The following is a 57030-nucleotide window of genomic DNA, read 5'->3' as shown; positions in this document are numbered from 1 at the left end:
GATCATGCATGCATGCTAACACCCTAACCATTATCATACATGTAAAACATAGCTAAAACATATTACATTTAACCAAAAACCAATGTACTTACTTGCTGGTTTAAGACAAACCAAAGAACACACCAAAATAAGGTGAAAAACGAGCTTGAAGGCTTCCCTCAACCTCTGGCTATGCTTTGATCAATCTTCTTCAACCTTAGATCTACATTAAATTTCTGATGTACTACTGTAACTAGGTTAGGAATCTCGAATTCGAGGCTAGGGTTTCAATGCTTCACTTTTCTGGTTCAACTCAAAAACTTAATTCAACTATAACCTTTGTGATCCTTAAATGAGGAGGTAGGGGAGTCTTTTTATATATAGGCAAAGAGAGCCTTGAGGGCTAAGTAAGGTTGTTTTAAGGTTTCGGCATCGCTATCTCACAACGTCTCTTGTCTAACACACAATATAGTCCAAAACGAACTAGGATTCTAGACTGGCCAACCGCACGGGCGATCGCCCTTGGCTATGTACGGCGGTACGTACCATGCCATGGAACACGTATGTGCGGCCATGAAATTGATGTAAGGATTTTCCATGCTATTGGGCAACATACAGGTTGACTCTCTAAGTGTGGTCGTGTGTTAGTCAGCCCACTGGGCCACGGGGTTCTAAGTTAATTCCTTGGTTAATGAAAAATTAGTCAATGTTTTTGAAAATATCATCAATTCAGACCTTTCCCCCTCATTTTTCTTCTAGGTACCAAAGAGGTAGGTTTTGGAATGATTTTGGCTGAAAATAGGGATGATATAGCTATACACAGCGACTTCAAGTATCTCTAAAGTTAAAATTTTACTATTTCATCATCGGGAAGCATTCAAGTGCTTAAGTTTTAATAGTCAGTCAAAATAGAGCGTCTACACCATCAAAATTTGATATGTAGAGAGCCGTTCAATATAAGTAGTCTATTGAGTTTGTAATATGTTGTGATTAGAACATTAAACATAGCATATTGTTGTTTTTTGCCTAGAGTTTGTAATATGTTGTGATTAGAGAAGCATGATTAGTTTTATTTATTTATTTAAATGCCATTATTAAATGAAATATAGCATGAGTTGATTGTAAATTTACATTAAGATGCTATTGTATGGAATTAGACTAATCATCATGCTTTATACATGCCATAAGTAGTGGGAGGTTATTTTTTGCACATGGAATTAAATTAAGTTTTGATAATTGTCACTAGTGGCGCAAGAGATGATTACGAGCATAGTAAATTTTTGATCTTGAGACGTGTGTAATATTATCATATTTAATTTAGATTCTTTTGCTGCAAAATAATTTTGTGTTGCTAACATTAATATCCCCTGCAGATTTGTTATTTCTTTACTCTATATGCAGAAATGGCAGCTAAGACAGTCGTGGCAAACTTGACTAAGGGAGAGAAATTGGATGGCGATAACTATGACATATGGCGTCGTAAGATCCAATACATCCTCAATGAGCAAGAAGTTTTGAACACACTTGAACAAGTGATGGTTGAGCCTAAGCAGGGCAATACAGCTCAACATCATCGTGATCTTGAAGTTTATCAAACTTGGAGTAATAAAGATCGGTGTGCGCGCTTTACCATGTTGAGTAGCATGTACAACGACTTGATTAGTGAGTTTGAGCATTGCCCGACTACATTTGAGATGTGGAAAGCTCTCAAAAAAAGTTTGGTATCACTTCTTTGGCAAAGCTACGTGGGTTGACTATGAAGTTTGACTGTTATCATAAAAATGCGCATAATTCTATTAAGCAGCATTTGAGGGTCATGTCAGCCATGATACGTGAGCTTGTGACAGTTGGGCACAATTTGACTCAAGAGCAACAAGTACAAGCTATGATTCACTCTCTGCCAAATTCTTGGGAGCAGATGAAGCAGAACAAGATGCATAATGAGAGTGTGAAAACATTTGAGAACATATTGCGTCATTTGGAGCTAGAGGCTAAGCGCCTAAAGGCGACTAAGCCTGATAGTTCTGCTATGGTGATTGTGTCAAGCTCACGTAGAATATCTCAGTTCAAGCGTAGAAAAGCAAAGGGTGCTCCTAAGAAGCAAACAGTAGCTGCGTTAAAGCTTAATGAAACTAGAAATTTTAAGCATAGAGGCGAGAGAGGTGGCAAGAAGGTAAAGGCTAAACTGACATGCTTTAATTGTAACAAAGAATGACACTTCGCTCGGGATTGCCCTGAGCAGAAGAAGGTACTCCCTTAATTTCTCGCATTCAATTCTTTGTTTCTAGTCAAGCATTAATTGCTCATTCTCCTCATTTTTGGGTTACAGACTCAGGAGCAACAGACCACATCACAAGGAATAAAGTAGGGTTCATTGAGTATTACCAAGTACCTACTGGGAGCAAAAAAGTTTACATGCGAAACGAGTCCAGTGTGAAGGTGCTTGGTATTAGCACATACATGTTGGAAATACAACGAGGGCGCACCTTCCACTGTCTTGCTGGAAAGGTAACAAGAAAACCATTTGGGAAAGCCAAAAGGGCATTTATCCCATTACAGCTTATTCATTCTAATATATGTGGACCAATGAATGTGAGGACAAGGTATGGAGCCCCTTATTATATCACATTTATAGATGCACGCGTTTTGGCCATGTCTATTTGATTTCTCACAAGTTAGAAGCATTAGATTGCTTTAGACGGTATGTTAATGAGGTTGAGAATCAATTAGACAAGAGCATTAAGGCTCTAAGGACTAACCGGTGAGTATCTATCTAAGCAATTTAAAGTGCTCTGTGAGAAAAAATGAATTATTAGGCAATTAACAATTCTTGGGACTCCACAGCAAAATAGTGTAGCGGAGAAAAGGAATCGCACATTGCTTGACATGGTTAGATCTATGATGGCACAAGCTAATCTTTCTATTTCTTATTGGAGAGATGCTTTGTTGACTGCTGCCTACATCTTTAATCATGTGCCCTCCAAATCAGTTTTTTCTACTCCATATGAGATGTGGACTGGCGAAAAGCCTAATATGGGCAATTTGCGGCCTTGGAGTTTGGCAACTTACATACACAACACTTCTCATAAGTTTGGGAAGTTGGGCCCTAAAGGAAAAAAGTGTATCTTCATTCGCTATAATGAACATTCTAAGGGCTATGTGTTTATTAGGGAGTATCTGGATGGAAGTGTGACTGAAATTAAGTCATGAGACGTGGATTTCCTAGAGGAGGATTTCCCTAGCAGAGGTGAGGTAACTAGAGATGTAAAGCTCTATGAGATGAAGGATCGACATGAAGGCGCATCTAATAGCCTAGTAGAGAATGAGAAAATAATCCCTTAAGCTCCTAAGGACAATGGGAGCAATTTACCTGCCCATGGATTAGATCCAATGGATGAGGATTCTCAGGACTCTTAACTACGTAGAAGCAAACGTGGAGCTATACCCCGTCGTCATTTTAAGATTGAAAAGGGAGCATTCATGATTGCTCCGAGTGATAGATGGGGCTTAAGAATCTCAAAGAGGCTCTCTCATCCCCTACTAGTAAAGAATGGAGTGTTATAATGGATGAAGAAATGGAGTCTATGAAGAAAATCATGTCTGGGACTTGGTTGATTTGCCGCAAGGATGCAAGACTATTGGGAACAAGTGGGTTCTCAAAATCAAGCACAAGGTGGATGGTTCCATAGAAAGGTATAAGGTTCGCCTAGTGGCGAAAGGCTACACCCAATTAAAGGGTGTGAACCATAAGGAAACCTTTTCACCAGTTGTGAGGTTTGCCTCTATTCTCCTAATTCTGGCCATAGTAGCTCAGTTGGACTTAGAGCTATGTCAGATGGACGTTAAGACTGCATTTCTCAATGGAGAATTGGATGAAGAGATCTATATAGATCAACCAGAGAGCTTTGTGGTAGTAGGTAAGGAGTGTAAAGTTTACAAGGTTCAACGATCTATTTATGGCTTAAAACAATCATCCAGACAGTGGAATCTGAGATTTCATCGAGCCATTGTTTCAAATGGGTTTACGATGATCAATGAAGATCACTGTGTGTAAGTTAAGTGGTCCAAAGACATTTTTCTGATATTGTCATTATATGTGGATGACATATTATTGGCTGGAAATGACAAGGAGATGATTGGCGCTACTAAAAAGTGGTTGTTCTTAACATTTGAGATGAAAGACATGACCGAAGCAAGCTATGTGCTCGGTGTTAGGATCCTTAGGGATCGCTCTAGGAGATTTCTCGGTTTGTCTAAAGAGACTTACATTAAGACTATCCTAAAGCGATTCCAGATGTAGAGTTGCAAACCCATTGACACTCCTGTTGCAAGAGGCGAGAGCCTAAGCCTTGATATGGGTCCTAAGACTCTAGAAGATAATGAAAAGATGGTCCATGTACCGTACGCGAATGTTGTTGGAAGCTTGAAGTATGCTATGATGTGTACACGCCCTGACATTTGTTATGCAGTTGGATTGGTGAGTCGTTACCAATCCAACCTAGGACCAGCCCATTGGAAAGCAGTTACGAGGATACTAAAATATCTTAGAGGGACTGCAGATTACACACTTTGCTACCAAAGTTCAAATCTTCGTCTAGTTAGCTATTGTGATGCTGACTGAGAAGGAGACTTAGATGAGTTTAAGTCCACTTTAGGATATGCTTTCATGCTTAGCAATGGTGCTCTTTTTTGGAGCAGTAAGAAGCAATCCTATATCACCTTATCAACTATGGAGGTTGAGTTTGTGGCTTGTTCATCTGCCGTTCAGGAAGCCATTTGGTTACGGAAATTCCTTCATCATTTGGATATTATCACACACACTTCAGACCCAGTGACTATCCATTGTGACAGCATGGCTGCACTCGCTTACATTAAGGATCCTAAGTACCATGAGAGAACTAAATGCATTGATGTGAGGTTCAACTTTATTATAGACATTATGGCGCAGAAAGAAATGATCCTAGAGCACATCCCTACGAGTCGTATGGTTGCGGACCCATTGACTAAGCCCATTGCTAAAGATGTTTATCTTACTCATGTTAGGGTTTTAGGGCTACGTAGGTGGTGATATATATGTATTTAGTTGAACTCTTCTTTTTGGGGGGGAATAGTTATGCCATTAGTATTCATATTTGTTTCTATTACACATTTATGTTTACTACTTTTTGCCATGGTTTGAGAATTCGCACACACAGAATAAATAAATTTGATGTTAGCATATAAGATTGGCTCACTCAAACGAGCAATCGCCCTTAGCGCTAGGTAGCGAGCAAGGATGAGACTAGTGGCTTATTATATTTAGAGCCAAAAGAGAGGCTAAAATTATCCACTATCTATGTCGCCTTGGTTGGAGCCAAGATGAGGTCTTATTAGAGACCGACCATGGATATGAGTACCCACTTTTCATGATGTGCCTGTTATGGAAAGCCAGGTGCGAGATCTCATTTGATGCTTGAGAGGCGAGCAAATAGAGAATTCGAGTTAGACGCTAGGAAGCGACTTGTGCATTTAAGAGCAACTAGACTAAGATTTGTACGGTGTATGAGTTTAATATCACTCTTTGGAAGAGTAACTCCACTGTACCGTGCATTTATATTGCATGTGCTTAACGACCCATTAGCGAGGTGAGAGAATGGATCTCTACTTCCTCATCATGTGAATCCTAAAAGTAATTTTTTTTCCCAATGGCTTCACTTTGTGCCTTTTATGACCTTTGGCTATGTCATAAGATGAGGAGTTGATGTTTGGCTACTTTGGTATGTTGCCTGCAGTCATGTATGATTCGGCTTTAAGAGACATTACTGGGAAAACAGTCAATTTCGAGCTAAATGATATGAGGGTGAAGGAAAGATCATTTAGTTCTACATCTCTACTCTATATTCACTATCGACAACTCACATTGCTCTATATGGGATGCTGATTGAGTGTGAATATAATGCGGGACCTAGGAGGGTCAAACATGCTCTTTAAGGGATTAGAGATGTTTTGGACCGATATAACTAGATGGGTCTGGGTACATGAGACACTATTTCTATTCTTTTTAGATTGATGTCCCTATGCTGGCTCATTTTAAGTTTTTAGTATAGAGCTCCCACATGCAGGTGTTTCTCAGCAGTCCATGGTTCATTGGCTAGTATGGGATTGTTCAATATTTGGGGAGATTGAGATAGAGTTGTGGCAAGTCATGCCAACACATGTGCGAGTGAGAGATATTGGAAATTGAGTCGGGTATTGGACCCGGATTTGGGCGTCCATGTGGCATGACCCATGGCCCATTCAAATTACCTATGTAATTTGAATTTGATTTCCTGATTATCCTATTTGTTAGGATAACCCACTATCTATCTACATCTATCCTATCCATAGGAGATATGGATAGATAGTTATATATCTGATTATATATCTGATCTATATATAATATCAGATACGTTATGTGTATACCAACCCCATAACGTTGTTCAATATTCTCTCTCTAACTCTCTCTCATTAGAGAACGATGAAGCCTTTGTACTGTGACTAGAGTGAATGATACTCATACCGTAGTATCACCCCATTACTGGGTGTTTTTAGTTTGTGCTTGTGAAGTACGTAATTTACCCGTAAGATTCTTTGTTTTGGATTCTAACAAATAAGGTATGCCCAAATTCGTTTATCTGCTGCGTTTATATATATCTTACCGGCTTAATTAACCAAATTTAATACTAACTAATTTAATTTTATCCTAATCATGCTTAGTCTAATTAATTCCCCACTAATCATATTTAATTATTACTAATCCTATTTAGCAAAATAGCAAACAACATAAAATGGTCAAGGTTGTTAGACTAAGGTCTTTAAACTCCTCACTTAAGGCATAGGTTCATCTTAAGGTTTTCAAATCAAGTTTCAAACTATCTCCTTAACTCTAGGCACAAAAAATACAAGGCCTATACATAACTTTTAACCCCTTCTCCTTCTCAATACTAGCCGGCCTAATATTACACAAGTATAGAATGCATGACTTGAATGCATAGACAAATAAGTAAACATGATGCACAAATGGGTCTGATTGTCACAAAATTGTCATTAAAACTTACAATTAAGAACTTTTTCTGTAACAAATTTTTCAAATCGTTGTTGAAAGTTGAAACTTAGTATTTTTTTTTTTGTAACGATTTTTTTAAACTGTCACTAAAATTTATAATTAGTGACATTTTTTTGTGACAAATTTTTCAAACTATTACTGAAAATTGACAATTAGTGACTTTTTTTTAATAGTGTTTGATGAAAAACACCATTAATTATCATACGACTTATTGGACAATAAGTCTACCTATTAGGACCTACACGTAAGTCCTTCATTTATTAATGGGTAAATTATGCAAATGGTCCTTATAGTTTACACAATATATCAATTTGGTTCCTGTTTATTTTAATTTGCTTGATTTTGCTCCTTAATTTAACTGATTGTGGCATATTGGTCCAATAAATAATGGCCGTTATGTTTGGCGGATGAAAACTCAAATAATGTGTCAATTTGGTCCACGTAGTTTACACGATGCGTATCCCTTTCAAAATCGAGCAAATTAAAACAATAAGGACTAAATTGACACATTGTGTAAACTACAATGATCAAATTGACACATCGTTTGAACATGTGACAACTTTCCGTCCACTAAACCTAACGGCCGTTATTTATTGAACTAATATAACACAATTTGTTAAATTAAGGGTAAAATCGAGTAAATAAAAACAACAATGACTAAATTGACACATCGTATAAACTATAGAGATCATTTGCATAATTTACCATTTATTAATTAGATCATTATATGTCTTTTGGAATTTATTTCATTCTCTAATTTACTTTTTTGAACGACTTATTGTTGGATATGCATTGTATTAAGTCTAATACTTTTCTATAAAAATAATAATAAATAAATAAATAAATTTTAACTTATCTATGTATTATAAGGAAAGGGGATTTTTGTGAGAAACGCTCTAAGGCTTCTAGATATCCAACCTCAATTTCTTATAATAAATTATTCATATGTCTTACATAATTTTTGGATTAAAAAACAAACAAGTAAAAAATCTTAAAACCTGTCTCCTAAGATCATTGCCTAGAAGATGATCTTTTCCTAAAATCAAATATAAAAATACGGTTTGTTGATCTTCCAATTTATTTATCCATCTTCTAAAATCTCTACTTAAAATTCTTCATTCCTTAAACTAAATTAAATAAAAATCAATTCAAATTTGTTTAATTTTTTTTTTTTTTTTGATTGATTTTGCTTCCTTATAATTAATTTGGAAAAATGATTTGGTTGTTTCCCTATAATTAAATTATTTCCCTATAAATAAATTAAACAAACTTATTTGGTTTTTTCCCATACTAAATTTGTAAATTTTTAAGTTTAAAAAATAATTTAAAAATAAAAAAATTCCATGATCTATTATTTAGAAAAGGAAAGATGAAGAAGATCCTTGTTGTGCACTCTTTCTCTAATTAATTCTTTCTCCTACCCCCAAAATCTTACTCGTCATACATTACACCTTCTCCAAGTCATTCACATCATCTTCATCATATAAATATTACATTCACGCAATGATGCAACTCATTATTTTTTCTCTATTTTTATGAGACAATTAGAGGTTAGTTAATATATAATCTCTTACATTCTTTAAACAAACTCTTTCATCATTTAAGTACATTTTTTTTTTTTACTTCTGTCCATTTTTTGTTTTTGCATTATATATTTTATGTATCATTTGTCTCTTTACTTTCTATTGACCATTATTTGTTTTTTTTTTTTTGCTTATAACCATTTTTTTTGTTAGAAAATATTATTTCACTAGATTTTTTATGCAAATTTTACCCTAAAATGATGTGATAGTGTCATTTGTATAATAAAAAAATATGTCAATAGACTTTTTATTATAAAGTGATAGATCAAAATCCAACCAAATCATTATTAATAATATTTTTGTATTGATTTTTATATTTGTATATCACTATTCTTTTTTTTTATTTAAAATATTTTGTAACATCATGATATGTGTTAATTGACAATTGGTATAGAGCATTACTTCAAAAATACCTAATAGTTTTTTCTTTAATATTTTTATAACTTCACTTCAATATTTTTATCTGTAATTGATTTTGTTTAAAAATATCAATTCAAAAATATTTACATAAACAAATATCTATTTATTTTTGTTTGAATTGATTTTTGTTTAAAAATATTATAAAAACATATATAGTTGTCTAGATTAAAGCAAAGTTAACCATATTTACAACACTATAAAAAAAAATTACATTTACTCTATTTTTTCAAAACTATTAAATATGCATAAATATGTACATTTTATTATGAAAAAAAAAATACTAATAATGTATGTTTACCAATTTAAAAACCATATTTAAATTGATCAAGTGACACTTCAATTTGTGTTGTTTGACATAAATCTAACATAGATTAGGTAGCTCGATCATCTCATAAAATTTAAAAATACCCTTACATTTTACAGTCAACTTAAACTTATCATACTTTATCAATTGACAAATAAATTTTTTCTAATATGAATATATTTTGTCTAATGTACTTACTGAAATAAATATAAAAAATTAAATATTTCATTTCAATTTTTTTTTGCCACATTGTCTTAAAAATAAAGAGAAATAGAAGATGAGTAGGGGAGACCAAAAGAAGATGAGATTGTTACATTACTTGACAAATTGTGGTAAGATGAATTATAATTACGAATTTAATTGATAATGTAATTATACTCGACCGAAAGTATAATTTTTGTAATTTTAAAAAATTCATTTGTTTTAATTTTACCAATTGAATTATTATATATCTATTTGTTATATAATACTTAGGACAAAACATTAATAGTAACAAAAAATAAAATAAAATAAAAATTATGTAACTCATGTCATGTTTGGAATGTTAAAATAGTTCAAAAATCTTTCTACCAATTTGAAAAGACCAAGCAATTCTTGTGAGTGAGTGCATAGGTGTTTACACATTTGAAAGAGTAAAACGGAAAATTTAAATAACAAAAAAAATATTTACATTTTCCCATACAATTAAAAAACTCATTCCTAAATATATTTTTAAAAAAATTTTAATCTCTTAAAATAATCAAAAAATCACTTAAAACACTAATTTCAAACATATATTTTTTAAAGTTAAAACTTACTTATTATCATTTGTTTTTTGTTTTTTAAAATTATTTTTAATTTATTTAATAATAAATTTATCAATCATTATTTAATCACATACATAACATGGATGATATATTAATAATAAATTACACCAAGCAAACCTAAATTCAATTGCGTTGGAAAGAGGTTTCCTCTTAATATATTGCGAAGATTTTTGAAGGATCAATTTTCTCAAATTTTGAGTGCATATAATGAACATCTCATGGGTTCATCATTAGCATGAGCAAAGCTTTCGGTTCCACCGCCAAATATTTCTCAACAAATTGACCAACTTTTGAATTTTCTGTCTTTAATCTTAAGATGATAATAATGATATGATGATAACTATGCAAGTAGTCATCCTTAAATGACATGATATTTACGGTTATAATAGCCCACCTAATTGAGTTCATTATTATTGTTATTTGATAAAGCAGTAATGGCACCGTTTGGAAAGTGATTTTGTGAGTTTTTTTAGTTATTTTAATCATAAAAGAAAAAATAGGTTATTTTAACACAACAAATAAAACATTATATTCAATTTATAATCATTACACTCTTCTCTCACAAAAAAAAAAAGTTAAAAAAGTTAAAAAATCAAAAAATTATTTCCAAACCAAGCTTTTTAGACCAAGTTAAAATAATAAAAAAAAGTCAAAAAGACAACTACTTTCCAAACCAACCCATAATAAATAATTATAAGGAAAATGTTTGAGGGTCACAATTTTTGTGGCCACAATGGCTCAAAACTGTCAAAACGACGTCGTTTTGGGTGTAAAACATGCCAAAACGACGTTGTTTTGGCAATTTTAAGCCATTGTAGCCATAAAAATTGTGACCCTCTAACATTATTGTAATTATAATTAAGGAATTCTAATTAGAACTTTAATGATGTAGCAGTCAAAAAAATAAAATAAAATAAAGATACATATATCTCATCATAAGCACTTGTTTAGAGTTTCCTTAAAACTTAAGAATTAAAGTTCTAAAATATTTTTTTTTTATAAAGTCATGACATGATGAGCATAAGAGGGACATGGGTCAATAATTTTTTATTTTTTATTTTTTATTTTTTATTTTTGGGTACATCGGAAAATCATGGGTCAATATTTGAACCGAAAGAAAGGGGCTTTTTGATGTGAGAGTCCATTTTCTCATCATCACTTTAAAGCATTTCTTTACTTTTATTAAAAAAATCGGTCGGGGTGTTATATACATTAATTAATATATCAATTAGTATAATAATATTATTATTGATTATATTTATTATATAAATTATAAATATTTAAAACCATATAAATGATATTATATCATCTATTAACATATTAATGTGTATATTAATTAGTATATATAATTTTATTCTAAGGATTTGGCTTTGGTCCAGTCCACCATCGGACTAGACCGTGCTGTTGGGCTTGTGGGGGCCACCACGGGTCCCGTTTTGAAAATCTGAATCATTCAATGTGTAGAACTCTTCGAATATTATATGCTTGTAAAAAATCACGTTGATTGGATATCAATAGCTATGTGATCAAATCAGTTTTTTGTCAACTGTTAATTTATTCACCGTCTATTTTTTTATACAAAACTAATTTGATCACATAGCTATCGATATCCGATCAACGTGATTTTTTACAGACAAATAGTACTCGAAGAGTTCTACACATTGAACGGTTCAGATTTTTAAAACAAGACCCGTAGTGGACCCTCACGGACCAACAACATAATTCAATCTGATAATGGACTGGACCAAAGTCAGACTTCTATTCTAAATATATATATATATATATATTATTCCCCATTTATTTCGTCTTGAATTAATGCTCTTTTATCAGTTTTTTCAGTAACCTGACTTTGGTACAAAGGTCACACTGCCCTAAAATTTGGGATCACACTGCCCTAAAATTTGGGCCGTAATAAATCTATATGAAAGAGTGGGTCCGTCAATAATACATGTGTGTATGTACCTAAAGCTGAGTATTCACGTCCTCGTAAATATAGTTTGAGCAACAAAGATAGAGATCACTAATTTTGGAACTCTAAAAAGACCACTAATGACATGGTACTTAATAAAAAAAGAAAAAAAATACAACACTAAGGCCAAACCATCAAATCATTCCTGGTGAGACCCACTGCCACATCATTAGTGATAGCACTAATTAGTGCTCTCACTCATTTTTCATAGTTTGAGACTTCGTTTGGAAATAAAATTTTTTTAATAATTTTTTTATTTTTTTAGTTAAAATATAATATATAAAAAAAAAAGATTTATTAGAAAATCTTTTTTGAATTATTTGTATTGTATTATAATAAATCCTATTATTTAAACATTTGATCTACTAAATCCTAATTCTCGTACTTAAAGTATTTTATGGACATTTCTACTCTTACAAATATTTTTTGAACAGTTAGCAATTTAGTAATGTAAACATTTATATTTTGTAATGTGAATATTCATATTGACGTGTGAATGTTCACACTGACAGTATAAAAATTCACATTGACATGTTAACATTTACATTGATGATATGAATATTCACATTACGGAACATTCACACTGTAAATATGAATATTATTAGGAGTATTTTGGTAACTATGTCACTCATAGAACTTATTAGAATATAAGAAAATAATGGAGACTAAATGAAACATAAGTAGTCGAAAATAGATTTATGAAAAAGTGCCCTATAAAAAAATTAATATATTTGAAATGACCTTTTGAATTTTTATAAAAAGATATGCAAAAAGTATAGAGAAATTTTTTTTTTTGACTTTTTAATATAGATTATTATCATTTTTATTTTTTTAGTGACATTTTTGACTTTTAAATTAAAAATGATATTGTCAAACGAGACCTAAATGCATCGATAATATCATTTAATTAGGTACTGACAGTCAATAAAATATTATAAATAAGATTAGACTTATTAATTCAGTTAAATTGTCTTTATTATAATATGAGATTTTTAAAGTAATATTATTGTTTATATCAAATATTTATTCCTCCCACACAAGATTAATTGCTCCCAAAAATGTATTTGCCCCTATTCTACATTATGACACAATTTTATGTTTAATTTGAAAAGAAAAAATTAAATCAAATAATTATAATGTGTAAATGATGAAACAAAGAAACAAGTTTTAAGGGCAACGGATCTGTATGCCACGCCCTACTCATTAATTCTCTACCTACCCAATTTTGTTAGGTAGTGTTTGGTCCAATTCTGTTAAGTAGTATTTGGTTTATTGGAATTAAAATGGAACAGAATAATGATTATATGATAATATCTATTTTTAAGTTTGGTTCACAAATAATTATATATATTACAAATAGAATTATTAGTTATTATTATAAATAAGTGGACAATTTATAAAATGATAAAAATTCAGTTAGCCAAACGTAACATAAATTATTTCTATCGCTGTGGGACTTGTTTTTTTCTCAGTGTAGGTTTCCTATTCCAAGGGTCACAAACCCTATATGATTAAAAATAAATAAATAAATAAATAAATAAATAATAAAAAAACTAATTGTTGATGGTTATTTACAGAAAAACTATCTTCTTTGCTTCGACAAAACATTAGGACTCAGAAGCTGAATAGTATCTTTACTATGGTCTTGTTTGGCCCGTGATTGTTTTAGTTTAAAAGTCAAAAAGTTTTAAAAAAATTAAAAAGTCAATAATTTATATCAAAAAGTCAAAGATTATATTTTCTCTGTACTTTTTGCACATTTTTTCGTAAAACGTCAAAAAGTCATCCCAAACATACTATTTTTTTTACCTCATATTTTAGCCAAAAAGTTACTAAAATAACATGTTCCCAAACGAGATCTTAGGGTTGTTTGGTACAAGTTTTAGGAGGTGATTATAATTTATTTTAATTTAAGAGTTTGTGTCAGATTATTTGGTGTAGTTTATGTTTATAACTTATAAAACAAAAATAACTTAAATAAATTGAAAAAAACTAATTATTTGAAAGTTAGGGAAGAGATACTTTTAACTTTTGCTTTCTGATTATCAGTTTTTAACTTAAAAAAACTCCAGCAAACAGTGACATAATATCAACACCAGAATCTATAGATTATTAGAAGTTAAAAGCTAATAATCAGAAATAAAAACTAAAACCACCTCTCCTCCAGCTTCTAGATAATCAATTTTTTCTAGTTATTTCGGTCTAATAAGCTATAAGTATAAACTGCATCAAATAGTTTGACATAAACTTTTAAATTAAAATAAACTATAATCACCCCTTTTAAGTTATAATAAACACCCCCAATGAATCATAATCAAGTCATTACTAATATCGTAATAAATTATAATCAAATGCCATAAAGATCATACCTGGATCATATTATAAAATTTTCCATATTAATGTTGATAGTAAATTGAAACAGTGAGAGATAGATATTCAAGATTTTTACCACTACTTATACTTCTCAACACTCTTGTTACTAGGACTTTTTCAAACTTGTATATGTTGTTGAAGCTCCTCCATGATGGTGCACCTGTCTCTCAATCTTTTACAACCTCCACGGAGGTAAAAATTTGTGAATAGAACAGGACTCATGATGATTCAGAGATGGCTTGAGCCACCTTAAGCATCCCGTTGATTATGAAAAAGAAAACTAAAAGGAAAAAGAGGGATAAAATGACAGTTTCATTCCACGAAACTTTTATCCTAGGGTGTGAAGGCGTTATTTTAGTGATTTGAACACATAGCGCCCAAGTCACAATGGAACAAACTTACTATGGTGCCAAGGCCTACAAATTCAATACAAAAACACATGTACTTGACTTGTTTAGTAGTTTTCAAAGCTTGAACAATTATTCGTTCAGGATGTTCTGACATAGTTAAGGTATGAGATTATTTATCCTTAAATTTTTCTGTCTTTCAATCTCAAGACATTTATATTTATTGGATCATGTCTTAAGTTTACCGCACGTTGAAATTTTTAATGATCCAATGATTATGAGTTCTCTGAGAAAGGGGCTAAAGAAATTTAGAAACAGAAGATCATTGACTGTTGTTGGGTCTTTTAGGGCTAGGGAGCTTTCTTCCCACTTCCTAGGCTATGAAAATGTGGAGTATGTGTTGGCCATCCTCTTGCCTCTTGGCCTTTGAAGTGTCACCTCCAACCTCCAAGTTGCAAGTCATTGAGGATTTGATCATGGAGGTGCCAAATAAATGTGTTTCCAACTGGCAAAATTGCCAAAACAGAGTTCCATGGCCAAAAGGGCATTAGCTGATTTCATAGATATTAGGGCATCTCCAATGAGTGTGTTAATAGGTTTGTTTGGTAAGAATCAACTCAGCTTGTGTTGATTAACAAAGAAGCATATAACTAGTTCAAAGAAAACAAAGAAGCATATAAAATTTTCTTTGAGAAATGTTAGGGGTCATGAAATTTTTTTTATGAAAATGATCATGAAAGATTTGTGACCCTTAGATTACCTTGATTAGTGTGTAGTGTTTTATTCTAAGTGTAATCCAAAGGTCACAAATTTTTCATGATCATTTTCATGAAAGACTTTTCATGATACCTAACATTGTTGATTTTCTTTTCAACTAGTGTGTGAGTGGGCTAGTTAAATTAGTATTTTGTCATCTAATCATTTAATTGTGGCTTAGACAGTAAACAAATTTGGAAGGGAGAAGGGAGAGGGGAGTGTCTGGGGTAAAAGTGTAGGAGATATGCGCTGATGCGTGAATGGATGTGGGTTTTTGTTTTTTCTTTATTCTTTATTATGGCTGGCACACATAATACGTGTAATTTAAGTAAAATAAAATTAAAATGATAGTACAGATATATAAGATATTAAGTATTTAGGACGAGCAAAGTCTTCAAGATATCAAAATAGACTTGTTCATTTTATATAATAGTATAGATATATAATAATGGAAAATATTATGGTATACATCTTTTAAAGAGTGTGTACTATATGTACCTTATAATTACAAAAGAAAATAGTATAATTTCATACTTTCTGAGTCAAAATAAAAAATAAAAAAAAATCATAACAAAACACAAAAAATTCGTAACTCAATAACTAAAAATAATGTCATAACTAAAAAAAAAAAAATCGTCATAATTAAAGAAAAAAATGACGTAACTAAGAGGACATATGATATGTGATGTGTATAATAGAATTCTCCTATAATATATTAAAGTGAATTTACTTTCACTTAACCTACATTTTAATTACTTCAATAGAATGGAGATGGGTAGCTGTTGCGGCCATATTACCCTATTCCGGGATCCGTTTTGATAATTCGAACGGTTTACTTTTTAGAATATATTGAGTAGAACATATCTACAAAAAATCAAGTTGATCGAATATCGATAACCCTTTCATACACTCACATTTGTATTCAGTTTTATACTTCAAATTTCATTTGTCATTTATTTTTATAGATAGAAATGCAATTCGGTGAAATAGTTTACGATATCCGATCAATTTGATTTTTTTAAGTATATTATACTCAATATATTCTAAAAAATAAACGGTTTGGATATCGAAACGAACTCCAAAATGGGCCCATATGATTGCACAATAGAGACTATTGTGTCCCCGCGCAACAGCCACTCCATTTCCCATTAGAACACTAATTCACTCTTTAAATTAATAAATACTTAATACATAAATTTGAGTTCAATTATTAATATTATTTTTAAAATTAAAGCAATTTCATTGATCACGTCCTGAATGTTATTGGATACAAAGCGTGGCTTATTTTAGGCCTCGTTTAGGGATTATATATTTTAGTCAAAAAATTATTATAAGTTACATTACTCTCTCTATTTTTCTGCATATTTTTTTATAAAAAATCAAAAACCTACGCAACCACACAGGCAATACTTCTACGCAAGTTTTTTCGGCGGCAAGTCTTCTCTAGTAAGCCTTGGACCAGTTTGCACTTTTCCAGCTAGATCAGTTCGTACAAATTGATCGGTAACATAAGTCCAAACATGGCTAATTTGTTTAGTAACACAGGTTTGAACGGGGATAATTTATTTGGTAACACAGGTTTAAATATGGATAATTTGTTTCATAACACAGGTCCGAAAGGGGCTAATTTGTTCAATCACACAGGTCTAAAATTTAGCAACTTCTTCAGAAAGATCGCTGGTGAGAGAAAGATCATTGGTGAGAATACTCGTCAGTAATTTGATCGACACCATCGGTGTTCGATTTTTAGTCACACAAATCATCGGCAGAGAGATATTGTTAATAAGAGAGCTCATCGGTAGTCCGATTGCTGGCATCGATGCTCGATTTTCGAAGGGGTTTTGGAAGGAAGTGGACTGTTAGGATTTTGGAAGGGTATAAGGTTTCTAAGAAGGGTTGTGCTAGTGGCAGGGTTGTGCATCTTGGTGGGTGTGGTGTTTTGTAGGAAAGATAATTTTGATATTATGTGGGGGTTTTATAAATTTCTCAATTTTGAATTTTGTAGGTAAAGATGTAAATAAATGAAAAATTTAAGGGAAAAATACACTTTATCTCCTTTATATTTAGTCACTTTCTTACTTTGGCCTTTAAAGTTTAGTTTTTTTCACTTTGGCTCTTCATGTTTCCATTTTTTCTCAATTCACTCTTAAAGCTAACTTCTGTTTAAAATTAAATAGAAAAATATCATGATAACTGTCACATAACATAAAAATTATATTATTATATTGAGATTTGAGTTTGTATCAGAGGTATGATTTATATATAATAAAATATTTTTATATTACATGACTATTAATGTGTTTTTTCTGTCTAATTTTAAATAAAAATTAACTTTAGAAATAAATTAAGAAAAAATTAAAATACAAAAGGCCAAAATGAGAGAAAACAAACTTTAAAAATCAAAATAAAAAAATGATCAAACACAAATGAAACAAAGTGTAATTTACCAAAATTTAAAGTAACAATTGAGGTATTATTAGCCGTACTCTTTCCCAAAACCACATAATTGTCAAAGCAGATAAAACACTGCAGTGATTAGAGCCCAAAGTCAGGATGTGTTTGGCAATAAAATACAACCACCACATTTAACTCAAGCGTGGGTCACATTCTGGTTAAGGTTTGGGGTTTAAATCCTAAAGTCACATGTTCAATTCCTTTCTCTTTTGGGCTAATCTCCTGGGCGAAACATAGTTGGTTAGGAGGTTGGATTTCAAGTTGTCTAATCAGTACTTGGTGTAGGTTTAATGTTCCCCGCTGTGCGAGTCTTGACTTAAGCGGAGCTTGTCTTGAGAGGTCGGGGCAAGTTCCCAGGTTATAGTCTCCTCGCTCGGAATGACTAACATGACACCCTGGTAATCTCTGTAAGGGGCGCTGCCTTGGACCTATGGGAGGGTAGGGAGGATTTTCTTGTAACAAAAAAATAAATAAATAAAAATAAAAATACAACCACCAATCAAAATAATAGATTTGTAAGATTAAATTTAATTATTTAATTATTATGGTGACTCACATATGACAATATGAATTATAAATTCAATAAGATTATCCTTTCATATTTTAAGTCATATGCTATTATTTGATTTAATTAATAGATGGAGTAATTTTTAAGTTTTCTACTTTGATGGCAAATGGAATAAAATTGAAGAAGAAAACTCCTCTCCTCTCTAACTATAAAAGTATTTTTAAATCACCTATCAATTCTTCTGATATAAGATATTTTAAAGAGGGTTAAGAGAGAATTTTTTTTTTTTTTACTAACATTATTATTAGCTTTATATTCAATCAATTTTGGATCACTCAACTAATCTAGATATGTTATTTATTTTTCGCATTATGTTATCATTTTTAAAAATAACAATAGTTACAATTTTAAATTATAAAAGTTTTTTTTTTTTTTTTTTGTTACAGGAAAATCCTCCCTACCCTCCCGCAGGTCCAAGGCAGCGCCCCTTACAGAGATCATCAAGGTGTCCTGTTAGCCGTTCCGAGCGAGGAGACTATAACCTGGGAACTTCCGAGTGAGGAGACTATAACCTGGGAACTTGCCCCGACCTCCTAAGACAAGCTCCGCTGAAGTCAAGACTTGCACAGCGGGGGAGCATTGAACCCACACCAAGTGTTGACTAGACAACTTGAGATCCAACCTGAGGTCCAACCTCCTAACTAACAGTGCTTCGCCTAGGAGATTGGCCTAAAGGGAGAATTGAACTTGTGACCATGATACTTAAACTCCAAGGCATTACCACAATGCTACAACCCATCCATAACACCATAAATTATTTACATTCTTCACCTGTTTTCCTCTCCATTCTCACTCCTCACCCCCTCAGCGTTCTCTGGTCACTGCTGTTCTCAGTTGAATTTGACGGCGAAGGAAAAAGAAAATAAATAAAATAATTTTTAAACAAAAATTTTATAAAAAAAAATCTTATCAGAAATAGAATCATATAATAGTCACATACATGTGTTAAATAATATGTTAAATAATGCCTGTGTTTGGCAAGGGCTTTTTCAGGCTTTTTTGGCTATTTTGGCCACAAAAAACAAAATAGGCTATTTTAGCCATAACAAACAAAACATCACATCCAACCTATAATCATTACATTCTTCTCTCACAAAAAAAGTCAAAAAAGTCAAAAAGCCAAAAAGCCCTTCCCAAACCAAGCTTTTTAGCCCAGGCTAAAATAGCCAAAAAAGCCAAAAAGCCAAAAAGCCAACCCACTTCCCAAACGGAGGCAAATATGTCATTTTAATGAACCTTTTATTTAAAATAAATACTTTTCACATATCTTATGTGGATAAGATATATATTACAATAAAATACACTATATTTATGTTTAGTGTTTAAAAAATAATAGTGGATACATTTATATCGGTAATGATACATCCTACTAAAAGTGGTACTAATGAGTTGGCAAATACTTTAAATAAAAAATAAAAAAACAAGACACAAACAGTAGGTCCCGTCCACTGCCACATCACTAGTGGTGCTTTTAGAGCACCACTTTTAGTGGTCTCAAGCATTATTGCATTTATATTTGTGATATCTATTAAGATACAAAAAATTTCTAGTGTAAATAGTACTTGAAAAATGCTTGGGAGCACTAAAAAATGATCACTAGAGGGAGCACTAATGATATGGCAATGGGCTCCGCCCACTTTCTATGCCTTGTTTTTATTTATTTATTTATTTATTTGCCATTCTCAATGTATTAGTGCTATTAGTAGTGTATTTTTATTTATTTATTTTTTTGTCATTCCCAATGTATTAGTGCTATTAGTGGTGTATTTTTTAGTGGTCTAAATCATTGTTGATAATACTTATGGGTGATTTGAAAAGTTAGTAAAAAGTTGACTATTTTTTTGTCATTAAATGTATAAAAAATGTGAGAAATGATATGAATAAAAATAAATTAAAAGTTAAAAATTGATTTTTTTTGTTTTTTATTTTATTTATTTTATTGCTTTCCAAATGACCCCTTAATATATAATTTAGGCCTGGTTTGACATGTCTTAAAAAAGACAAAAAGTCAAAAAATTACTCAAAGAGTTAAAAAGTTATCACTATTCACCAAAAAAATATTAAAAAATTAATTTTACATATAATTAAATTTCAGTCAACTCTGACGTCCGACAAGCGAAGCTGACATTTTGGAAAAATTGCACTAATTTAGGTGCACAAATAACATGGTGTTGTTTGGTCCTTGGGGGCCATCATGGGTCCCATTTTAATAATCTGAATCGTGCAATGTGTAGACCTCATCGAGTATTATATGCCTGAAAAAAAATCGCATTGATCGGATATCGGTAACTATATGATCAAATCAGTTAAAATTTATAAAATGGATGATGTTATAGTTAACGGTTGAAAAAAAAACTAATTCAATCAGATAGCTATCGATATCCGAGCAACGTGATTTTTTACAAGAATATAGTACTCAACGAGTTCTACATATTTACCTATTTTGATTAGCAAAACAGGACTTGTGGTGGGCTCTCACGGGCCGAACAACAACTCCAATTCAATACTCAAAAAGCAGGGAATCATATCCTAACATACATGTTGTCTTGAATTTATTTCACCGTACTGCCTATTTCATCCTAATCTTCTCCAATATATTAATTTATATAATTTTTTAATACATATTTTTTCATAAAAAACTAAAAAATTATTACAAATAATCATATTTTTTTCTCAATTTTTTAATCTAAAAAATTAAAAAATACAATCATTTTGGACATCTCAATCCTACAGTGTTGGAGAACTAAACAAGAGAGAGGGAGAGAGGGAGAGACTTTCAACTGTCGTATGGGAAAAGACCCACTTCATCAATTCAGTACATATATATCTCACAATCTTCAACGAAAAACACTAAAGATTTCATCACAGAACAGAAGAGCCCAGGCTGCGTCTCATCTCTCTCTCTCTCTCTCTTCATTTTTTTTTCAAAGAACAAGTAGTCTTACTGTGTATTGCAGGAGAAATGTTTGTTCAAGGTTCGCTTAACTTGTTCAACAGTCCACTGTAAAAGCATCACAGGTTCACACTAGAGCTCCAAAGGTAGCATTTTCAGTTCTCTCTCTCTAAATCTTTGTTGGGTTTTCATCAAAACTCTGTTTTCCATCTTTCATTGAGTCTGCCATTGTGCAGCATAACCTTCCTTCTCTTGTTGAACAGCCTTGTCTACAATCTCTTCAATCCCTCCAACACATGCTATTGGGTTCATGAATATTTCATATTTTCCATACTCTTATTTGTTTCTCAAGTAATAAAGACAACTCAGTGCACGAAACTCCTACTAAAGTAGGATTTGGAGAGGTTGTTTCTATGCTTTGAATCCAGAGTCACCAACAACGCTAACAACAAGCTTTATTGTTGGACTTAGCCGTCTTAGCAAGTAATCACTAGAAAGATATAGGATTCCTGAGCTCGGTCTAGGGGAGAGGTTGTTTCAATGATTTGAACTCCTGCCACCAAAAACACTAACAACAAGCCATACCGTTGTGTCTAGCTACCCTTATCAAGTAAAAAAGATAGGATTGATGGGGCGGTCTAGCTTGTTCTTACTACTATGCCTTTCTTTGACTTTCTTTATCATGGGTAGCCATCAATTACAGTCCTCACAAACCCAAATACTTCTTCAGCTGAGGAAGCAATTGGAGTATCCAAAACAACTGGAGATTTGGTATAACAACAGTACCATAGATTATTGCTATTTGTCATCTCCACAAGTGGACATCACATGCCATGACAACTCTGTCACTCATCTCAGAATCTTGGGTGACAAGCCCAAAAGGGTAGTAACCAACTTTCATGGATTTGCAATTCCTAATCAAACCCTATCAGAGACCTTCTCTATGGACTCTTTTGTAGCCACCTTGGCAAGGCTAACCAGCTTGAGAGCTGTTACCCTGTCCTGTTTGGGCATTTGGGGTCCACTTTCTGACAAGATCCATAGATTATATTCACTTGAACATTTGGATTTGAGTTCAAATTTTATATTTGGTTCTGTTCCTCCTAAGATTTCTAGAATGGTGAAGCTTCAAACTCTCAAACTGGATGGAAATTTCTTCAATGGTACCTTCCCTCATTGGTTTGATTCACTACCAAATCTAACCAATTTAAGCTTGTCAAACAATGAGTTCTCTGGTAAATTACCTGATTTAACTACCTTAACTAGCCTATGTGTACTGGATTTGAGTCACAATTCCTTCTCTGGTGAAATTCCCCGGAAATATAGCCGATTGGTTTGGCTTCAACGCCTTGATCTCTCATCAAATCTTCTAAAAGGAACACCTCCAGCTGCAATTTTCTCTTTTCCCAACATAACTCATTTGGATATTTCATCAAACATGTTGAGTGGATCAGTTCCCACCCATTTGACTTGTGGAAGTCAACTTCAGTTTGTCGATGTATCTAACAACAGGTTCAGAGGCTTGTTGCCTTCTTGTTTGAGCAATGCATCAGATAAGAGAGTTGTTAAGTCTGCTGGGAATTGCTTGTCAACTCATTTGGGACATCATCAGCATCCAGAATCATTTTGTGTGGAAGTTCATATGAAGAGGAAAGAATCCAAAACAAAGGATGTAGTAATATTAGCGTGTGTCATTGGAGGAGTTTTCGGAGTTTTTGTGCTTTTAGCATTCAGCTTTCTTGTTGTTAGCAGAAAATACTGCCCACGAGGAACGTCGGAGCAACATTTGCTGCATAAGGATGTGCAGGACAATTCTGTGACAGGCTACTCCTCGGATATCCTAATGAGTGCAAGTAAGTGGTCATCCATTGCCAAAAGCTCTCTTTGAACCTTTTTTTTTTTTTTTTTTTATTTTATAAATTTTTTGTTTCTAGTTTGTAAATATAATTCTTCCTAGTTTTAAGTGGTGTCCTCTTTTTTTTCAGGGTTTGTTTCTGAAGAAGCAAAGCTAGGCATAGAAGTTATGCCATTGTGTAGGTTGTTTTCTTTGGGAGAATTAATGGAAGCTACAAACAACTTTGATAAGTCTACCTTAATGGGTGAAGGTTCTTATGGGAAGGTAACATTCAAAACATATAACATGATCCCATGTTCACTACGGTCAAAAGGGTCTTGCAAGCAAGTGCCCCTAGGGCACAAGAAAGTGACGAAAATGGGATAAATGCAAGACATGTTTCATCACTTTCAAAACACTTTTTATTGTTTTCGAACTTTTTTTTTTCCCCCGACCTTTTAACAATTTTCAAAAACGTTTTTCACCACTTGTTAACAAATACCATAGTTAAAATTCCTCTCGCCTTGGTTGCTATATTAGTTATTTCTTTCACAATCAAAGTAAGTATAGGTATTAACCTTCAAACATTACATGTATTCTCTGCAAGCAGCAAAAACAACCAGAAGTAAACTAGCAAACAAGTGTTGTACTATTTGGGTGTTATTTTTACTTCACTCCATTTCTTTCAGCAGAAAATGTTTATGGAAAATATTTTCTGTATTTTTTTATATTTGATACAACAGAAAATGGAAGTCAATGAAAAAAAAATTCAGTTGACCACGGAAACAAGCATATTTGGACAAACTAAATTCTTACCAACGCCACTACACTACCACCACCTCCACCTCCACCAACCTACTACCACTATCGCAACCAAATGTTGTTCTACGAAAAAAAAAATTCATGGCAAAACATTTTCCGCCAAAATAAATAGAGCATTACTAACCCCATAGTTACTGCAATGGCATAAGTACATAGGGGGTGTCACATATGACAACATGGCTATTATCTACTCTGGAATAAGATCACATTCCAAGCTAGACAGTTAGTTACTCTTAGTTGAGCTCCATGATTGACTTGAGTACTTGGGCTTTTATTCAATTTCAGTATTACCTCCTAAACTCATCACTTCTGTTTTGGCAGCTTCACAGAGGAAGATTAGAGAATGGGACACAAGTAGCCATTAGATGCCTGACTTTGTCAAGAAGATACACAATCCGAAATCTTAAACTCAGATTGGAAATGATTGCAAAGCTTCGGCACCCACATTTGGTTTGCCTCTTGGGCCACTGCATTGATGTTAGTCGACACAACGAATCTAATGCAAGCCAAGTCTATCTTATATATGAATATGTGCCCAATGGGGATTATCGCACACATCTCTCAGGTAAGCTTAAAACATCAAATCAGCGACAGTGAACCATCAGAATATCCATATAAATTATCCAAAAACAAGTAGTCTCTTTTTTGTTATGTTTTTTCCTATCACTCTGCTTTTAAATGGTGTTGATGATTGAATGCTTATCAGCTTTGAAATGTTGTGAGAATTGCACAAGAAGGGAAAAAGTTTATAGTAGAGGTTGTTATGCAGAGTCATTGTTTGAGCAGAAAGCAGGCTATAAGCATGGCAATAATCATATCAGATTCTCAGGAACCAAACAAGAAAACTAAAGAATGAAGCATAACAACCATATATTTACATTTTGGTGATATTTGATCACTGATGTATGAATGAATCAGACAATGTATCTCCCATCTTTCTGCAAATTACACATTTGCGCGTCTGATGATAGTTTCCAAAACCATGAAATGCAACGAAACCTCCTTGTGACAAAAGCAGAAACCTGAAAAACTGAAGTTTGATTAATGGGATAGGAGCCATGAACCTCAGTTTATGAGTTAGGTCAGATTTTTCGCTTGGAATCTAAATTGTTTTGCAAATTGCCTATGTAGAGAATAGTCCAGAAAAGGCCCTCAATTGGTCGGACAGATTGGCAGCTCTAATCGGTGTTGCAAAGGCAGTGCACTTCCTACATACTGGAATAATTCCCAGTTTCTTTAACAACCGATTGAAAGCTAATAACATACTGCTGAATGAGCATCATATGGCAAAGCTGAGTGACTATGGCCTTTCTATGTTTGCAGAAGTTGATAAACCTGAGGTATGTCTCTCTCCCATTGTATGTAGATTGGTTTGGTTTGGCCTTGCAATAAATCTTTTTGTCCTTACTCCCTAACTGACATCACTCAATCTCTTGGTTTTGTAGGCAAAGGAAGATTTTCTTAAATCATGGTAAGTTCTTTCTTTGATTAAAAACCTTATTTTCAATAAAATGGAATATCCATTGGACTAACTGGAAACAGGGGCGGAACCAAAAATGTTGTTTGGTGAGAGCAAGTACACAGAATTCTTTACTATTTGATGAAGGAGATTGAAATAAAAATCAAGAGTTAAAATCAAAGGACAATAAAAACAGCAGATGGGCAAATTCAAAATAATTTTTAAAAGATGGGTAAATTTTTGTATTTTCCAAGCTCTCTGTTGGGCAATTTTGAAAAACTTCTTAGAAACTGTAGGGTAAAAAATGTAGCTTTTCAAAATACAGAAACTAGAAATTGAAATCTATATGTTAAGGAAGAGGGATGATGTGGAGCATGGGTTAAAAATACAGAAACAAGTCTCTTTACATGTGGCAAGTAAGACTGCGAACATATGACCCTTCACAGTCCTCACTAGTCTCATGCACTGGCTTCCCTGCCCTTATTATGTCAAGGAAGAGATGAATCTTGGCAAGCAAGTTTTCTTTTTCTTTTTTTCTTTTTTCTTTTTTGCAAGTTGAGTGCATTAGTAGCTGTATGTCTTCATAAATGTGTAATTGTGATTACCCAATCTTTTGCAGGCAAATGAAATCGTTAGAGGATGATGTTTATAGCTTTGGATTCATATTACTTGAGTCAATTATTGGGCCAACCATATCTGCAAGGAGGGAGGCGTTTTTGCTAAATGAAATGGTATTCACTGAATCTCATCATTTTGATGAACATCATATTTACAAGTAACACCTGACTTGTTTAGATTTCAAGCCGAGCTCAAAAGAAAGAAAAAAAATTCTAAAATGTATTCAAGTTTGGCTTGTTATGTAAAGAATCCAAGTTCAATTAGCTTGATTCGTTTTATAGCCCTACCTGCATTTTCTCATGACGCCTTTGATTTTTACGAATGGTGATAAAAAGCTTTTCCCAGGCCCTCTAAGCTTGTCTTCCCAACTTTCATTAATATCTATAGAGATCAGTTTAGCAGGTTTGTTATTGATGTGACAAATCCTGCAACTGCTTTATGCACTTTGTAGGTGTCCTTCAGCAGCCCAGATGGCCAAAGGGAGATCGTGGATCCACTTGTACTGGCTACTTGTTCACAAGAATCGCTGTCAATCGTTATCTGCATAGCGAAGAAGTGCATTTCTCCAGATTCATCTCCTCCGTCTTTCGAGGATGTACTCTGGAACTTACAGTATGCAGCTCAACTGCAGGAGGCAACTGTTGATGGTGACCAAAGATCCGGGGCACAGTCACCTTCATAAAGTTGTTCTCAGTGATATGTGCCTCAATATTTCTAGCTTTCACACACTTTGCCTATAGTTTTGTTGTTGGAAATTGTTATGTATGTGTATTTTGTATGCATGTCTATTAGTCCTGACAAAGATCAAAAGGTGAGTGATAAGTTTCTGTAAATTTTCTATGTCATTGAGCCTTCAGATAAACTTATGTGTATGACAGTTATGTTCTTTTAGAGCATGTACTCTTGTGACTGGTATTATTTCTTGATCTGCAAAGTTGGGATATATGGTTGTAGCAGAACCAAAGTACCTCTGAAGAGTAAAGTTCTTGTCACTAACGTTCCATTTATTTGGACAGAATATTTTCTATATATATATATATATATTGTATTTGATATAATGAATAACAAAAGTCAAACGAAAAATATTTTTAATGATCAATGAAAAGCAAACCTATTTAAGCAAAAAATGTTTTCTATTTTTAAAAGGCTGAAAACGTTTTATAAATTAAACCAATGTTACTAGTAGCGAAACTAGAAATTTAACGTAGAAGAGGCACAAATTAATCACAACATTGAATTTTTTCTCCCAATAATGAGATATTATTAAATTCATACATTATTTTATTTTTTCTCAATCGGTGAGATCTACAATTATCATGACTCATGAGATTGATTTACATCAACTAAATTCTATTAACCCGACAAGAAGATAAACAAAGAACTGAAATTACAATCTATAAGTCCAACACTATCAACTCAACTGAAAGAAATAACCAACTAAACGAACTCAATAATGGGTAATAAATTATCAATTGATTAAATTCTTGCTTTACTTACAAGAATGACCAAAAAATAGAATAGAACATTTTAAAAAATTTAAAAATACAAAGAATTTTACATGATTTATGGAGGGGCACTATTATAATTTTATTTCTGATAAACAATACATAATTTTTATGTATAGAGATACAGCAGTGATTTAGACCCCCTCAAATTTCAACCCCCATCAACCTCCACACACACGTGGCGGGTGGTGATTGGAGGAAGAGAAAAAAAAGAAAAAAAAAAAAAAAAAAAAAGTGACCAATCAAAAAAGAAAGGGGGTCAAAAGGGAGTGGGGGAAAGGGGGTCCCAATCTTTATTCATAGAGATAATAGTATAATTATCAAAACTTTACGGGGCACGTGACCCCTCGTCCTTAGGTGACTCCATCGCTGAATGTCACCACACTACCATCATCACTCTTACTTTCACCACCACACCACCATTACCACAGCCACTGCCACCATCACCATCACCACCACCATCACCACCACCATTACCATCACCGTTGCCGCCACCCCACCGCCACGCCACCACTTCCACCTTCACCTACCACCACCCCCACCACCCAAAATAGAAAAAAACAAAATATTTCAGAAAATATTTTCTAGAAAAAATAAAATTGATTAAAAAATATTTTCCACCCAATCAAACTGAGCATAAGATTCCTTTTCTAAACCCATATGAGGCGTTCATTGAAGGGAAAAAATACATATTAGTGGTAGTTTGAAAAAATAATTACAAATTCATGAAAAATGTTAAGGTTTTAATTATAAATATATATAAAATTTACCATTAAATTATAATAAATTTTTTAAAATATCACTGATGCGATATTTCCCCTTCATTAAACCCTCTTTACCTGTTTCCAACATAATCACTTGGACCAATCTGAAGAAAATCTTACTGAGCTATGGTTCCATCATAGCTAGGGTTCCCATATATCTTTTTTGTACTGTCACACTGCTTTCAAATTCTGTGGTGCAAGTTCTGGCATGGAAAATAACTCCAGGGGACGGGGTGGGGGAAATATTAGCTTCAATTCTTTTCCTGCAATAAATTGTAGTGAATCACAATTGAAATGTAAGATTCACTCAATTTAAGATTCATTTGTATGAATCGAATTATTTTGCTTAAAACTTGTATCAAATCGTATTGTAAATCGTAAGATTCTAACAACTATGACTTGAATTAATACAGGAAACAAGCAAGTTGCAAAGTCTAATTGCCAAAGCTATATTACACGCTTGCATTGTCAAAGATCTCTTACAGGAGACAAGGGGAAGGCTTGGATCTTCATCTTATACAACCCGTACCCCCCTCGTAGAAAACAAAAAGCAAAGGTAGGATTATACTAATATGCCAAGGAACTTTGGTGATAACTCTTCTATTTGCAATATTCATATTTACAGCAATGTCAAAGCCTGAAGGGCAGCAGAAAGGTCACTGGGAGATCACAGCCAATTTGATCCAGAAGTCAATCTAGAATGGGCAGCATTAATATGCTGGAGATGTAGTGTAGCCAAAAGCCCTTGCCAGGTCTCTCTAGGAGCACTGCCTACTTGAAAATCAATCAGTTTCTTCTGTTTCTTGTAGTAATCTTCTACTGGCTTCATCTGAAAGAAAGTTTTAATTGACAAACCATAAACTTTACTTTTAAGAGATACATGTAAACAGTATATGCAATTTAAAAAATGAAACCAAGAACCTAATAAATTTGCTCGGGTAATACTGTTATTCCAGCGGAATAAAATTAAAATGCATGTGTGGCATTTATGTTGGACCAAATAGTAAAGAAATATTCACAAACAACTGGAAAAGTATGATTTAAAACAAGGAAATATGGTTACATAAATGACAAAGGAAAATAAAAGAGTCAAAATTTACATGGTGATAAAATCATATGAAAAATAGTACACACTATGCCAAATAACAGGACACAAATCTTGTGATTTACACACGCTTTCAAATCAACAAGTGTAAAATCAGCAAAATTGATAACTTTCAGAGAATGTAATAGACTAGAGATTTTAATGGGCAACTGCTCAATTTGTTTTTGGTTTTTTGGTTTCAATGGAAACAGAAACATGCACTATCGAAACAGTAAGTTATCATCATGAATGTATTATAAAATATACTCCATGAGGCATGGACAACCCAGCCTATTTCCCAGAAATATGCCCCTCAAGCGAAAAAAAAAAGAAAAAGAAAAACATAACTTTTCCATCACACTGGAGGAGTACAGAATTGGTCATTGAATCAAGTGTAAACTTTCAACCATTGAAAACAGTGTCTAGGCTCCCATTTTCCCTTCTACCCATCAGATAATATTCTTCTACAAGAATAACAAGACAACTAATTCAAGGTCCCAGCCTAACAATATAACCTCACGGATTCAAGGGCATTAATCCAATAGGGAATCCAAGAGAAATAAGAGAATCTGAAAGCAACAATTGTTTCCTTATATGGATGTTAAAAAGATCAATAAAGTTGAGAGACAGAGAGAGATCAAATATAATACAACAGCACAAGAGCTTCCATTTAATGAGTTAGCAACCTATGAAGCAAGGACACTAGACACGGTCATTTCAAAAAAATGGGAACAAGGACACGGCGGGGGACAAAGCAAAATTTATTATTGTTTTAATATATATTTTCTATGTAGATTAATATTATATTACCAAACAATCAAAATTAATAAAACTAACATTAATTCAATATATATAAAAACCACTACATTTAAACAAATTAATAGATTATCCATTTACAAAAAAGATATTATAAATTCTAAGAGCCTCAACAATATTCTTTTTTTACTTTCTTAATTTTACACCCAAAATACATTTACAAAAATTTAAAAAAAAAAAAAAAAATACCCCAGCCATGTCCCTTGATGTGTCTAGATTTGGACACGCGTGTCCCTAGCAAAAACATAATAAAATTAAAGGGACATATGTGTCCCCGGGTCCAACACCACTACGGTGCCTATTTGAAGTATCTGTGCTTCATAGTTAGCAACCCAATTTTTTTGGGCTTTATCCATATTTTACTACCTCTCCAAATCCCTCTTGTAAGTGGGAGCCCTCGTGCACTGGATACAACCTCTTTTTTTTTTTTTGTTCTTTTCTTTTCTTTAGAAACTTGATAGCTTCCAATTAAGGCCACAGTATCTAACACCTTCACCATATTCCCCTTCTATTTTGAGATTAAGATCTCATTCTGGTGCCAATTCCTTATCTTCTAGGGCAAATGAATTAATTATAAAAGAATTTCTTTGTATTAAAAAAAGGAAAAAAATAAAAGAATTCCCATATCGGAAGCGGTTCCCCTATTTAAGTAAAGAACACTCAACTTCTTGAATTAAACTTTGCTAGAATATATCAATAGAAGCAAATCATTCTGCATGTAGCATTCAGAAATTTCATCAGAAGGAAAGTAATGGTTGAGGGACAGTTACAAGAAGTTACGAAGAGAAAAGTGTGAAATTCTATTTCAAAAGTGACCACTTCCAGTGGGGGCCCATATTCAACAACAAATTTATTGGTCCAAAGTAAGGGGAGATGGCTATACCAACACTCCATCTCTAACAAAGACAGGAAATGCCAGTTCAGGACACTAAAATGTAGTGAGAATACTGAAAACATGCAATATGTTCTCCAAATCTAGATTTTTCTTTTTGAATACATTCTCCAAAACTTAGCTTAACTATTGCATCATACCTTGAAAAGATAACACAGATGTCATAGAAAAGCCATCAAAAAGATAAAAAAAAAACAAGAATATTTCTCAACGATGATGAATTGAAAATAGTAAATACTAATTAGACTTTCCAGATTATCTTACTACCTCAAATTAAAGGATATTATATTACTGAATCCTAGTAAAATGAAATATGTCAGTTATTATGGGCTAAATAGTCGAGGAAAAATTCAAAACTGGGGGATTTTTTTTTTTTTTTTTAGATTAGTAAAACTGGGGGAAAGGGATGACACTATGCTGAACTAAATATTATAACAGAGCTAAACATAAAAGTGAAACGTACTAAAATCTTTTGATTAGAAGGAAAGGCATTTGAGATTTTTGGAATACCTGCTTGGCATAGAAATGGGCTTTTCCTTTCCAGGCACTTTCTGTATTACAAAAGGAATATTTTGATCGTGTGTCCTGCGAGGCCATATCAAGAGTTGCAGAAGCAGAGCTGCTGAAATGATCAGATTGATGAGGATGGGAAAAGATGCTATCTCCATGGTGTTCCAGCAAGCAATCCTCGGTGCATTTAAAATTCACAACCAGATCAATATCAATAAGTTTGTCAAGGATCTCCTGTAAATACAAAGCAGATTCATTATTATAAAAGTATAATTTTCCATCACATTTGTACCCTCTAAATAGGCAAGACAACATTGTCAAACAGCATCTTAATAATTATGCTGACTCTGTGAAAATCCTTAAGCTGATAAGTTTAGCTCTCTTTTAAAGTTGAAAACAAAACAGAACAATGTGCTTAGCATTTGTGCCCAAAAAGTGTTTTATGCATTGGCCTTGTGGCATTCAATTAATATTATGTTTGGTTGTTAAGGAAAGTTAGAAAGGAACAGAAATTTCTTAATTCACTTCTTCTTTTGACTTGTTTAGTTCCCAAAGTGAGCAGAGGAAGTAAATGAAACTGAGAAAATAAATAAAATATTTTATCTTAGTCCACCAATTTGCTCTCTTACTTTGTACAAACAACCATTCATTTTAACTTCCAATGCATTTATTTTTATTTTTATCTTTTTACAAAACGAAACAACAAAAAAAAAAAAAAAAATGAAAAAAATAGACTCCCTCCTACTTCTCTTCTTTTTTTTTTTTGTCCTACTATATTTCTTTCCTTTCTCTTCTCTTCCCACAAAATCAGCCACAGCCTACTCCTAGATATTTATGCAGTCAATAATGTTATTTGGTTGCTCAAGGTAAAGAAATATAAATGTGAAACTTGTTTAAATGTAAAAATGTTAAATAACTCACATTCCACAAAGCCAAAAACTTGAACTAGGCTTAGTTGAGCGTATAGTTTTATCATTCAATCCAAGATGATCAATGGTTGGGATTTCTTAATCTTCACTTAACCAGTTTTCTTCTCCTATCATCTGAGCAACCAAACGGAGGCAATGGCAACTAAATGAAGTCTTGGTTGATGTATACAAAACAAAAAATTTTTTAACATCAAGGACTTTTGGCTTACAGCTTGGATTTGTGTACGAGGAATTCCATCAAGAATAAATCCAGTTTCTCCTTTGTAATACCCATCTTCCAGCCTCTTTGACAATAGCCCAAAAATGATCTCTTCTGGAACAAGTTTCCCCTGGTTCACCGAATTTGCAATCTAAAAAACATGAACTAAGTGAGCACGAGATCGTAACTCTGTTGCACCAGAAGTGTTAAAATCAACAAGTTCTTAATGTCTGTCTTATGATTAGAAAGCTATAATGCAATCAAAGAGTAGGCCCATAAAGAATGGAGGCAGCCAAGAAACAAAGCGTGTTTCTTTGGAAGTACAGATATTTATCCACAAAACCATATTTCTATCAAATACAAATCTAAAAATTATCAAACAGAATTCCAAAATGTCTCCAGCCATCCTATAAATGAAGCAATTTGCTGAGCCTAACAGTACGGTGGGAGAATTTATCTTAGAAAAGGTGGGTATTCAATAAACAAGTATCAACGACCAAATGCCATTTACCACTGTAATTCGGCACACAATTATTGAGGTACCCCAATATTTTGCAAACTTACAAACTTGAAACCTAGCAATCACTATTTTCAAGTATCAACTTTATCTTCCATAATTGGGATATGAGGCTTGTTGACTTGATTTGAGGGTTTTGATAAATAAATTATGACGACGACAGCTAGAAACAATATGGTCATATATCTGCAACCATACTAGAAGACATAGTCACTCAAAGTATATTTTTCAGCACTTAAAATTACCAAATATATATATATATATATATACTTTTTAAGTAGACGAAAAAGGAATGTAAATCAAAACCATGGGAACTTAATTGTTGGACATCAACCACCAAATTGGGTTTTGTTTTGGTTTGGTAGTTGATATCCCAACAAGAAAATGGTTGTGAATTGAAAATTTTGGTAGTGGTGGAGTGCAAATAGAAGCTCGTCAAAACCAAAACCGTCCTCTCTATCTCTGTCCTCCAAAAAAGACCAAGAAATCCTCTCATAAAATGTATAGAGTAGTATGCACCTTATAATAGCATAACCCCATATTTCTAAACCAAAAATGTCATAATTAAACACGAAATCAAAGATGTTATGAGTTATAACTAAATCATTGATTCTTGATCATCGAAAAACGTATATCAATCCAACACTAAATTATAATAAATTGTTTTGATGAGATTTTCAATTGAACAAACAGAGAATTGATTATTGAGAAGCGAGAGAGAAAGAGAGGAGTAAACAAACTTGTTGGTAGAGAGGGGAACGAGGGGAGAGGTCTTGACGAACGAGGGATGCCATGGAAATGTGAGGAACTTGAAGAAGCTTAGAGAGCTTATCGGCATAGACGTGCTTCTTTGCACCTGGATTGCCAATGAACACCCACTGCACTCCTCTCATCCACAACGACCCATCCGAATCCAAATCCAAATCCACCATTGGCGCCAACCCCCCTGAATTTGACTCTGTTTCGTAGTAATCGTGCTCCAGCTGTTGCTGTTGCTGTGGTTGCGCCGCCGCGCCGTAGGATCGAGTGGTGACGAGTCGAAGAAAAAGCTGCATAAGAGGAGGCGCTGCCACCGCTTTCAGGTGGCTGAGTGCGGCGGCGGAGGCTTTCAGGCGGCGGATTCCGGCCATGGTTTCCAAGTCCAAGTGAAGGACTTTTCCTTTCAGGACACACACTAGAGACAGAAAGCTTCAGGGGCTGTATGGATGGATGGATATTTTGGCCTTTTTGGAAACTTGGCTATTTAATTTTTTTTTGGTAAATTATAAATACTGATTTCTTTAAAATACGAATTGTCGTGTGTTTGGAGAAATTATAAATATTTTTTTATCATAATTTTTTATTTAACAAAATTAATTAAAAAAGTAAAATTTTCAAGTGTTCACCTATACAGTAATAAAATTATCTGAATTATTAATTGAAATAAAATTTTAATATTATTAAAAACTGTTAATTAATTTGATGTTTTATTAATAAAATGACCTATTTATTATGAAATTAGAAATCTTAGGGGTATAATGTAATTTCTAAAATTACAAGAGATAATTTGTAATTTAAATAAATCTCAAGGGGTATGTTTGTAATTTATCCTCTTTTTTTTACTATTTTAATTTGGTTAAATAATTGTATTTAGAAAGTTGATTGATTATTTATTTATTTATTTATTTTTAGTTGGCCTTTATTTGTGCTATTTTAACATATTGTGGGTGTTTGGGAAGTGAGTTTTTTTAGTTGTAAGATATTATTGGAGATTTTTTTTTTTTTTTTTTGGGAAGATAGTTAGGTTTTTTTGTGGTTAGATGTGATATTTGTGAGAGAAAAAGTGAAATGATTATAGGGTTTGACGTGATATTTTGTTTGGATTGATTTTTTTTGGTTTTGTAAAACATTTGTCTTGTAGTGAAAAAAATAAAAAAAAACCCAAAAACCAACTTGCCAAACACTGCCATTATCATATTTGGGTCATAATTATTTTATCGGTAGTGCTATGCATTTATTAATATACTAATTAGTGTATCAATAGAGTGTTGCTATTAGTACCTGCCAAAATTTTTTGGACACCCATTTTATAATTTTTTTTTTATTACAATTATACCCTGAAGTAAAATTACATTAAAAGACATTATTAAATGGAACACCCACCTATCAATAAGAACTATTACTCTATAATATTGGACACCCATCCCTACCCCTACCTCCAACTCCAACTATACGTGTTCCATGTTTGTAAACCCTAAACCTATTGTTTTTCATAACCAACTAATATAAACCCTAAATCTATTATTTTTCATAATCATCTTAAATCCTGAATGTGTCATCCTCATCACCATCATCAACGCTATTGAACTTGAAAGTTTTGCTTCAAGTATAACGTATACTTCATCACTTATTTTACTGTGTAGAGCAATGGAGGACGATGACAACAATTCTAGTGAGACCAGCGTTCCATTAATAAGTTTATCTATCTTGTATTAACATTCTCGGTCGTTTTCGGCCGTTCTTGTTTCGTTTGAGTTGTTCGGTACTGGTTTGCTGACTATTAGAATTATGTTCGGTAATACAATACTGAACATAATCCTTTCGTTCAATACATAGGTTCCGAACATTAATGCAGATAGTCAGTTATGTAATTTTCTTTGTTAAACTAACTTAAAATGGAAAAGAGTGAATTGCAATGGATTTAAGTTATGTATTTTGAATGGATTTAATTCATGTTATTTTAAGTTGTGAATTGGAATGGATTCAAGTTACACAGTGATGAACAAATTTTGTTTGGACATACAGTGCTGACAGAATCATTATTGTTTGACAAAACAGTTCTGAACAAAATACATTTTTTTGGCTAAACAGTGGTGAACAAATTCAAAATCATCACTCGAATCTGTTGATCTCCTATCGAGATTCTTGAATTCAGGACATTTAGATGAAAGCTTTAATCTGGTTCTTCTGGCTTGTCTCTAAAAACCCAGATGTAGAAACTGAGATTCTCAAAGAAATCAATGAGAAATCCGAAGCTCCGATCTACGAAGAAGTGAAAGACATGGTTTACACACACGCATCGCTGAGCCAGACCAGGAGACTCTACCCACCCATCCCCATTGACTGAAATCAAGCTTTAAAGAATGATGTGTTGCCAGATGGGACAGTAGTGAAGAAGGGTATGAGAGTGAATTACCATACTTACGCAATGGGGAGGTCAGAGGAACTGTACTGGACCAAAGCTCCAAACTTTGAAGATTGAGTGAGTCAGGGAAGGAAAGGGATGAAAAATTAGGTGGGTGTGCATTTCATTGTGAAAATATTATGAATATGTGTAGATTTGGTAATAAGTGGGGTGTCCAAAAAAATATTATTAAAATTTAGGATTTAGGATTGGGGTCCAAAGAAATGGGGGGTCCAAAGAATTTTGGTAGGTGCTAATAGCAGCACTCGTATCAATATTAGTTATGATATTATTATTGACCATACTCATTATATAAATTACAAATATAAAAAACATCTTAAATTATGTCACATCATCAATTGTTACATTAGTTAATACACTAATTGGTGTATATAACATTATTCTTATTTTATTTATGTCATATTATTTCTCTACCACATCATTTTAAATTCAATTTATATTTTACATTTTTTAGTAAAAAATTTAAAAATATACTAATCTAATACTTTCCAAAACAACTTTTTAATTTGATAATTGTTAGAAAAAAAAAATTGTAAATTGAATGTAACATTATATTTTATTAATTATTTTAATCTATTTTCTTTTAATGAGTTATTTAATCGTAACCCTTTTCCGAAACACCTCTTTAATGTGTGGGATTTGTTTGATTTAAAGTTAATATAATGTTATATATAATCATTGTTTTTAGGGTAACTCAGCAGCACTCTCTTGAAAACTTTGATCTATGTGAGTAAAACTATGTGCCCAACATGGTTATTAGAATCTTGATTCGGATCTTATGATTCTACGATCTTATGATCCATTTGGGCACAATCGATCTGGATTGTGTAAAAAATCCCTTATAGGTAGGATCTTTCGATCCTGGTAATAGGATCTTATAGGATCGTGAAATCCTGATCCAAGTCCGATTCTATCCGATCTAATTTATAAGCCTTGTTTTATATTGTATAATCTATTTTATTGTAAATTTTATATTTGTCATCTAAATATCAATTTATGTACTCCAAATTAATATTAAAAAAAAAATAGTTTGAATTTAATAAACAAACTAGGAAACAAACATTTAATATAATACCAATTTTATTCACCAAAAAAAATATAATACCAATTTAAGAAAACTAAGTAGTTAAGAAAACAAACTTAGCTTTAGTGGTGTCTAAGGAGGGTAAAATGATTGCAATTTTACCCTAATTTTTGGAGAGACAATTTTCGTGACTTGAACCCGCTCTATAAGGGATGCTAATAACAAACCTTATCATTCAGTTAAGCCGCTCTTTTAACTTCTCAATTTATTTTCATATTCGACTATGTTAAATATTGTTTCTTCACTTTTTATGCATATTGTAAGTATTATGTTATAAAATTCTTCTTCTTCACCTTCTTTTTTAATGAATGCAAAACTTTTGTTATCAAGTTTTCTATTATGTAATATTATATTTACATTTTACATGGAGTATTATATGTTTCACAGTATCTTCACTTCTCTTTAGTAGAATATAAGCTTATTTTGTGTATACATTTTAAGAAATGTTTATTTAAATTAAATTATTATATAATTTGCCTTTTTCAATAGGATCTTACGATCCTCGATCCGATTTTACGATCCAATCCTATAAACACCTCTAACGATTCAATGTAGTATCCCGATTTTAACAACCTTGGTACCCAACTTGATAACATCAAATAAGTTTTCATTCTGCCGGTAGAAATTGGGTAATAGATCTGTGTCATATTCACTATTTGAATTCTGGACCGTGTTACAAATTGTTCAGTTGTTGTAATTTGTTTCATTGAATTGGTCATCACAGTTCACATCATCCATCATGTTATGTAACTCAACCTCAAACGTCGATATTGTTAAACTTGAATGATTTAGCGAGGCAAAACATGTTTTTGCATATCGGCATAATTGTCCATCATGAATTTTTTTGAGAAAATATCATTTTTTTTTTCAAATTATCACGCGTTTTTCACGTTGACTCCCATACTTCGATTTATTTCAATTTAGTATCTAAACTTTTCGCAAATTGATCAATTAGACCCCTGCCGTCACCTTCTGTTCACAATTAGACAGAATGTGCTGATGTGGGAGACAAATTGATTTTTAAAGTATAGTTTGGGGGGCAAATTGATTTTTAATTTGGGGGGTAAATTGATTTTTAAGGTATAATTTTGGGGTAAGATGAAATTTTAAATGAACTTTGGTGTCACATCAGTACATTCCGTCTAATTGTAAACGGAATGTGATGATAGGGGCCAAATTGATTAAAAAAAATGTGAAAATTTGGGTGTAAAATTGATATTAATTGAAGTTTGGGGATCAACGTGAAACATGAGTAATAGTTTGAAGGACAAAATGATATTTTCTCAAATTTTTTTTTTTTTGGTCATACCACAGCATCTTGTAAGATATGAGCATTGACCTAGGTGTGAAAATTTTCCATCTTTTACATAAGTTGTCGACCAACTATGAAAATGTGAACCCATCCATACCCTTGATAGTAACATTGTACAATCCAGACGTGTACAACAACATAATGTCCATGTCCAATGTTACAAACAGGGCACATCATGTACCTGCAAACTGATCACATCATAATCATGGCCAAAAACTTCAAATATCGATCAGGATGGTTACTTAGAATTAATCTGATTATAAACAAAGCGCATACTGCATTTACATTCACCATTGAAGATGTTACGAACGAAAAAAAATAAAACATATAATCATAATATGAACATTGGTTGTAAACCAACATTACAAAAATATTCAAGCTATCAATTAAGATGGGATATGAACTTGCATCACTAATTGTGAATGTGAATTCATTATGGCTTTTGGGTACTGTGACATATGTTCAAACACTGAACATCCCTAACCCAACCTAACCTTCAACTCATACAGCATTATTGAAAACACTAACCATCCCAATTCCAACACATGAATGTGAAAATAAAATTGTACTAATCCTATTATGAACTTTTCAACTCATACAGCATTATTGAAAACACTAACCATCCCAATTCCAACATATGAATGTGAAAATAAAATTGTACTAATCCTATTATGAACTTTGTAACTTGACGTTACAAAAATGCCCATGATATCAATCAAGACAGAATATGACATATGTTCAGACCATCAACCCTACTCCAATCTAACCTTTAATGCATACCGTATAGCTAGAAACACTAACCACCACGAAATCCCAGGAAAAAAAATGAACATATTTGAACGCCCACCTCGGTACATTCGACAATTTGAGCAGGAAATCAACATACACACTCATACCTCCATCGATCATCCACCATATTCACATCCGTTGAATCAACATTTTCAAAATGCAAGATCATGAGGTCAATGCAATAATCCAAAATCAAATACCCCACATCTTGCTCTATGGAGATTGACCATTCCAAACGTAGAGACAATCTCAATATATATGGGACACCCAAACTAACGTGTATAATGGGAACACCAATAGGGTATAATAGTTCATAATCAACACATATTTACACCAAATGAGATATCATGGAATACATTCATATTTAAATAGGTCTTTTTTAGCTATAAAAAATTTCATAGAACTTTATAATAAACAAGTTCCCATAATAGAGCTTATCACTAAGTGTAACGCCCCAAAATATTTACATGAGGATCAGGTTCACAAGGATGAAACAAGAACTTGATTCAAAGTGAGATAAAGAAATATAAGCTTAAAAATGATACGTTGAGGAATTAAGGGTTCACTCTCCAGATGCGCATATATTCATTTCCACTATAAAGCATAGTTCACAAAGTACATGCATATGCTAGGGGTGAGCAACAAATATTTCGATCTACCCAAACCGACAAAACCAAATCGATTCGCCCTATTTTGGACTAATGCGTGATAACGAGAGAATGATTGTGGATTGATTTTTTCCTATCCAACTAGTTTTGGATAGATGACAGATTTGAGGTTCCTTTGGCTGCAACTGAACCGCCAAACCGCGAGCACCCTTAGTAATTTGTAAGACTTTGTGTTTTCAATTTGTTTATATATTTTGTTTGTATTTTTAATTGAAAAAGAGTTTAGATATTTTGTTGTGTTTTCAATTTGTTTTCAATTTTGAAATCCTTTTATCAAATGGCAACGATTGATAATTTGGTATTTTTGTATGAAAAATATAAGACTTAATTTTGTCATTTAAAAAAAAAATCAAATTAAATAGTTTTTGAATAAAAAAAAGTAATGAAATAGTTTTGATAATGCATGGTTTTCTTATATGTATTTATTATTGGTATTTGACAATTTACTTGATAATCTTTTGGTTATGTTGAGTTGGATTATTATTCTAAAAAAAATGTTGACAAGTTGTTTATGTTCAAAATTTGTAAAAGTTTAAATTGCCAAACCGGTTCACATCCATCCGCGCGATCCGCATCCATCAATTTGACAGACGGATGTAGATTGATTTTTTCAATCTGCCCATCCGACGGACGGATAGAGGTTTCCTGACTGTAACTGAACCGCGAACACCCCTAGCATATGCAACCTATATTCATATCTCAACATCAACATGAACATAAAGTATGTGCATAAGTTCATTAAATTACAAAAGTAAACTAATTGCTTTAGCCATTACACAAAACTAAGACGACATTCCTTTTATCAAATAAGTTGTTCGATAGTTACTATTTAATTACGTCAATGCCCCTAGGCCTTTACATGAAATAACAAAAAGAGCATCCTAGCTCATCAATCCACAATATCAGCCATAAGGTGGCAGCACACCATCTGGACCTAAAAAATGGTTATCCACGAGGGGTGAACCGAAGTTCAGTAGAAAATCTCTATATTGAAGGAATACGCACAGAAATGAAATATAATCATGATGCAAGTGATACATAATATAGTTCCCATGAGATTTCATAATTTCAAAATATTCATAAAAGTATATGTAATTCAATCTATTCTCATAAATTATAAGACCTAAGGTAAAAGCAACAATAATGAATCCCTAGGCTAGTATCTGTCGGTAGCCCTGAATACATGGGCCACCAATTAACACCCAAACTTTATCGGGTATTAGCTGGAAAGAACATGGTACCTACTCTCGCATGGGTTTCTGGTCTTTCACCAAGGACACTCTCTAGCTTAATTCACCAAACTATACTACCTGGATTCATTACTCAACAATAATCAACGAAGTTCAACAATTTGTTTAATGACACAATATACAACTTCTAATCGTCGCCAACAACAGTATCATAGTACAATTTCTTAATCGGTTTAATAGAGTGTACAAATGTTTCATATTCCACATTTCCAAATTAATTTCCAAAATTCACATATTCACAATAGTCAACATACTCAAATTAACAATACACTATTTCAATTTCCAAAATGTTGATTCATTCTTCATTTTCTCCAATTTATGCAATCTTAATGAAATTAGGTTTTCTCTCTAGAAATTTAGGAATTTTTCCAATTATTACATACACTAAGGCATCCTCAATCCCAAGCATGAATTTGAACAAGATAATTGAAAAAGAATAACCTTCCATCACAAAATCCCAAATTTCATACCCAAACCATAGCTCTCAAGAGATATATGCAAAATCCTTTCATATTTTTCATAAATAACATACCACATATTCTCATTCAAGCTCATATTCAACAAAAGCAAGAAATCCCTACTTTAATCAATAAGAGGAGAAAAATCCTAGAATTCGACATTGCCCAAACCTGAATTTTCTTTGATAGATGTCCAGCCCTTGTTTAGCTCAACAAAATAGTTAAAAGGACTAGGGTAGGACTCTTCTTCTATGTAGATGAAATCAAGGCTTGAAGGTATTTTATAGAGAGAGAAGGTGTGAGACCCCTAACTTTTGCAAATCCTAGTAAGGTCCTTACTTTCGAGTTATTATTATAAAAGCCCTTAGTTTCTCGTTTACTCGCAATTTTAACCCTAGAATTGAAAATGCATTCCGGACGAACTCATACAACTCCGGTAGCTTAGTAATTATTTCTAAGAATCTAATATTAATTATTTAACTCTCTAATGATAGATTGATCGCTCAATTTCTGAATTTTGTCGTTTTCGATCAGTTAGCCACCATTTAATTCAAAACGAAGCAACTCAAACCAAATTATTTTTTCTAACACTATTTTTATTAGTTCTACACTTGAAATAGATATACTAATTGAGCCCAAGCCCTCACACTTTATTTAAATTGCACTTTAGCCCCGAATCATTCTTTTTATATATAAAAAGTACAAACCATTATTATATTCTTTATACTCAAAATATCTATATTATATATAGGAGTTTGTATGCAAAAATAATTTGAAAAATCACACAAAATCCTCCCCACATGGCCAGCCACCTTGATGTGTGTATATGTTGTACTTGTTGAAACATATTGCATGAATCTGGGAAGAAAAATTGACCAAGTAACCATGAACCAAGGGATGTGTTTGTACCTTTAATTCTATCCTAGCTAAATCTATAACTAGGTCATGTTTAACATTTAATTAGGCCTCCTAATCACCCCACATTTCATTATACTTCAACTAAATCGAAAACTTTCACATTCTATTGGAACCAAGGGCACTTCAGACAATTCACCTCAATTTTTCTATAAATACACCACTTCCCTCAACACTTTTTGTACATCAAACACACACACGCGCACACACACTCTATATTTTTCAGCAAAGAGGAGAGAAAAAGGAGAGAAAGTGTGGGCTTTGAGAGAAGAAGGAAGAAAGTGAGCAATCTTGCACAACAATCCTTCTAGGCAAACTAGTAAGCTACAACATAACCATCTCTTTTATTTTCTCATTCAAAAACATGATATTAGAGGCTTAAAGTATTATTTTCAAATGTGTATATATGGTATTTATGTGTTTAAATAAGAAGAATTGAGCCTTGATCGCCACCTTGCATGCATTCTCTCTCAGAATGAAACAAAACTATCTTTTTCTATCCACTTCTTACATTATTTTCGAAGACACATCTTCAAACTAAAAATCTGAGTTATTTATATATTATTTAGTATTTTCATCTAAGAGAAGTGGAAAATTACTCATGGTTACCCCCTTTTTCTACTATTTTTCCTATTTCAAGTTTTGTGCACCTATGACTTGGTATTTTCAGCCCATTTCCAAAAATTATAGACAAATACAAAAAAATCCTCTTAAACTCAAATTTATATCAAAACGTTCCTTAAAGTGTTAAATCTCAAGTAAAATTGGTTTTACAAAAAATGAATGAGTGGTTTGAGAGAAAATCCAATTTTTGTAATGGTCGACAAATCTGAACAGCGTTGGAGTATTTTTTTAATAACTAAAATTCTATGGGCCTGTTTGGTAACGTTTACGTTTTCAGTTTATATTTACAAAAATTTTATAAACTGATTTTTGTTTATTTTTAGAAAAACATAAACTACAAACGCATTTGGTTTAGACAAAATATTTAAAAAAATTTACAAATATAAAAAAGAGTGAGAAATGGCAAGTGGCGGCGGGTGGTGGGTGGTGACGAGTGGTGGCGACGGAAGATGGTGGTGGAAAATGGTAGCGAGTGGATGGTGGTGGGTGGGTGGGTGACGGTGGCGGGTGGTGGGTGGTGGGTGGTAGATGACGGGTGGTGGTGGGTGGTGGCGAGTGGGTGGTGGTGGTGGTGGTAGCGGGTGGTAGGTGGTGGTGGCAGGTAGGTGGCGGATGGCGAGTGGTGGCGGATGGGTGGTGGTGGCGGTAGGTGGCCGATGGTGGTGGTAGGTGGGTGGGTGACGGTGGCGGGTGGTGTGTGGTAGCGAGTGGGTGGTGGTGGCAGGTGGTGGGGTGGTGGTGGCAGGTGGGTGGCGGGTGGTGGTGGGTGGTGGCGGGTAGTGGGTTGTAGCAAATGGGTGGTGGTGGTGGCGGCGGCGAGTAGTGGGTGGTGGTGGCAGGCAGGTGGGTGGTGGGTGACGGTGGTGGTGGTGGTGGTGGTGGGTGGTGGTGGTGGGTGGGTGGCAGGTGGGTGGTGGTAGCGGGTAGTGGATAGTGGTGGTGGCGAGTGGTGGGTGGTGGTGGCGAGTTGGTGGCAGGTGGGTGATGGTGGTGGAGGGTGGTGGTGGCAGGTGGGTGGTGAGTGGTGGTGGCATGTGGTGGTGGGGGGTGGGTGGTTTGTAGTGGTGGCAGAAGACGATGGTGGAAAATGGTGGCGGATGGTGGCGGGTGGTGGCTAGTGTTAGGTGGTAAAAAAAAAATAAATTCAAAATTCAAAATGTAAACACATTTTTTGAGTTTACATTTTTTGGCCAAATTTATCAACTGAGACTATTGATTTATAAATCAAAAATTTACCAAACAAGTTTTTATTTGAGTTTTTTTAAATTTTTGTAAATATAAACTGAAAACTGAAAACGCGAGTGTTACCAAACAGCACCTAAGAAAACTATTCCATTTCCAAAAAATGATTATGAAACTAGATGAAATTATCTACAAATCATGGAAAGGCCGAGTTCGGGAAAAATCTGAAAAGCCACTTGATAGTTATCTTTCAAGTAGACTGAATATGGAAATTTGTTATAGTTAAAAATTTCATGTTCTTAGTTGATTAAATGTGCTTCTTATTGTTTGTTCAAGCTTTAGTATGACATCTACATAAGTTTGTGGTTGTATTACCTTAATTTTATGCTATGAAATGCTCGTAGAAGTTGTTATTTTAATTACTTGTTCCAACCTTGACTTAAAACACTTAACACAAAATTGTTTTAACCTTAACTTAAAACATTTAACACAACAGGAAACTTAATACGAGTGATGTTGGGTTTTTGATCACTTGAATAATGTTATGAGATAATGCTGGTGCTATATTTGAATTAATTGGTGGGACTTGTTCCCTAATTAAAGGTTAAGTCTCGCACAAATGGTTGTTTCAAAACCCTTGAATAAATCGGTTGTATTCGGATCCTCGATGTTTATGATGAATAAGGTTGGAGGAGGTTCTAAGCAAGACCCTTATTTTTACCACCTCTTTTAAGGTCCTTGGTTGGTGCTACGCGATATGTAACTGTTGTAGATATCTAACGTAATGTCTACAAAGTAGCAAATGTCACACCCCACTTTTTATTACTCGGAAGTATTACCAAATTCATTACTTAATTCAATTTCAAAGATAACATGCGGAAATAAACTCTTTAGTCTAATAAGTAGAAATAAATAACCATTCTCTCATCCGAATGCAAATTAAATACAACATGAGCATACTGAATAAAATGCCCGAAGGCTTACATCATTAAAGAATCAAGAAGAAGAGTGTAACCGTTTTATATATATGGCATTCCGCCAACACGAAAGAGGCCCCGTGGCCAACAAATAAGAAGATCCAAATCTTATAGCACATCCTGCTTATTACCTGAAAAAGATTCAACAACGTGGGATGAACATATAGTCCAGTAGGGATCTCAACATGGCCCTCAAAAATAACAACTTACAGATAGCTATGATCATGAATGCTCAATCTCATACTAGAATAGTAATGTGACAGTTTATACAAAATATACATAAGTATGTACTTTTCTCGAAAATAGCCATTTCATTCAATGCTATAAGCGATTCATCTTTCTTTTCATTACCCCTTGTTCCCAAACTTTCATAAACAATAACAACTTAGAAAACAATTCCACTAAGCCCATTATTTTTCTCCCATTTTCCATACTTACAACAGATTTTTCCCTTTTTCAAAACATACTTTCAAATACCTAATTTTCCTTCACACTTTCCCAAAATCTCATAATGGCATTTTGGTTTATTCCCAGCACATTCATATCTATATATGCATGCCTTTAATAGAAAGGAGATAACAAATCATCAACATGTATATAATTAACAAATGAGGCAACTTGGCCCTCCAAAACTGTAACCATCGCAATACATGATATACTCAGATAGACTGAGACAATAATAATAAAGCTCTACTCTACCGGCTAAATCAGTTCTCCAGGCGCTAACTGGAAGGTAACGGTACCTTTGGTTATAAGCGCAGTCAGTTCTCCAGGCGCTAACTGGAAGGTAACGGTACCTTTGATTATAAGCGCATCATATAATACTAATAATCACAATACAACAGAGCAAAACCAACAAGTGTAATACATACACATGACCTATCAAGATACATAAGCAAAGTATTAAAGTATATGAACACATAGGTGTGTGAAGTACATTCCCTATCTCCTCCCACACACTGGAGTACATCACCTATCTCCTCCTTAACAATTATACACATATAATGTATCATAGCACTTCATCACATACAGTATTCAATCAACGCCGGTGTAATACAAACACAACAATCCAATACAACAATGTCATCCTCCACCGATGACCAAGGACAAAACCTGTAACGCCCTCGGAAATAAACCCATTAAATATATATAACATCAACATGCAATGTTAAAAAGGAAACAGTTCATTATAATATTCATCAGAGTCTTACTAAACAAAAGCATTACATGTAACATCAAATTAAATGCCCTACAGGCTTACATCTTTCCAAGCCAACACTTGGACACAAAAGTATGAGTTCTAACTCAAATACAAGTAAAGCCCTAGGCTTGTGTGTTTACATGTACTAATAAATGAAAGCAAACAACTGAAAATAATCTTCAAAATCCAAGTCCTTCCAAGCTATGTCCTTGGAGGTAGCTTATCACCTGAACCTGAAAATGATGTTCCCATATAGGGTGAGCCACAGCCCAGTAGAAATATACTAAACCAAATATAAGCATTGAATAAAGCAATAGCATTCAATAGATGGTTAACCAAGATAATCAATTACATCATTATCCAATCTCATGACATTATTGTCAACGACACGTTTCACTTTCCAACATTATCAATATGGCTCAGAACCTGGCCAAACTATAACAGTGAACTAAATATCACATTAACATTTCTTCCAATATCAACAAAACAAATGAGACTAAAGCTCATACCAAAACACTTCCATACTTCCCGATTGATACACATTTTAGTGCTGTATCAACAACATGCAAAAACACTTCCATAAATCAATAAGCACACATATAGTGGTGCTAATGGAGTCCATCCCCTATCTCCTCCCAAACAAAATCCGGTTTAGAGGTCCATCCCCTATCTTCCCCTAAACCGTGGAGTACATCCCCTATCTCCTCCCACACAAAACAATGTATGCAAATGCAATGCTCAATCAATACACGTATTTTCTGTATTAATGCAATAGTCAAAATTAATGACTTAACCAATGTGATTAGTTTTAGTTATTCCTAATCCACATGCAATGTCTACAACAATCACGACTATCCTCCATCGATAGCCCAAAACAGTTATTTCTAGACTGGAAATAAATATAACAACAATTCACTAGGCGAGTGGTTTAAATTATCCCACCACACCATTTAATCAATGAATTCCTCAATTTCATGAATTTAACCAAATTCCCTTAAACTAATTATACAAATTAATTTATTAATACAACTAGGGTTTTTTCCAAAATTACCAAAGTATCCCCAACATATCAAAATACCAAAACTTAGAACAAAACTTATAGAATGGAGTAGGAAATCCCTATCTCGAAGTGAAGAACTCAAACAGAGATGATGACCAAAGACCAACGTGCTCCAAATCCCAAGTTTCTCAGATTAAAACGAAGCCCTCAACCCACTCTATCTTTTTAAAAAAGGACTAAGGTTAGATACTCACCCTAGGTAGATCAATTCTTAGAGAGAAGACAAGTTTAGAGAGAGAGAGAGAGAGAGTTGGCTCTAGGGTTTCAAAAGAAAAGATGATGAAAAAAATCATGTTTAACCCGCTGCTGCCTACTGATATATAACAAGCCATTAGGACCTTACAGTTACACCAAAAATAATGACCATTAAACAAGAAAATAGTTACACCAAAATAATGACCATTAACCAAGTTCATGAATTTTATTTATCCTCCATTTATGACCAAGAGGTTACCAAAGTAATGAAACCCCATAAATAAATATAAGATAGTAAGGATTGGTCGCTATAATGGACTACTAATAAGGATAGTAACTGAACCACTAATAAGGATATTAAATGAGCCATTATGAAAATTTAATGGACACTAACCCTTGGTTTCCAAACACAGCCAACCTGTTTTAAACTTACCCAACACGACCCAAGACTCATATACAAAGAGTAAAGGATGGAAACGGGAAAAAGACAACAACACATCCATGGAACCGAGTCTGAAATACAATTAAACAATGAAGGGAAAACCGGGATCGCTATAACCTCCCCCACTTAAAGAATTTCGTCCCCGAAATTAGGTAAATAAATTTCAACAATATGATTTCTCAATTCTCAACAATATTACAATTCAATATTCATCAACCTGACCTATTACCGGTTATTCTATCTCTATTCAAGAGGCAAATCACAACATATAACATAGTTCACAATTCCATAACATATTCAATGCCAATAATATATTTGCATTTCTATAACACATTTAACATATACAATGCTAAATTAAACTTCTATTTTCAAGGCATGACCAACCATTACCATACTTCCAATAACCAAAACATACTTAATGTTTTTCAACTTAAGACACATTCAGTGCGCTTAAAGTTTATCAGTACAACAAAATTCCCAATACATGGTTAAATATTAACAAACAAGTCCAGATACTTCTCACGGACATCCAACTCACGTTCCCACGTGGCTTCCTCCACCCCGTTATGTTTCCACAACACCTTAACTAATAGAAAAGTCCTGCTTCGCAAGACTCGATTACAAAGATAACAGTATGACACAATCAACCACTACAGTGTTCTGAGACATCCACCACGTCTCGACTACTGACAATACTCAGACCAGTATCTAGTACTTAATACCTCAACATAGGAAACACGAAAACATTCGTACACCAGGCCTCCGGTCAACTTTCACAGAACGAGGACGTAAAACGAGACACGGGTAATGAACAACATACGAACCAAGCACTATCACACATCGTACTAGGCAAAACCTCCTCACTTACTGCAAGTTATCTTACGCCCATACTGAATCCCTCATTCAGGGATTTCACTCGCCACCTCGACTAAACTTATAATAACAAAATTTGCATACTCATTCCCTCGTACCGAATTAGCTAACAAGGGTTTACCATGCCGCAACACTTATCACTACCACATAACTGTTCGTACCGAACACAAGCAAATATAGTACCTTCATTCCTTAATGACCTATAGGGTCTACTCTTTATTCCGCATCCTACTTGTCACTCGTCTTGAGAGTACAATCAAGACACTAAGCCTCCGTGCCAAATCATTTGCCACCACTACCACTGAACCACTGCTTAGAACCAAACCCTGGCGCAATCGCATGTTGCCGACAAGGCTTTCAAAGACGCACCATCCTAACTCTCCAGAAGAGTAAGAGTCCTTACCCTCATCGCTATCAACTCAAACCTTCATCTGCAAACACCATACCACTGTGACTCTACTCACAGGTCACATCTTAACCACGGGTTATACACCCAACCAACCCTACCGACAACATCTCCTAACCTAACCAGTATTAAGGTACACACCTAATGCATTTAAACATAGCAAAAGAATCCTGAAACTTAAGAGAATATCCATTATACTACTACCCAGGATATAATACCAGTTGCTCACAACACGCCACTCCCCGATGCCAACAACCACAATCTTAACAAGGGCTAACACTCCCTCAAATGAGACAACCATTCAGTACGTATGCAAATTCGGTAACGTCACCTACCATGAAGGTGTAAGTCTACTCCTAACGAAATTATGCGCTATGCCTCCGTAAAACATCATGCTAAATATACAAGACCTAGTAGTAATCGCACACTTCACATCCTCTCGAAGAGTTCTCACGACAGTTGGCCACAAACTCTACCACTCACACAAGATTAAATAGGTAACACCCTTGAAATTTCGCACACCCGGCAAGTATAACTGTTCTCGCCCCATGGTAGTCCTGACTAAGATACGCATCCCTCAATAATTCTTTCTAATTTCAAAACATGGCTCACCAGCCCTCATTCTCCCAAACCAAATCACACGCATACCGATGCATTGTTACAAATATTTTACGGTTTCACAACTTGTCACATTAATAAAACTTTAGAGCCACAACATGTTCCAGTCCGCCTAACCCAAGGAAATTAATAAACACAAACATATATATAAACAAGCAGTTTTGATGTTTCAACATTCCTAAAACACATTGGTTACACAACAGAACCCATGATTTCAAAATGATAATTCACCGATTACAAAACGGATTAGTCAAAACAAAACCATACTATTGGTACTACCACTGTTATCGTCCCCCACTCACACAGCCTACTCTCAAACTCCGAACAACGCAGCTCCTCCGTCTCCACTAACTCTGGGGCAAACCTTGACAGGTTAGCAAACCATGCTTCAAACTGTACCAAAGGTGTAGTACCTTGGCGTAACTCCACAAACTGTTTCCACAACTCTTCCCGTGTGGAAGGAGGGAAATCACAACTTCCTCGTCTAGGCATCCTAGTAAAGGTAACAAAGATATTAGCACATTAATAAATGTGCCGAAGCTAAACACCCACGTCCTAATGCATTGGAAAACAATAATTCATTCCACGTAAGTACATAATCACATAAGCACCTACGAATTTCATTCCCGGATAATGACAGTCCCAATGCGTTACTATAGTTCCGGTTGGAAGCAGCAGTGATCAAGTGCCTTTCCAACAAGACTATTAGAAACTCAAGGGTCCAACCAATATCCTAGAAACTACATTCCATACCCAGATAGTCACATAAACATGTTATCACATAAGCATATAACATTACACTAAGTCTCTATCAGACGAGACGAACCCATTGTGATACTAATCACTTCCCACGTACCCAAAGTATTCAAACCCGGTACGCTCTGATACCAAGTTGTAACGCCCTCGGAAATAAACCCATTAAATATATATAACATCAACATGCAATGTTAAAAAGGAAACAGTTCATTATAATATTCATCAGAGTCTTACTAAACAAAAGCATTACATGTAACATCAAATTAAATGCCCTACAGGCTTACATCTTTCCAAGCCAACACTTGGACACAAAAGTATGAGTTCTAACTCAAATACAAGTAAAGCCCTAGGCTTGTGTGTTTACATGTACTAATAAATGAAAGCAAACAACTGAAAATAATCTTCAAAATCCAAGTCCTTCCAAGCTATGTCCTTGGAGGTAGCTTATCACCTGAACCTGAAAATGATGTTCCCATATAGGGTGAGCCACAGCCCAGTAGAAATATACTAAACCAAATATAAGCATTGAATAAAGCAATAGCATTCAATAGATGGTTAACCAAGATAATCAATTACATCATTATCCAATCTCATGACATTATTGTCAACGACACGTTTCACTTTCCAACATTATCAATATGGCTCAGAACCTGGCCAAACTATAACAGTGAACTAAATATCACATTAACATTTCTTCCAATATCAACAAAACAAATGAGACTAAAGCTCATACCAAAACACTTCCATACTTCCCGATTGATACACATTTTAGTGCTGTATCAACAACATGCAAAAACACTTCCATAAATCAATAAGCACACATATAGTGGTGCTAATGGAGTCCATCCCCTATCTCCTCCCAAACAAAATCCGGTTTAGAGGTCCATCCCCTATCTTCCCCTAAACCGTGGAGTACATCCCCTATCTCCTCCCACACAAAACAATGTATGCAAATGCAATGCTCAATCAATACACGTATTTTCTGTATTAATGCAATAGTCAAAATTAATGACTTAACCAATGTGATTAGTTTTAGTTATTCCTAATCCACATGCAATGTCTACAACAATCACGACTATCCTCCACCGATAGCCCAAAACAGTTATTTCTAGACTGGAAATAAATATAACAACAATTCACTAGGCGAGTGGTTTAAATTATCCCACCACACCATTTAATCAATGAATTCCTCAATTTCATGAATTTAACCAAATTCCCTTAAACTAATTATACAAATTAATTTATTAATACAACTAGGGTTTTTCCCAAAATTACCAAAGTATCCCCAACATATCAAAATACCAAAACTTAGAACAAAACTTATAGAATGGAGTAGGAAATCCCTACCTCGAAGTGAAGAACTCAAACAGAGATGATGACCAAAGACCAACGTGCTCCAAATCCCAAGTTTCTCAGATTAAAACGAAGCCCTCAACCCACTCTATCTTTTTAAAAAAGGACTAAGGTTAGATACTCACCCTAGGTAGATCAATTCTTAGAGAGAAGACAAGTTTAGAGAGAGAGAGAGAGAGAGAGTTGGCTCTAGGGTTTCAAAAGAAAAGATGATGAAAAAAATCATGTTTAACCCGCTGCTGCCTACTGATATATAACAAGCCATTAGGACCTTACAGTTACACCAAAAATAATGACCATTAAACAAGAAAATAGTTACACCAAAATAATGACCATTAACCAAGTTCATGAATTTTATTTATCCTCCATTTATGACCAAGAGGTTACCAAAGTAATGAAACCCCATAAATAAATATAAGATAGTAAGGATTGGTCGCTATAATGGACTACTAATAAGGATAGTAACTGAACCACTAATAAGGATATTAAATGAGCCATTATGAAAATTTAATGGACACTAACCCTTGGTTTCCAAACACAGCCAACCTGTTTTAAACTTACCCAACACGACCCAAGACTCATATACAAAGAGTAAAGGATGGAAACGGGAAAAAGACAACAACACATCCATGGAACCGAGTCTGAAATACAATTAAACAATGAAGGGAAAACCGGGATCGCTATAAAACCTCTAGATGCATGAATTCAATACACCTATTAGAAGACTCAACTATCATGAGATCTTAACCCAACAACAATGCTAGCACGATAGGTAAAGGTGAAATCCCAAATATGGGTATTCAACACTCAATGACAGAATAGTTCAATTTCCATATTCATTTTCCGAGACTCACATAGAGTTAACGTTTCATTTTCCATTTTCATGGTCAACTTTCATAAACTTTCCAAGTCAACATGTTACACCACTTATTCCCAAAAACACTTTTCCCATTCACAAAACCAATTCCATTCTTTTTATTTTACAAAACCAATTCCATGGATAATAAAGCCATAAACCAACTTGGTTCAATACATTCATTTCAAAACGACCCCAAAGTCATAGTTAATCCCTTAAGCATCGACATCTACACCCAACTCATATTAACAATAGAGGCTTATAAACATTTATCAACTACCCTTCATTTTAATTTACCAAATCAAAACAATAGTTTAGGGCTTTTTCTTCTTTCCACAATAACATGCTAATCTACACTCCAATTAGCCCAAAGAACTATCAATGATAAAAATAATCATTCTCAAACAACCAACCCTAGGTTCCCTCACATGGTTTTCAAAGAAATTCAACATGATATGATTTTCATGCAATACAAAACTACCACATGTCTATCTATAGATGGCGTATTGAAAAGGAACAAGGAGAATCCCTACCTCAAATGGAGAACCAAAGGGGGAGAAGAGCCAAACTCGGAAGTGCTCCAATCCCAAAGTTTTTCAGATCAAAACAAAGCCCACACAACCCTCTATCTTTCTTACAAAGAGATTAGGGTAGGAACACCCAAGAACTAGATCAATCCCTAGAGAGAAGGTAAGTGTAGAGAGAGAGAGAGAGTCAAATCTAGGGTTTTGAGACAAAAGGGAAATCAAAAAGTGAAGAAGAAGCTGTTGCTGCGAACTGATATATACGTTCCTCGCTCGAGCGACCAGACACAAAGAAACCTCGCTCGAGCGAACAACACGAAGCTTCAGGTCTGTAACCCAGAAGCATGCTCGAGCAAAGAAACTCTTGCTCGAGCGAAGAAGCCCAAAACATACAGCTCACTCGCTCGAGCGAAGAACAGCTCGCTCGAGCCAAGGCTGCATCTGAACAAAACCTGAAGACACGAAAAGCCCGCTCGAGTGTACAAACTCTCGCTCGAGCGAAGAAGCAACAACACAAAGCTCGCTCGAGCGACAAAGTCTTGGCTCGAGTGAAGAGGCTAAAAACTGGACAGCAACCATATGCTTCCAATCACTACCAACCTGAAACGAACCTGCCCAAAACATCCTATAACTCAAATACAAAGTATTGAGGGACGGAAACAAGCTAAATACAACAACCCACATCTACAGAACCAAGTCCAGAATACAACACTCAATGGAGGAAAAACCGGGATCGCTATAGCAAAAGAGGGGGCATACTGAATAGTTCGAGTCCAATTCTTGTTGTTGAGAGGATGAAATCTCTTTGGGTGACTTCTAGATTACTAACATTTAACCTTGTAATCCTTTGTTATTGACTTGAATATCATATTTCATTATTTGTTTGTTATAATTGTGATTGTGTATTGGATTGGGAAAAAGGACGAGGTGTGTATGCGTTTACTGGGCATTCCAAGCTTATGGCATTTCATGCCAAGTATTGAAGATGATTATCCGAGCGAAGACGAAACCAAAACATTTGAAAACAAATAATGAAACATCATATTCAAGTCAATAACAAAGGATTACAAGGTTAGATGTTAGTAATCTAGAAGTCCCAAGTATTGAAGATGATTATCCGAGCGAAGACGAAACCAAAACATTTGAAAACATTTGGTTATCATAGAAGAAGTTAGAAATTATCTTTGTTTAAGTTCATCTATAATCTTATTTTGTTTTGGGAATGTAAAATTCATGGAACTTCCTGTTTTATAACTAAGTTATAACTTTGTAATCATTATTTTGCTTATATATACGTATATCTTTTATAAACTTATTATTTTGCTTCCGTCAATTTATGTAGACCTTGTGTTAATATCTTGTTAAGATTTGTCAAAAAGATAGCTTTGTTATTTAAGGAGATTGAACTTTGAAGGGAGGTTATATTGACTCGTCCGATCTTTTGTGAGATCTTACTTGGCTATTCAGCAAAGAACTCATTAGTGACATTTCCTAGAACCATGTATTTATTTGTTAATATATTCCTTGATATTCCTGATTTTTAGGACATCACAGAATATGAAAAAAGATGAGAAATAGAAAGAGAAGGGGAAGAAAAATGAGTGAGGAGAAAGAGAGAGAAGAGAGAGAGAGCCAACTTTTTAAGTAAAAGAGTGAAATTTTTTGAGAAAAACACGCATTACCACACATGCGGGGCCCTAGGCCGTACGTGTAGTTCAAGGCAGTGAACTTTCCAAATTTTTTCCTTTTTGGTCACACGTGCAATCAAGCTTGGAAGTCTAATTTTTTTTGAAGGTTTCTAAATTCCAAATTTTTGTCTTTACACCTGAAAATCAAATGTTAAAATTTTGAAAGGTCAAAGAGAGTAACACAAGCCCAGCTTAAAAAAAAAAAATTAAAAATTAAAAGTATGAGTAACACAAGCCCAATATTATTAGTTAAATATGTAAAATTTATACGAACATCAAACATAATAAAAATTTAAAGTAATGAAAATTTATTTGATATGTTATTAAAAATAAATATTAATTTATTTTTTTTTATTTTCACAAACTTTATTGAGCTGAGCTTCAAGCTACTTGAGTTTGGCCTAATTAATAAATGAACCTAAAAATTGAGCCCAAGCTCATTATACAGTTAACAAACTGAACTCAAACAAGTTTTAAACAAGCCAAGTTCAAATTGTTTATGAATAGTTTAGTTCGTTTTGCAGCACTGCTCATTCCTAGATACAAAGTAATGGAATCAGATAAACTCTCTTTTATACTTTCATCTCTCCATACCTCTCCATACGCCTCTTGTAGGCCCCAATCTAGCCCTACATTGATGATCCAAACCATCTATATTGTAGGCTTCACAATAAATGTCGTCCATGTAAAAAATGAGTTTCATTGGACAATTATAAACACATGTAAAAATCGCGTTTAGCTTTATAAAATTGTAACGCCCTCAAAATAATACATATAAACCAATCATTCTTAACATCCATAGACATAAGGGAAATAAACATATATTCATTTATCAGAGTATTCATTACAAAAGTATTACATGTTGACAACAAAAGTAAATGCCCTACGGGCTTATAACTTTCCAAGCCAACACTTGGTTACAAAAATGAAAGTTCTAACTCTAAACACATTAAGCCCTTGGCTTGAACTACATGTAATATAAATATGTAACTACAAAAATAAGCCTTCAGCTTCTAAAACCTCCCAAGCTACATCCTTGGAGGCGGCATATCACCTGTACCTGAAAATGATGTCCCATATAGGGTGAGCCAAAGCCCAGTAGAGATACGCTAAACCAAATATGAGCAATA

The 57030-nt window shown here is 33.8% G+C and overlaps 2 protein-coding genes across 2 annotated transcripts; one reads left to right on the top strand and one right to left on the bottom strand.

Moving 5' to 3' along the window:
- Positions 1-21394: 21394 nt before the first annotated feature.
- LOC114315577 (Leucine-rich repeat protein kinase family protein) lies at positions 21395-27203 on the top strand. The gene is made up of 7 exons (XM_028262178.2): positions 21395-23389; positions 23522-23655; positions 24514-24757; positions 25324-25532; positions 25638-25663; positions 26271-26382; positions 26721-27203. The coding sequence occupies exons 1-7, from the start codon at positions 22165-22167 to the stop codon at positions 26949-26951; spliced, it is 2181 nt and encodes a 726-aa protein (XP_028117979.2). The 5' UTR covers positions 21395-22164; the 3' UTR covers positions 26952-27203.
- Positions 27204-28963: 1760 nt separating this feature from the next.
- Positions 28964-34705, bottom strand: LOC114315578 (putative adenylate kinase 7, mitochondrial). Its single transcript, XM_028262179.2, has 4 exons — positions 34226-34705; positions 32979-33119; positions 31841-32074; positions 28964-29367 (listed from the first exon to the last, which is right to left on the bottom strand). The coding sequence occupies exons 1-4, from the start codon at positions 34613-34615 to the stop codon at positions 29206-29208; spliced, it is 927 nt and encodes a 308-aa protein (XP_028117980.2). The 5' UTR covers positions 34616-34705; the 3' UTR covers positions 28964-29205.
- Positions 34706-57030: the final 22325 nt, after the last annotated feature.

Source organism: Camellia sinensis, chromosome 15, assembly GCF_055761805.1.
Source record: "Camellia sinensis isolate YWXY chromosome 15, ASM5576180v1, whole genome shotgun sequence".
Lineage (NCBI taxonomy): Eukaryota > Viridiplantae > Streptophyta > Magnoliopsida > Ericales > Theaceae > Camellia > Camellia sinensis.
This window is presented reverse-complemented; position numbering and strand designations above follow the sequence as displayed.

Bases quoted from the DNA above. Each gene is read 5' to 3' on its own strand.
- LOC114315577 (XM_028262178.2), top strand. From the start codon at position 22,165: ATGGGGCGGTCTAGCTTGTTCTTACTACTATGCCTTTCTTTGACTTTC. The intron at 23,656-24,513 runs GTAACATTCAAA...CTGTTTTGGCAG, and splicing joins GTGAAGGTTCTTATGGGAAG to CTTCACAGAGGAAGATTAGA. The intron at 25,533-25,637 runs GTATGTCTCTCT...TTGGTTTTGTAG, and splicing joins CAGAAGTTGATAAACCTGAG to GCAAAGGAAGATTTTCTTAA.
- LOC114315578 (XM_028262179.2), bottom strand. From the start codon at position 34,615: ATGGCCGGAATCCGCCGCCTGAAAGCCTCCGCCGCCGCACTCAGCCAC. The intron at 33,120-34,225 runs GTTTGTTTACTC...CATGTTTTTTAG, and splicing joins GTTCCCCTCTCTACCAACAA to ATTGCAAATTCGGTGAACCA. The intron at 32,075-32,978 runs GTAAGCCAAAAG...TTGTATTTACAG, and splicing joins CTCGTACACAAATCCAAGCT to GAGATCCTTGACAAACTTAT.